The sequence below is a fragment of the Trifolium pratense genome, linkage group LG2 (genome assembly GCF_020283565.1).
Source record: "Trifolium pratense cultivar HEN17-A07 linkage group LG2, ARS_RC_1.1, whole genome shotgun sequence".
Taxonomy (NCBI): Eukaryota; Viridiplantae; Streptophyta; class Magnoliopsida; order Fabales; family Fabaceae; genus Trifolium; species Trifolium pratense.
The window spans coordinates 20,554,484-20,607,484 of NC_060060.1; the positions used below are offsets into that span (position 1 = coordinate 20,554,484).

At 32.0% G+C, this 53,001-nt stretch overlaps 3 protein-coding genes and 1 pseudogene across 8 annotated transcripts; 2 read left to right on the forward strand and 2 right to left on the reverse strand.

Annotated features, from left to right (window-relative positions):
- The first annotated feature begins 27,401 nt into the window (after window positions 1–27,401).
- LOC123908370 (potassium transporter 6-like) lies at window positions 27,402–32,804 on the forward strand. The gene is made up of 8 exons (XM_045958992.1): window positions 27,402–27,749; window positions 27,905–28,409; window positions 28,777–28,830; window positions 29,831–30,091; window positions 30,165–30,217; window positions 30,688–30,811; window positions 30,910–31,164; window positions 31,567–32,804. The coding sequence occupies exons 1-8, from the start codon at window positions 27,711–27,713 to the stop codon at window positions 32,619–32,621; spliced, it is 2,346 nt and encodes a 781-aa protein (XP_045814948.1). The 5' UTR covers window positions 27,402–27,710; the 3' UTR covers window positions 32,622–32,804.
- A 1,614-nt stretch (window positions 32,805–34,418) lies between these two features.
- On the reverse strand, window positions 34,419–35,152 carry LOC123904353 (annotated as a pseudogene).
- Window positions 35,153–36,849: 1,697 nt separating this feature from the next.
- On the forward strand, window positions 36,850–40,465 carry LOC123906727. Of its 3 annotated transcripts, XR_006808982.1 has the most exons (8): window positions 36,850–37,261; window positions 37,658–37,716; window positions 37,955–38,023; window positions 38,167–38,241; window positions 38,337–38,393; window positions 38,788–38,843; window positions 39,340–39,404; window positions 40,247–40,465. XR_006808982.1 is itself a non-coding variant. In XM_045956705.1 (7 exons), exons 1-7 carry the CDS (start codon window positions 36,895–36,897, stop codon window positions 39,341–39,343), a joined length of 687 nt encoding a protein of 228 aa, XP_045812661.1. In that variant the 5' UTR covers window positions 36,850–36,894; the 3' UTR covers window positions 39,344–39,407. The 3 variants fall into 3 exon arrangements, 2 of the variants coding, with proteins under 2 accessions (XP_045812661.1, XP_045812660.1); XM_045956705.1 differs by lacking the exon at window positions 40,247–40,465 and having other exon boundaries at window positions 39,340–39,407; XM_045956704.1 differs by lacking the exon at window positions 38,788–38,843 and having other exon boundaries at window positions 36,851–37,261.
- A 4,054-nt stretch (window positions 40,466–44,519) lies between these two features.
- LOC123906723 (mitochondrial Rho GTPase 1-like) lies at window positions 44,520–52,067 on the reverse strand. 4 transcript variants are annotated; one of them, XR_006808979.1, is made up of 14 exons: window positions 51,771–52,036; window positions 51,467–51,599; window positions 51,213–51,362; window positions 50,895–51,071; window positions 50,482–50,727; window positions 50,282–50,350; window positions 50,093–50,148; window positions 49,806–49,887; window positions 49,361–49,572; window positions 49,210–49,279; window positions 48,927–49,039; window positions 47,966–48,104; window positions 45,104–45,285; window positions 44,520–44,808 (listed from the first exon to the last, which is right to left on the reverse strand). XR_006808979.1 is itself a non-coding variant. In XM_045956693.1 (14 exons), exons 1-14 carry the CDS (start codon window positions 51,980–51,982, stop codon window positions 44,747–44,749), a joined length of 1,908 nt encoding a protein of 635 aa, XP_045812649.1. In that variant the 5' UTR covers window positions 51,983–52,067; the 3' UTR covers window positions 44,520–44,746. The 4 variants fall into 4 exon arrangements, 3 of the variants coding, with proteins under 3 accessions (XP_045812649.1, XP_045812651.1, XP_045812650.1); XM_045956693.1 differs by having other exon boundaries at window positions 45,104–45,290; window positions 51,771–52,067; XM_045956695.1 differs by lacking the exons at window positions 44,520–44,808; window positions 45,104–45,285 and adding an exon at window positions 46,903–47,633.
- Between the last annotated feature and the right edge of the window lie 934 nt (window positions 52,068–53,001).

Sequence of the window (53,001 nt, forward strand, 5' to 3'; positions counted from 1 at the left end):
TATACTAAGTTAGTTGCATAATGTAAAGCTTAAACAAGTTACAACCATTATTAGGGTAAACATTAGCAATTTGAAGATGCAAGATAGTAATGTGCACATAGCAAACTTTATTGCATAAGGGATTATCTGAAACCGAAAAAAAGAAAAGGAAGACTAACAAGTACCAATCAAAAAATATAACAATCCTCCGAAGCAAACATCCGAAAAGTCATTTAAAATTTAACCTCATACCGGTACCCTCTAAATAAAATTTATTTAAAATTTAAATTTTACCTAGAGAATACTGTTACCTAATTAAACTTCGGAGTACTTAAATGTTCACCAAAATATATATATATATATATATATATATATATATATATATATATATATATATATATATATATATATATATATATATATATATATATATATAGTAGAGTAGAACTTTTTTTTTTGAACGGCATATAGTAGAGTAGAACTATACTGTAACAGATAAATGGATTTTAGGGATGAACCGATAAAATCCAATTCTCAAGAGTAGGGATTCTAAGATTTAGAATAGAATCCGGTACAATTAAGAAAGATTATGCAAACTATTTGTGTTAATATATTCCATTTTGGCTTCTTAAAAAAAAAAGATTATGCAAACATGATATTAAATGAGAGAGTTTGAGGGAAGAAGATAATTTGTTGAATATTGATAGATTAAGTTTCAAATGAGACACAATGCCTTTAAATTTAAATACAATCATAAATGATAAAAGTGTAAAATGACATAATAAAAACTATTATTTAAAATAAACTACTTAATTCTTATAACAATACCCTCCCCTTCAAACATTTTTGTCCTGAAGGATCAACAATCACAAGTTCCATAATTGAGAGGCAAAACTTTCCATTTGATTAAAACTTTAGCATCTCGAACATTAGCATGTCCTCCTCACTGACTTCATTAAAACATTTCTTGAATTTGTCATCTAGGAATAGAGAAATATATTCTCGGATATGAGGATTCATGTGAAGGAAGTACTCAAGGGAGAAATTCAAAGTTGCCAAGGGTTTCTTATCATATGCAAAAGGGAAGTTACTATTGAAGACCATAGTACCCCTTAAAAGGGCTATTTCTTCTTTCACATAGAAGTCCATTAGTAGCTGTTAAAAAACCCAATTGAATGACTTCGTTGGAGATAGCCCTTGTGATTCCAAAATCAAAGCACAACATCTCAAAGGCAAAGGCATCATCTCAAAAATGAGCTTAAGTTGTTGTAGTTTCCCAGCAAACCTATTACAAATATGTGATGCATCTATTAACATGAATCCTCATATTATCCTTCCATTTACAACTTGAAGTCTTAGATAGCACATGGTCTGAGGATTTATTTGTAATGGTTCTATCAACAAGTGATGACAATGAGACTTTACTACAATGTTGAGCTACCTTCACAATTTGATAAGTTGATAGATACTCTAGTCAAAGCATTCAAAACTAACACTACTGTAAGTAGTCACTGTTTCAATAATAGTTCTAGTGGCTTTGTTCAGCATACAAAAGTTTGGTACTACTAAAATGGGATTCAAGTTTTCCCCTATACTTGCTTTATGGTTCATTGCTCTTGGTTCTATTGGAATTTATAATATAGCTATGCATGATATTTCTGTTCATAGAGCAATCAATCCAGCTTATATTGTGTTCTTTGTGTTACCGGTAAATCGTTTTTATCACTTTCATCATGAGTACTGCATTTGATTAACATAATTATCGACATATTTACTTGGTAACGTTATTTGAAGTTTCTTTTATATACCATGAACATGAACATGAACATGACCTTTGTTTTGTCACTCATCAGATTAGTCTGCTTGTAATACTGTTCATATTTCGTTTTCATTTGTTTCTTAGGATTGCTCTTAATTTTAGAGTTGTGAATTTGCGATGCAGTACGTGAGATCATTTGTTAGATAGTTTATTCTTTGTTTTGAGAGTCCCACATTCGATGAGATATAACATGAAAATGAGTTTATAAGTGGGAGATAATCCAAACCCTAAACATTACATACCGGTTTTGTAGGTTTGAGTTAGGCTTAACCTAAATATTACATGCAAGTTTTCAGGTCACACTCCAAGTGTCCTAGGTGTGAAGGTGAATGTTGAGAGTACTACATTGGATTAGATATCAAATATATTCTATGATTCCGTTCCAGGTAATATTTCTTAAGCACTATGTTTATGAATGTGCATATTAGTCACTGTCCTTAAAACTTTAATTCAATGTTGTCAGAACCATACCGAAGATCGAACCAGTGAGAATTATGGATCATCGTTCAATCGTTAGAACTAGCCATGGTTGAACTCAGCTCTATCCAGTTCTATATAAAGGTGAACCAACTGAGGTTGAACCAACCTCCATACTGGCCAGTTCTTGATTCAATCAGTTGAACTTGAACCATTCGGCCTAGTACAGTCCGGTTTTCATAACACTAGTCAAATTATGAGATATCTGTGCTTTGTGTGAAACAGGAAGTCTTTTCTGGCCAGTGTTTGTGATTGCAACACTTGCTGCTATGATTGCTAGCCAAGCAATGATATCTGCTACACTTGCTGCAATGATTGCTAGCCAAGTTCATAGGCCAAATTTACATTCCTGTAATAAACTGGTTTCTTATGATCATGTGCATACTTATTGTTTACATCTTCCGAAGAACTACCGATATTGCAAATGCATATGGTAAAGTTCCTCTCATCTCCATATTCCATGTAGTACTATTATTTTCTTTACTCTTTTTTAACAGTATTAGGTTCACTATAAGCTGTTTTCATAAGCTATCCTGGAGAGTTTGTGGATATAAGTTGTTTCTGTATACTATAAGCTGTTTTTATATAGACTATAACTAGTGAACATGTCATAAGTTGTTATAAGCTATCTCCCAAAATGTTTATGCTAGAAGTCAATTCGAACATGTATATCATGAAATGTTTGACTATATGATGATTTCAAACCAATTTTATATTCTGGATTTGTAATATATGTTTCATGATGTTCATGACTCCAATTTGACTATGTGTAGTGAAAATTTATGTTAAAACATCAATCAAACAGTAGAATATTGATCAAATTGTAATAACTTGTTTTTTACTTGATGGACTGAATCAGAAACTGTTGATTTACAACAGAAAACTATGAGCACTGACACTTCGAATTAAAAACTTGTTACTTGTTAGGTGTCCGATACTTGAGATTAGAGTTGTGTTCAGTATCTGTGTTTGTGTCGGTGATTCAAAGACAGAAAGAGGTCAAATGATATTGGAAGCTTGCCATTATATTTATAGAATTTATATTGTTATTGCAGGCATAGCTGAAGTTGGAGTCACACGATGGTTAGCACAAAATTAGTGACACTTGTAATGCTTTTAGTTTGGCAAAAGAACTTATTTATGGTAATTTCATTCTCACTTATATTTGGATCAGTTGAACTTATTTACATGTCATCTGTTCTATCAAAACTCTTTCAAGGTGGTTGGCTTCCACTTGCTTTTGCTGCCTTTTTCCTCTCTATGTACACATGGAACTATGGAAGTGTCCTAAAGTACAAAAGTGAAGTTAAGTACAAAACTTCATTGGATTTATTGCATGATCTTGCACCAAATCTTGGAACAGTAAGAGTTCAAGGAATAGGATTGTTATACTGAGCTTGTTACACACTGGATTTATAATGATGCATTTCAATAATATTGGAGCTGTTGATATGTTCATATCATGGGCCATGAAGGTAAACAAAGTTGATGATTTCTCTTTCCACTTCAAATTTCTCTTTTCGTGCAGAAAATTTCGGAAAACGTTTTCCAAATTTTTTTACAATAAAAAAAGTTTTCGATTTTTTTTGCGTTTTTTGCACGAAAAGAGAAATTCAGGAGGTGTGGAGAGAAATCATCACGAAAGTTGTCTTTCGACCCACAATATTAGGTTGATGGGCCAAGTCTTTTGTTTGTCTATTTTGATTGATATATATATAATTGTAATTTCCTTTGAGAATTTCTCTTGCCGCCCTACCTACTTCTCGCCCCTAAGCATTTCCATTTTTACCCTTCCACTACGGACATTATAAATCAATCAAGCATACACGCAGACAAAGAGTATTGGTAGGGTGTATTTGGGGGGTATCTGCTACTTAAGTTGCGGACATGAGTATTTTGGTAAGTTCGTAAGGTTGCAAAAAAAATGGGTAGGGTAGCAAAAGAAATTCTCTTTTAATGATGCATTTCAATAATATTGGAGCTGTGGTGTTGACTTGGGTCTTTGAAGTATGCTCCTCTCAAAGTTAGGTTTGATTCTTCCTGGTGTCAATTTCGGTGGGCTAAGTCCATACAGAGTAAAAAACTCTGGCTTTAAATTGGGCCCCCGCAAGTGGACGGTGAGATTGGTCCTCTTAGATTAGTCGATCCTAGAGTCGGATACCAAATTTTAAAAAAAATAAAAATAATATTGGAGCTGTTGATATGTTGATTGATATCATGTCATGGGCCAAGAAGGTAAAGTAAGTAGGTGGGATGAGAAAATTTCAAAGAAAGTTGTCTTTGAACTCACAGTTTTGAAGTTTTCTCTCCCGACCCCCCTCATTTCTTTTCTACCCCCCAAAAATCCCATTTTGCCCCTTGCGGTATGAAAATTTTTTTCCAACAAACTTCGGTTTATATAAACCGAAGTTTTTAAACATGGAAAAAAAAATTCGGTTTATATAAACCGAAATAACATATACCCCCCAAAAAGAAGGAAAATTTATGTGAAAATTCGTGTAGAGCTACCTGTGGTAAATTTATCATATCTCTCTTAATATAGGTCGTATGCTAATGATTTTTAATCCACTGTAAAGAAGAAAAAATTTACTACAAGATTGACACCGGAATTATTAAATTTCATTAAGTATAGTATGAAAAAATCTACCTACAAGTTTGAGAAAAGTTTCTACAAAATATTGTAGAGATACCTGTGGTAAATTTATCATAGCTCTCTGAATATAAGTCGTATGCTAATAATTGTTTATCCAGTGTAAAGAAGACAAACTTTACTACAAGATTGACACTGGAATTGTTAAATTTCATTAAGTATAGTATGAGAAAATCTACCTACAAGTTTGAGAAAAGTTTATGCTCTGTTTCTGTACCAGTACCCATTATTTCGTCAAACTGAACCAATTGGATAGTTAAACCTCAAAACAAAAATTATATTTGTATTCTTGACACCCTAAGCTTTCCAACGAGTGGTCATTTACTCAAATCGGACATCGTTTAGTATTTCAAATAAATTGTAGAAGTTGAGGGTCTCATGCAGAATTTATGCAGGAAAGCTGGAAAAAATTTTGTAACACAATATTTCGGTTTATATAAACCGAAATTTTTTAGCATGACAAAAAAATTCGGTTCGTATAAATCGAAGTACCCCCCAAGGACAAAAACGGAAATTCAGGGGGTAAAAAAGAAATGAGGGGGTCGGGAGAGAAACCATCCACAGTTTTGGGTTGATGGGCCAAAGTCTATTGTTTGTCTTTTTGTGATTGATATCATTGTAATTTTCTTGGTCTCCAAAGTTCCAGAGATCTCTGTTTATAATTTGCTTACCTACCTAAATTTGATTTTTATATTATTAATTAATAAAAATTTGACTCTTTAAATATCAGCTAAGAAGCCTTAATACTATGGAGATACAAAAAGAATATAAAGATACATTAACATTTATATATATATATATATATATATATATATATGGGGGCTGCTAACTTAGACCCAGTTGGGTCTAAGTTAGCAAGGTGCACCTTTTGAGTTGGACAAAAATACCCATTTTTTAATTTTTTGGAAGAATAGAGCAACAGGGGCATTTCTGTAATTTTACGCAACAGTACACGCGCCCCCCACTTCTTTTTCCCCCCCAGGACACGTGGCAGCGTGTGATTGCACAAAATCAGCGCGCGTGCATCACACGCGCCGACAAACGCGCGTCTTGCTTGCTGGATGACGCGGAGAGAGAAAATTCTGAAAAAGCAGGCCACGTGTCATGATATGATTGGCTGCGTTAATTTTTTTCCATTTTATACTTTAAACTCGATTATTTCGTCGTAAATTAATTTTTTATTTTTTATACCAAAATTCATAATTTTTTTTTCTCTACAAATAGAGACTTGGTTCGTTTGATTTGGACACCGAAAAAAAAACGCAATTTTTCACTACTTTAAACTCGATTATTTCGTCGTAAATTAATTTTTTCTTTTTTATTTTTTATACCAAAATTCATAATTTTTTTTTCTCTACAAATAGAAACTTGGTTCGTTTGATTTGGACACAGAAAAAAAAACCCAATTTTTCACTACCTTAATCTCATTTTTCACTACCTTACATCAACTCACTGAAACCATTCTACCAGAAAAATGGTTTCGGAGTACAAATCTCTGAAACCATTCTACAAGCTAAATGGTTTCAGAAGCAAATAACTAATAATCAACTTACTGAAACCATTTTACCAGCAAAATGGTTTCAGATTACAACTCTCTGAAACCATTCTACCAGATAAATGGTTTCAGAAGCAAACACAATTAATAAATTACTCACTGAAACCATTCTACCAGTAAAATGGTTTCAGAATACAACTATGTGCAACCATTCTACCAATTAAATGGTTTCAGAAGCAAACATTAGTTTTTAATTACCGTTTTATCTCATTTAATTAACTAAAAATAGTTTCAGGTCTCCAAAAATTTCATAAAATATACCAAAAGTTCCATAATATTATCTACTATTTTCCTGGTATAATGGTTTCAGTGAGTTGGTTGAGTTTACAACACACAAGTAACGTATTTAGTAAACAATAAAATGAGATTAAGGTAGTGAAAAATTGCGTTTTTTTTTTGTGTCCAAATCAAACGAACCAAGTCTCTATTTGTAGGAAAAAAAAAATTATGAATTTTGGTATAAAAAATAAAAAATAAAAAATAAAAAATTAATTTACGACGATATAATCGAGTTTAAAGTAGTGAAAAATTGCGTTTTTTTTTCGGTGTCCAAATCAAACGAACCAAGTCTCTATTTGTAGAGAAAAAAAAATTATGAATTTTGGTATAAAAATAAAAAATAAAAAATTAATTTACGACGAAATAATCGAGTTTAAAGTATAAAATGGAAAAAATCACGCAGACCCATTCATATGCTGACACGTGGCTGCCTTTTCAAAAGCAAAATTTTCTCTCTCCAGCTTATAATCTAGTGTGGCGCAGACAGGATGATCTGATAGATCAGGATGATATGGGCTGTCTGATTGATCAGACAGTCTTAATGAGATCACATCTTGGCTGTCTGATGGAAATCAACGGTCTGTAACCATGGTCCTTCCGTACGCGCGCGACACTGGATCCACGTCTATTTTTTATGTAAAATTACAGAAATGCCCCTGTTGCTCTATTCTTTCAAAAATTAAAAGAATGGGTATTTTGGTCCAATTGAAAAGGTGCACCTTGCTAACTTAGACCAAACTAGGGAAGACAATATATTATTTCTACTATCAATTTGCAGGGAAGACAATTTTGCCTTTTTAAGGTTACACAACAATTTTATGTCTTCCAGTTAGTGTAAAAGATATTTAAATATCCAATTTTATTTCTACTATGAATTCGTAGGGGAAATTGTACTTTTATTTATTTATTTATGGGTTATCATGTTATAGGTATTAAGTTCGGTGATTCATCTACAATGAAAAATCTGTAGGACAAATCATTTGCTTAATAGGCTCAATATTTTTATCACTTAGACCAATTTTATTGTTGGTGTATTTTATTTTATTTTAATTATGTTGATTATGTCCTCCTTATTTAAAATGAGTGCTCTCTACCGAAATAATACAATTCCTTTATCGTAATAATTTCAATGGTTAAAAAGATGTATTGACCAACAATGAATTGATGCACAAGAAAGTTTAATTCTTAAATAAGTGGACTACATGAGCTGGATCTTTGACTTTTCAACATAAATTTGTCACCGAACAATACTGAAAATTTTATACCTATAACATGCTAAAAATGACGTGGCCGAGAAATTTTGGACAATATGTTTTGGTAGACAAATAATAGATATTAAATAGTTCATAAATTTATTTCAAAATAATATTAAAGGGTCATGCATAGCAATGTTGTGTTTTTTAAATCTATAGATATAGTCATTCAGAAAATTAATGTTATGATCCAAAGAAAATTAACGGCGCAACATGTTGTCCGCTACATTTCATTCATTATAATTAATTATCTTAAAATATACATGTTAAATGCTAATTCAATTTTATCCATTTCATATCATCATAAAAGTATCATTTGCATGAGTATATAATAGATTGAAACATATTAAATTCCTTGTCACACCCACTACCCTCAAATTATTCATGCATGTCCCTCTAAATCTCTAATGATATGTGCTTCATTAACTTCTTTTTTTTTGAGCAAATGTGCTTCATTAACTTAGATGTATTTGATTGTGTAAATATGGCATATCTTATGCCTCTTTTAATTCAATATATTTTCTTTTAGCCTTTTAGAAAGAAAAAAAAAAAGTCTTTTATATGAGCAAATGATACTGAGAAAAAGAAAGCAAATAAAATAATTAAACATACAAAAAGGACAAGTGTTTGAACACTAATTAAATTGATGGGTTTGTGATTCGAGATTTGGTTATGAAAGCTTTACTCATTGACATCTCCAAACCACTTTGCATATCTTACAATTCAAAGGGTATGTAACTGAAAACATTAAACTAAATTATATAATAAGTAGGGTCACATCATTTTATGGATTGTTATATAGATTCATATCATGCACCACTCATAAAATTAAAGTACATAAATAAGTAGGGTCATTAAGGTGACCACTCCCTTTATTTAATGTGTGAAACATCAAGCTACTTTGTCCTCTTTTTTGAGGTTGACTACATAAGAGAATGAAAGTCAACAAAAATTGATCAATAAAAATGCAGTTAACATATTCTTCAAAAACGTGAATTCAAATTTTACTGTAGATATATGTGAGGAATTTATTAATATATACTAGTAGTTTTTTAAGTAAAGGAAAGTTTTCAATCCCCTTATGGAAGGTTTTTTTTTATAAGCAAAAATTAAATTATAAGGAGTATAAGGTATACTCAACCCTTACAAGGGGTACTCAACCCTTATGCAAGCTATGCATAAAGCAAAGAGAAGAAGTTTTGCAAATGTCATATTTGAAACAGACTTAGAGAGTATAGTGGATGCTACTCATTGCCTACATACCGGTGTATCAGAATTTAGTTCATTAATTTATAAGATTAAAAATATGTTGTCTTTATCTACAAACTTGGAGGTGAAGTTCATTAAGCAGCAAAAAAAAAAGTAAAGGAAAATGTTGACTACACTAGATAATGAATTAAATAAGGTAAAATTATTAACTTTAAAAAAATATTTTTAAACCAACAATGAATTATTCCAAGTGGTAAAAGTTTTTTGTCCCCTTAAGTATGTGGTCAGAGGTTCGATTACTGACTCATGTGTATGGAGAAAATTCGATTGAGAAAGCATAACCCACCTTAACTGTGTGCCCCACAGTTATCCAACGAATATTATATCATCGCTAACGACGATCAAAACTTCATACCAAAATCATGACAACTCAAAAAAAAAATTAATACAATTTTTTTTGGATTTAAATATGTTTTTCGTCCTTATAAAAATAGTAAATTTTGATTTTTGTTCCTATTAAAAAAAATCACATATTTTCAGCCCTAAACAAATTTCATAAATTAGTCATTAAGGACTAAAAATAAAACATGAAATTTTTTTAGGGATTAAACATGTCATTTTTTTATAAGGATGAAAACCAATTCACATAAATTTTACATTTTAAAAAATGGTTATATATGGTGTCGGATAATATAGGATTCATGATTAGTAGTTTGGTTGTGTTATCTTTTTTTTATCAAGTTCTATAGTGGTTATAAATTTTACATGTAAGATGAATAAGTGAAATGTCTGATGTTTAAATTTCGATTTTTACATATATAATGTGATGTTCTTACTAATTGAGCTAGATTTAGGGAGAATAACTAAAATAATACTATATATAATATAATAATTCTGTCAATAATAATAATAATAATAATAATAATAATAATAATAATGTAATATAATATAATTATAATATACTAGTAATTAATATACAACCAATAATGTAATGAAGCATCTCCCAGGTTCCCGTATTCACAGAATTGAAAGACAGCTTTGTGAAAAAGACATGCAAACAACCTTTATATATATATCCATATGAGGATGAGGAATATCTAAGAAATTGATAATTTTTTAGCCCAATCTTAATAAAACCTAATTAAACTTCATAGATAAAGACAAGATAGGCTATGAGATTTTGGTCCCCTCAATCAGGTGTGCATGATTAAACGTGTGTTCATTCCCTTCAAATTTGTTTTTGTTTGGTATTCCATTCGAATAAGTTTAAAATTGAAAAAAGAATGTTCTTGTTGAGTCACTTCAAATGGTTGAGATTGCAAAATATTGAAAAAGTTCCATATTGATTGAAAGAGTTGAGATTAAATACTTTATAAGTAAGATGATCCATAAATCCAATATCTTAAAGTTTTGGATGAAGATATGATGTTAGAGTCACTTGTAAGGTTGTTTAATACTCAACGTGCCGATCCAATTCAGTGAGGCTCCTCCCTCACGGCCCAACATAGAAATGTCAGCAGGATGAGAACGACTATGGGATTGATTTTCTAAAAAATCGTCTATGAAATCAATCTTGACTTGAGCATACCAAATGTTTTCTTAAAAGGTCTTCTTAAAAACATTTTCTTAAAATTAAATTAATTTGAGTTTGAATTCTATTAAAAAAAATCTAATTGTCATGAGAAATTAGAAAAAATCTAATTGTCATGAGATATTAGAAAAAATTAAAGCCATGATGTTTAGTGAAAAAGACATATATGAGTAGAGTTAAACTAATCGAATGGCTTAATGTCAGTTTTAGCCTTTCATTCTATCGATTTCTAGATTTTAATCTTCATCTTTTTAATTTTGCAATTTTAGTCTCCTATTTCTGAAAATTTTGAAATTAGGCCCTATATTTAAAAAAAAATTATAAGTAAAATTGAATTATATAAGGAGTATAAGGTGTATTCGGTCCTTACAATTCGAAAGTCACTTTTAGTTACCATTAAGAGTTTAATTGTTGTGCACCGTCGGTGTAATTTTTTTTTTACACATACATCCAATGACGCGTTGTCACATCATTTAATGAATGTGACACATCATGTGTTTTTAATTACCATACATGATGTGTCGGTATATTATTGGACGCATGTGCAAAATAACTTTACACCGACAGTGCATATAAATTAAATTGTACCATTAAACAAGCTAAGAGATTATTACATCAATATAATCAACATAAGAAGTATTACTATAGCACCTCTACCTAAAAACTCAAACTAAGAAATGTACATAATTTAATCAACAATGAAACCCAAGTTTGCAAAATATCCACGAAACATGATGTTGTTACGCAATCGCCAAAGACACCAAGTTATTGCAAGTCAGATTAAATGTCAGAACTTTAACCTCTCTTACGCTTCATCAATGATCCAACCAATAAAAAATGATTTAACATGTCTTCAAAAAGGATAAAGTCTACCTCCATCCAAAAAAAAATTATCCACACTTTATTTATTTTTTTGTCAAATAGCCATTAGGCTTGAAATTCCATCTTTAAAATTGATAAGTAGAGTGTTCGGGATTAGAACTCCGACTCCTGCATATAAAATACTAATGTCCCTGCCAACTAAACTAAACTCAAGAGGACAAAGTATCCACACTTTAAATCTCTCTTACACTTCACCGATGACCCTATATTTAAATTAAAAGTGATGGGGCAAATTTAATCTGGTGTGTGATACTAAGATCAACCTTATAATTAAATATATTAATAATTTATTTTTTGAACTTGAAATAGTGGAAGTACGGGGTTCGAACCTGTTTTACATGCAATGTCTCAACCAACTGAATTATGTTCACATGGACGAATTGTTATGTATTTTGTTAATAATAATTGAAGAAATTTGAGATGGAATAACCATTGATCACCATCATCACCACCACCGAGTGAGCTTGTACGTTCTTTATTTTCTTCAAAATGTACTCACAAGCATATTGCGTAAGAGTTGATTCTCATTCTCATTCGTAGTATTGTTCTTCATTTTCTTAGCCGTCATAATAATTTGATTCTCCTTCTTTTAGATCTACGCCTCACTTTTCTTTTTACCCTTTTCATATAAACCCTATGTTATGATCTATAGAATATAATAATATAATAATACAAGATAAAACACATTTATATTGGATAATTCGAATAAAATCGTCAGAAGTCACAAAATACAAGATTATATATTTCGTGTAACTAGGGATGGCAAAAATATCCGCACCCGCAAATATTTGTGGATAAAATTTGTCATGGATACGGAGCGAATAACTTAATGAATATCTACGGATGAAATAAATATATATTTTAATTACCCGATACTTAATAGATATGAATACGAATTTAATGGTATCCACATCCATGAATATCCGTACCCACTAATAAATAATAAAATTACTTAAATATTCTTAGTTATTAAATACTTCATCCGTGACACTTTATAAGCAAAAATTCACTTTATATGTCCATTGTATATTTAATGAATCTGACCAGATTCATTAAATATACAATGGACCTAGAAGGTGAATTTTTATGTTATAAATCAATTGAATTTGGAGTAAATCAATTGAGTTATTCTACAAATACGATTGTATTATTATGTTATAAATCAAAATATTCGACTAAGAGGGAAGAATTAACTTTGTGTACTTTACATATTTTTCAACGGAGATTAATCAACGTTAAACGACGATGAAAAATTCATACTTATAATATGTAACAAAGTATCTTATTCGCAGAGCTTATGGCTGTGTTGCTTGGTTTACAAATCTATTGGGAAAGTGGGTTTCGTTGAATTACGTGTTTCTCGGACTCGCTTCAGATAGTCAATCTTATTCGGAAAGGTGTGTCTGCTCACCACCGGTTCTCTAATGAAGTTTTCAGTATCCGTCAACTCCTCGCGAGAGATTGGGAGGTTGTGATTAATCATACGCTACAAGAAGGTAATGCGTGTGCGGATGTGTTGGTAAAGATGGGTGCCCTTTCTGGCTCACTTTTAGTGAAAAATGAAAATCACTACGCCCCCTAGTGGACTATCTATGCCTCTGCTCGCTGACGCGCAGGGGTAGTCTTCTTCTGGGAGTAGTTTCTTTTTTGTTTGGTTTTGTTTTTTCTTTTTGTTTTTTCTCTATTGTAACAAAAAAAAACTTATTTCTAATTAAAATTTAAACTTGGTTTGTCACATTGTAATTGCCTATTCATTCTTAACCAACTTCGTTGGTGAGTTAATTTGTTCCACTCAAACTAATTAAATATTTTGGTGCTATAAACGTGTACTTGAATATGAGTCGTAACCTAACAATATATATGGTACGTATTGACAACTAGATAGGAGTTTAATTAGTTTAAGTATATACTAATTGAAGCATATTTATTCTGGTTTGCACTATATAATCATAATCATACTACACCAGTACTGGGCCTTTTCTGGTACATAGTTTTATACAGTATTATCATTTAATTTTTATTATATTGTTGAGGTTAGATATCCCTTGACGGAAAATTAGAGACTAATTATATATTCTTTAAACTAGTCAAATATTAAATTTTATTTTTTTACAAAGGCTAAAAGAACTTGTATTAAAAATTAAGTACATCCATACACATGGTGTGCAAGTACATGCCGGAATTAACAGGCAATTAAAAAATTAATTATCTATTTAACCGCGCGTGTCAAACTTTTTAGTATAATTTTCATATTAATTTTAAAGTGAATATAGTGTCGTTTTAATGGTTTGTGTTTTCTTTGTTTAATTGGTTAGGTTGGGTAACTCAAAATGCCTACCTTTTGGTGACAAACAGAGACGGGAGAATATAATCTTCAATAAAATAGTGTGGAAAATGGACATACTCGAGACTAATCTAATCTATAGAGAGAAATTAAATGACGTGCTTAACAATTAATCCTGTCGACAATTGAGTAAGGACACCTTGGGGACTTTGGTGAGTAGCTGAATTCTTTAGTTAGCCAAATCAAATTAAAATGATGATAAGAATAAGTATGGTTTAGAGTAAATTATGACGTGAAAGAAGTATTTAAAATGATGATTTAAGTACCTTAATTATGTAAGATATCGTACCATAAATTTAATATGGTTTATTGATCTTACCTAATTAGAATCGACGTGATCGGCGGCGCTCCACAGCAGTACGCAACGCTCAAGTCAGATTTTGAGTGATATTAAAGTTTTAGAGATAGAAAGTAGTGTACCTAATCCTTCTGCGTGACCGGCGGCACTCCACAGCAGTACGCAATGCTCAATTAATTATGTCTAACTTAGGCCGAGTTCGACGGAGGAGGAGAGATTCCTCGGACATTGGGCCTTAGGCCCAATCCATAACACTTATTTTTCATTGTTGTATATAATATTGACTTACTTAGTAGATTATATTAAATATTTTTTATATATGCATGAGTTGCATAATTTTGTATCATTAGAGCAAAACATGAATTGCAAAAGTATTACATAACATTATAGGAACTACTTATTAGTAATGTATGATACTCAAAATGGTATCATGGACCTTAGGCAAAAAAAATTCTTTCAATTAATATAATAATATTAATACATACTGTCAAAAAAATAGCATTAATTCATCATAATAATAGTTTTATAAAATATCCAAAAAAAAAAACTCGAAAATTCATAACAAGATTTCTTCGAGAATTTTGAGATTCAAAATCATTGATAAGCACATCAATATCAATGTCTGCAAAAAATAACACGTTAAGTATTAACAATTTGTAAAAAATAAATTAAATAACTTGTTAATAAAATTAGGAACACAAAAAATAAAACAACGCCAAAACCTAAACAAGAAAAACCCATAACATTCATACATACCCTACAATAATGCAAGAATTAGAAAGAAAAAAAACTCAATAGGAATTAGGAACAAAGACAAGTGGTGCCGTCTTTTTGTTCTTTTGCATATTCTATTTTAATTCTACCATTATGCCTAGGTATAAAAAAATTTGGATCTCAATCAAATTTTAAATAACACTTATTTCCTAGGCTTAATTAATCATATTTTCTTTCCTTAAATATATATATATATATATATATATATATATTTTTTTTTTTTATAATACTCCGTAGTATGTTTTGTTGTTTAATATAATTGATTTTTTTTCATAATAGTAGGTAGGTATAACAAAAAAATTTGGGCCCCTAAAAATAATGGGCCTTAGGCCATGACACCTATTGCCTACCCTCATGGCCGCCATGGTATCACCATCAGAGATGTTAATTGTTCATGTTTTTTATAGTGCATTAATTGCTTATATAAAAGGTGTAACAAAAACACCAACAATGAATTGATCCAAGCAGTAAGGGGTTTGCTCCGCTTAAGCATATGATCAAGGGTTTGATTTCTTACTCATGTGTATAGAAAAAACTCGATTAGTTGGAGAGAACTCACTTTGTATGTCCTACAGGTTCGACGAAAATTAGTAATCACTAACGATGGTGTAAACTTCGTACCAATATAACGATAAAAAAAATTAACAAATCAAAAACAAAGAAAAGTGCTTATATCATGCTTTGGATGGTTTTTGGAACTTTCTATTTATATATGTTGTACAGTACTTGTGTAGATAAGTTTTGTCACAATTGTAGCTTAACTAACGTGTCAGTTAGACGAGTGAGGATATGCTCCAGTTTTACATTGAAACTTTTAATAGTCACGTGTCAAATATTTGTGAGTTGGACCGGCTAAATGTAAATGGAGTATTTAATATCTGAAGCAGATGCATGCAGAAAAGAAGTGAATGCATTCACAATGTCAATAAGGGAAGTGAACTAGTAATGGTAATAGTATAACTTTTTACTTTTAATTCTAATTTTAATCTTATCATTTTAATTTTATTATTTCTTTATTTTTTAAAATAAAAAACAATTCACTCACAAAAATAACTACCAATTTACGTAAAATAACTATATATTTTTATGTTATTTTCCATTTACATCAGCTAAATTTATCAAACATTTTAATTTCATTCTACTAGCATTTCAGCTATCACTTAAAAGCTAACTTATAGCTTAATTTTATTAAACAGAGTCGTCCGTAGTACATATTTTATAGGAACAGGAATATTAAACGTATTTACCGTGTGCTGCTATAATGCATTATAGTGTCCGATTTTGAATCAAAGGTTCAAATTGTTTTGTACAAATTTTATGTAAATATCAACCGACTTATTTAAAATTAATGGCCACAATTCATTACGGTGTGAAACAGCGAGATTCTTTTATTGCATGCGATCCTATTTTGTATGGAGTAAACTGTCAAATACCCTACTAAAATTTTAAAATTCGTTAAATATCTCTCTGAAATTTGGAAATAAGCAAATAACCTCATGAAATTATAAAAAGTCAATCAAATTGCTCTCTGACACTACCAGTCAGAGTCCACGTCAAGGAGTAATTTGATTGACGTTTTATAATTTCAGAGGGATATTTGCCTATTTCCAAATTTCGGGGGTATTTGGCGAATTTTGAAATTTCAGGGATATTTGACGAATTTTGAAATTTCAGGGGGTATTTGATAGTTTACTCTTTTTTTATGCTACAAAATGTTGGAGAGTGTGACGAACAAAAAACATCTCAAAGTAAAGTTTAAGTATATATTACTCTCTCCGGTCTTATATATAAGAAAATGTTTGCTTTTTAAATTCATTAAAGAATTGATGTATGTGGACTATATTATCATTCAGATACATCAACTTTTTAATGAATCTAAAAACCAAACATTTTCTTATATATAGGACCGGAGACAGTAAAAGATTAACCACATTTCTATTTAAAATATTAAGATATTAAATTTATATAAATTATCTTATATATCCAATTTTAGGTCAATTATAATAATTTAATTAATATGGCACTAATCATGCATAATGAACCTAACAATCTTCTCTTCAAGTAAATTTCTTGTATCTTATATTTACCAATGAAACATGTCTCCTAATTGTAATGTGAAAAAACTTTCGATACAAAGATCCTACCAAAATTCACTCTAGGTTCCCCACCAAATGGAATCAAATCAATACTTTGATATAATTTGTTGAGGGAGTTTTGGATATTGTCAGAAGCAACAACTTAACACAAAATCTCTAGGATCACACATCTTCAAATAAAAATCATAATCATAAGACATTATATTTATGAGTCACATTTATAAAGATAATTATATTACACTCCAAGAATATTAGCAAAATTAGGTTAATATTACGGTGAACCACTTTCACAAGTAGTCTACCATTGATAAGTGATTTGCCGAATACGAATTTTATAAAATTTACCGTTAGATTGAAAGTTTAAATCATATAGATCATCCATAAAAAAATTTAGAAAAATTGAAATCATTTTATATGTTATTGAGACCCATCAAGGTTTACGGTATTTTCAATTTTAATGGGTCTCAATAACATATAAAATGATTTTCAATTTTTCTAAACTTTTCTATGAATGATCTATATATATGATATAAATTTTCAATCCAACAGTGAATTTTATAAAATTCGTATTCATTATAATGTCATTCATGACCGGTCCATCATAGTAGTCTGCATTACCACCAAAACTATAATTCAACACTTTTCAAATCTATGATGACATGTATTTTTATCACTAGATCAAAACATTTAGACTTAGTGCAATGGTTCAGATCAAAACGTTGTATATCTTAATTTGGATCAGACCTAAGTTACGTTTATTGTAGTCAGCAAGTGGCATATATATTTCATGCAGTCACACCCACCCGTATGGTGACTGTTTGATCTAAATCAGAAGGTTAAGATTTAGCTCAATATTTTTTATTATGGAGTAAATTTTTTTTTAACATGAATAAACTTATTTCATTTCTAATGAAATAGTGCTCATAATTATCGAGTAAAATTTAAAGTTAGATATTTTTAGATCGTTAAGTAATAGGTTTATGTTATTGAGATTTTATGTTATCAGTTTAGTCCAATATATATATTATACATTTGCTTGTAACATTTTTTACATGTCTTTGTAATTTTATGAAAATCTAACCTTCTTTTTTTTTTTTTACGAAAAATCTAACCTTCTTAGTTGTGTCTTTTCTTCTTTGATTATTTCTAACCAACAAAAAATAAATTGAAACAACCACTTCTTCCGTACCAAAAAAAGTAAATTGAATTTACCAAAACAACATGAAAAAAAAAAGGAGAGCATGCGTACGTATTTTTTTTTACACAATGTGTACGTGTTTTTCTTTTGATATTTTGTATGTTACATAGACAAACTTTATATTGTCTTTAAGATTTTACTTATTCATTCATAATGAACAGGTTAGAATGAGTCATCTTTTTACTTAAAATCACTCTTGTCTTGTACGGTGTTCGTTTTCTCGATTTGGTGTTGTGTTTTTTATTCAAATTAATAGGTCAACTTCAATCAATTACTAATGCTATCAATAATTAGATCGTAAACATTGCAGATTCGAAAACATAAATATTCCTATTACTTTAATTTTATCGCATTATTTCTATAAATTAATTAATAGTTTAGAAGTAACTCTCGAATTAATTGATTTAATAAACGTTCAATAAACGTAATAATGTTCAGTTAGAGAAATTAGAATGTTTCCTAACGTCTAATTCAATTAATCTATTTTTGTACAGTTAATTCTTTACAATTACTTATTCGGTTCTTAAGTGATTGTAACTGTTTTGTATTAGGTTATGGACTATATGTTCATTAACACTAGAGTGAATATATGTATTGGAAGAAAAAGAAGTGATGGGTTTTTTGGTCAAAATATTAGGTCATGAAGTAACAATTTTTTTTTAATATAAAACTAAAATATATATTAGGTCATGAAAAGACATTTATAAAAAAAAAAGGACAAAAAAAATAGTAGTCGGTGTTTAAAAAATGAGATATGTAGACTTTCCCAAACATGAAATGATGATGGTATCTTTGATTTGGATATCCACTGGCTAAGCACTTATGCGAAATATGAGCGTCTGCTTATACTAATGAGAATAAAGTTCAAATTGCCTTTTATAGCCTATCAAAATCTAATGGTTGATTGGGTCAACACCATAATCATCATCAACACCACTAATTACTCAATGTTAGCCACTTATTTATTGTATCTTACTGATTAATATTTTCAGATCACTCTTTAACGAGTACTTTTTAGAGCATTCTTTAAAAATTAAAGGCACTAAATTTAGTTCAATGATAAGGAGTTTAAAAGCATCTCCAATAAGAATATTAAAGAGAGTATCATAGAATAAAAATCCGTACCTTAATTTTTTTTTTATTGTTGGAGTTTCATAACGTGACATAGTATCAAAATTGATGATACAATACTTTATTTAAGGTAGCGTATCATCAATTTAATATCATTAATTAAAGTTAAAAAAATAAATATAAAATGGACAATTTGGAAAATACGTATGAGTTGCATAGGTATTACATGGCAGGAACCACTTTTTAGGTTTTATTCTCTGTTCTATTGTAAATATCGTAATTTTAGTAAAATTTTGATTTTTTAGAATATATAAATTACAAAATTACCCCTGTGAGAAAATCACATATATATTTAAAAATTGAGCGCTGCTATATGTCCCGAAATTATTTTCCCGAAATTTTCACGAAGCGCGTGACCTTCCTCTCTTTTCATAGAACGTGGACATGCTTTTAATTTGAGAACGTGAACCTCTTTTTTCTTTGACAAGTGTGGACCTCTTATTTTAACAAGTGTGGATCCATGTTGCCACTGCTAACTACAATACCAGCTAATTTTTAGCCTAAATAGAAATTAGATACCTGCCAATGTTTACAAGCTATTATTCCTCTGTTTTTTCATGTGTGAAGCTCTGTTTTTTAGCACAAGATTGCTTTTGAACTAGTTGCTTTCAGCGCACATCATGTTTGTATTTGTTGTACCGTTCTTAGCTTGTAGATGGGTCATGAAATTTCTTGTGCTCAAACTCAACTTTACCAAGTTTAGATGACTATGATATGAGTTGTGTACGCTATTTTTCATTTACAATAGGATATTGTGGAAGTGGGAAGCAAATGTAATTAGAGCAAAATTTGGCAAAAGAAAAGGGAAACTAGCAGAACAGTGATAGTATGGGTAATCTTTGTGCTCGTGGAAGGAATGGAATTCTTGTGTCATTAGCAGGTTCATCGCCGGTGGCAACCATGGCGATCGAAACGGCAAACATTATTCAATTCTATTCAATGGTTCACTTCGTTTCCATCTCTAGACTATCATCCTCAACCATCTGGAGTATCTCTTGATTCAATTCTATTCAATGGTTCACATGGTTTCTCTTCTCAGCTTTTGTCGGTTAATTAGTCTCACTTCTCCAACAAGTTCCACAAAATCACCGCATCCAAAGAAAAGCTTATTAAAAAAAATTTGAAAGAAAAAAAAAAAGAAGAAGAGAGAGATCGAATAGTGGGGACACTTCTGTTGACAGGTCATTCGGGATGATTTCGTGATCTAATTTTCGCTATACATAGCATTTTCCTTAAAAATTAATTATTTTATTATTTATATTTTATTAATTTTATTTTATGTATTTTAAAATATATTTTATAAAATAAATCAGTAATTTTTTTTCTTATCCTATCCTGCTGGTAACCTAGCTCAAATTCAGGATAAGAATTATAACTAGAGAGACAAGATATGATAAGCTTCAGGATTAACTTAACATATCTTGTTGTATCACCAAACACTGGATTGCGGCAGGATATGATATAGTTATCCTATCCTGTCTCTTATCCTGTGCACCAAACGGACCCTTAATTTATTTCCAATATATTAAATCTACACATTTTCATAAAAAAAATTCTTATTTAAGATCTTAAGGATGCTTCACACATTTTCAATATATTGAATTCCACCGAGTTCACATGGCATAGTGTCAACCTAATGCTCACATTATCAAGTATATCAGTATCAAGCACTTTGTATTATTATATTTTAGAAATTGTTATTGAAGTGTTTTATATATATGCGAGTATTTTTAAAACATTCTACATTCCAAATTGGACTTTATTTAAATTAAAATAAAATAAAAAATCTCTCATCATCATCATCTTTGCTTTCAATGCTTTAAAGTGTTTCTTGGCGAAAATCGCAGCCACAATCCACAATTTTTTTGCATTCCCATCTTATTATATCAAATCTATCATGCACTTTATTGTAGAGAATTAGTGCATCATCTCTAACTAATTCTTTGCTAAGATAACTTCTTGTACAAGCAACTTATATGAAGAAGTAATATATTAATTACTTTAACTAGCTAACTTTAGTCGTGGATAAATTAAAGATCTGCAATCTCGTTTCGTGCTCACAAAGTGAAAGTCTTCATGACATTTGCACTGTCATCATCCCCAATACTTTAAAGTTTTTTAATTATAATTAAAATAAAATCTAGGCCGACACATAGAGGTTTTAAAAACATGTGTTTTTAAGGGTTCTCACTTTTGCAATTGGTTATAAAGTATAAGACTATCTCCAGTGGTTTTTATTTTTTTTAAGTACTAGTACTTAATAGGTACTCCCATTGAAGCAAAATCAAAATAGTATCTAATAGGTACTAGTTCTAAAATAAGACTTGGTACCTATATCATTTTTTGTATGACCCATTTATAATAATGTAGAGTTATTTGTTAGATGTGTTATTGGTGGAACCTATTTAAAACTTTTTAAGAATTGTTGGGTTGGAGGAATTGAATACTTATTAAGTACTACTATTAAAAAATTATAAAAGAGTGATGTGTACACGCGGGGCCCGATTAAGTACCAAAAAATGAGAAACTCCATTGTGAATGCTCTAAGTGGGTTTTAAATAAGTCGATACATTATATAATAGGATAATTATATATATATATATATATATATATATATATATATATATGTGTGTGTGTGTGTGTGTGTGAATGAAAGATAATTGGGTATTAAGCAGCGTCACTAATCTTATTTGAATGGTAATGGTAAAATTATAATTCTCTGAAACATAACGGTCATAGACATGGGAATAACATTGCTATGCATGATCTTTTGAACTCTTTGCAAAAACATTATGACGTCTGGTACTAAAAAGTCAAAAGAGTCAAACACAAATGGTATAAAAACATATTGATCGCCATAACATGCTTTTCATGTTAGGTCACTTTGTTTGAAGTAGTTTTGAAGGTTGTTTGTCCCATAATATAAAAGCTTCAGTCTTTAATTCCACAAGTAACAAAATCTCAGTAAGTCCACACATGCATTTTATCCTCCTACCAGTCATACATCATGACATCTGCCGGTCTAAGAGACGACCTTCCCTCTTATGGATTGGTCAAAAAGTTCACAAATGTCTCTTTTCAAAAAATGTAAAAATAAGTCGTTTATATTTTCAAAAAAGGAGGGTTAAAATTCTCAAATTGTGAAACTTGACCTAGTGGTATTCACTTAAGACCTTGGATGAATGTCTCAATTTTGATTTTCTCTAGTGTCAGTTTCGGTAGACTAGTCTATATAATTTAAAAAAGTACTCCCTTCATCCCAAAATGAGTGAGTGACTCATTTTGACTATATGCACTATTTATATAACTTGTTTTGACCATATTTTTCTACTAATAAATAAAAATAAATATTAACATATAAGATGTTGTTGGATTTTTATATAAAACTAAAATATCACGTATGCCGATAAGTATTTTCAAAATATCAAATTTTTATAATATTTACTATTATACAATTAAAAATATTAATCGCCAAAGTTATGAATCGGCATACGTGAAACAATCAACTATGTCACTTATTTTGGGACGGAGGGAGTATATATTTTGGTACAAAAGAACCCTTGTCCACAAGTCCATTCACTAATTACTCTCTCCGTAATTTTAGAGTTTTGCACATGGATTAACAAATACATAAATCGAATCATTTTTACAATTACTTTATTAAGAAAGAGAAAATTCATTTAATGAAAGCTTTAATTTTTGGGAGAATGTTGGATGCAAATGTAGATTGCTCGTAAGCTTAATTCAATCGGTACGGACATTGCGTTTTATACGCAGGGGTTTGAGTTCGAATTCCGGAGACCCAACTAATTCATTATTCATCTTAAGCTTGAAATTTATAGTCACTAGGCTACCTAACAGAAAAAAAGTAAGCAAATGTAGAAATCGTTTTTTGGAACTTGTGCATTTTAACCTTTTAAGCATTAAATTTTTAACATTATTAATTGCATAATTTTTTTTTGGTACAAATTAATTGCATAATTTTTATATTAAGATACGTTAACATGAATCTAAGAGTACATGTTATCGTGACCCTAGTTTTTGTACGATATAAATGATAAAATATCGTTAATTATACCTTAATTTTTTAAAAGAACCAAAATTTTAAAACAAAATTAAAAAACTAAAAAACCAAAAATTTAGGTACATTTTGATCAAACCGTCCACAAATACAAAATGAAACACTAATGAGACGAAAAAGCTTATTATATTAATGGACACCTCAATTTCTTGTAGGTTGCATCAATTTTTCATTTATGTTTATCTCTTTAATAAATTTAGTCCTTTATTTTATTTTAAGAAATAGAAAGCATTGGCTCACGAATATTCTGTCTGCACAGTCTGAATGAATACTATAAAGAATCTCAGCTAAAATTGTGTCGCTTTTCTATAAATAAAGCATTAACTTTTGTCAAAAAATAGGGAAAATATGTACAAGAAGATAATTATCATGGCGTGTACTCTTAAAATACATTCCATAAATGTAACCCAATAAAAAAAATACATTCCATAAAATTCACATTTACAAAACTAAAACGAAAAGAAATCAAAGGATAAAGATAAAAATTGTTTTTATTTTTGAAAGGAAAGATTTTATTTTTGACCAATTTTGAAAGGAAAGATAACAACTACTACCACAACCTAATTATATTCCTCATGATTTCTCACCCAAAAAAAAAACTCATTATTCGTGGAAAAAAAAGAAATATACAATCAGCACATGTTTCAATTTATCCTTATCTCTGATTTAAAAAGAAATAAATTATGAAAAAAAAATCAACCTTCTTATCACCTAGTATTAACTTCGCACAACTACCAAGTCAATACTTTCATTTTGACTTTCTAAAAAATACTTCAAATATTGATACAACTGTAATTGATTTTTTTAAAATAAGAATTAAAATAATAAAGTTTTTCTTACGGTAATTAAAATAATAAAGTTAAATTTAAAATAATAAAGTTAAATTTGGAATAATGGGTAAAAATTTATAAACTCATATGTTACTTAAATAACATTTAAAAAAAATATAGGCTTAATTGCAGTTTTGGCCCCCCAAGTTTTATAATTGTGCGATTTTAACCCCTTAAGTTTAACAATTGTGCGATTTTGGCCCCTCAAGTTTCAATTGTGCGATTTTATCCCCCTAAGTCTGAAAGAAAAACTTTTTGTCAAACATATTTTATTTTATCAAACAAGTTTATAAGTTAATCTAATAAGTTACAAACTAACTTATTTGTTACCAAAGAGACAATTTAATCTTCTAAAAAAAGTAGAGTAGATATGCACAAATTAAGGGTGTGTTTTTTAAACTTTTAAAAAAATGATTTTATTCTGAAAAAAATATAGAGATTTTTAAGAAAATTTTAAGCTATTTTTTTGTTTGTTTACTATTTAAAAAGTTTTTTTAAAAGCAAAATAGGTGTAGATTAGAAGGTTGAGCCCTAAATATATTAAAAAAAGAAAGATAAAGAGAATATAACAAACCGGGGGACATAAACCAAACTCAGTCAAACCACATAAACGCCCAAAAGGTATACAAAACATTTTAAAAGTGGTTAAAAATAGAAATGAAGATACACACAACACAAGCATTATCCAGTGAACCCGCGTACTCACGCAAAAGAAAATAGCGAAAAAAGTGTTGTATGAACCTTCAAAACTCAAATAGGCGAATAAATTTACCGCCAACACCGATCAATTCATGTACCAACGGTGCCCTGCAAAACTACATCAAGCATAGAAGCGCTTCACACCAACACTCCAAGTTAGAGACAAGGATATAGAGAAAGGTCGTGAGTCTGACCGCCAACATGTTAACAGATTCACAAGCCAATAACTCACTTTCACAAAAACATCAAGGTCAAACGCCATTTCTAACTATACACTCAGAACCACCGGGGCAGCGGAGATAAAGCAACCACACTATACACTCAGGTTCCCTTAAAGGTTTCCATTTTTGCGTGGCGTTTACTGCGTGACAGGTTGCCCACTAAGTCAAACCTTGTTACTAGAGGCATATTATCTTCTGCAGCTCATTTGTGTGTATCTGGTTGCGGTGTGGTAGAGTCGGCTCATCACTTATTCATCTCTTGCAACACTTTTGGTTCTCTTTGGGATCTAGTTCGGACTTGGATTGGTATTTCTTCGGTAGTTTCTACTTCTATCCGGGATCATTTTGTTCAGTTTACTCTCTCAGCTGGTGGATCTAGAGCACGTCGGTCTTTTTTACAACTCATTTGGCTTGCTAGCGTATGGGTTGTGTGGACGGAAAGAAACCACAGGTTATTCAGAGGCTCAGTCAGCACTATTTATCAGTTGTTAGACAAGATCAAGCTTTTTTCCTATAGGTGGTTGAAGACGACGAGCGTTACTTTAGTCGCAAACTACCATAGTTGGTGGTCTAGTGTCTTTTATTATGTTTGGGCCTTGTATGATTGTTTATTTTCTTTCTGTGACTATTTGTAAACTCTGGTAGTCTATGTTGGTACATCTTGTGCTAATGAGACTTGTTTGTTAATATATCTCATTTTGGCTTGTTCAGAAGAAGAAAAAAAACCACACTATGCAAACCCAAAAAGAAGGCTACGGAGCCGCCAGGAAAAACAGATGTGATAATTAATTTTCCATTTAAAAAGTTTTTTTTATTTATTTTTAAATATGAATTGAATCTCCTGTATACCTAAGTTCCTTGTTCTTAGGATTAGTGTTTCATTTCAAGGTTAAAAATGATTTTTTTTTTAACCACTAAATTATATATAGTACAGTATATTTCTACAGTATTAGTATCATTTATTTACAAATACTGTAGTACAAATCTAAATATAGAAACATAATTTTAGTGGCACTACACTGCCGTTTCTTTGAGTCAGTGATGACTTCTAGAAAAGATGATGCTCTTATCAGAAACATCAAGAAAGGCAAAACCTTCCAACACCAACCAACCCCACCACCCAACTTTATTTATTTTTCTCATTTCACATTCTCCACACAAACTCTCTCTTTTTCTCTCTCACTTTCTTTAGAAATACACGCAAACACGCAATTTTCCTTTTTTTAGTTTCAAATTTTGACATCAAAGTTTTACTCACTCACACTCTTGGTGCCTTTTCGTGTTTGTTTCACGTTGTTGATCCCTTTATTAGAAAATAATGTCAATTAATTTAAACTTAATAGGAAATTATTATATAATTAAAAAAATGAGCAAGAAATGAAAATAATTTTACTAAGATATTTTTATTATTTATTGATATATTTATTTTACTAGCATAAATTAGATGATACAATTAATTAAAAAATTATAATAATATTATTTAAAAAAAATTATATTAAAAATCGGAATGAATAGGTAATTTTGAGACTTTTTTCAATGGGTCACTTATTTTGTGCCAAATAAAATATAATTTTTTTGTTACAATAAACCGGGGATCGAACCAATGATCTATATAGATTACTCAAACTCCTCACCACTAGATTAAACCTATTAGCTTAAATATAAATTTTTTTGTTGAACAAGTGTTTGCACAATAACTTCTAATATAAGTGAACAATTTTTTATGATCATATAATTAGAAATAAAATAATGAAACCGATATTTCGTGTGCAACTTCCCATCATATGATATCATATTCTAAAAATAATAAATAACTCTATGCAAGCCAGGGTGGTCATTTTCTCAGTTAAAGACTTAATCCTTATTCCTTAGTAGTATTATATTTTTGCCGAAAAGAATAAAAATTTGATTCCCTCAATTAATTAACTTTCTATTTTTAGTTTTTTAATTAAAAAACTCATCATGACCTGGAAAGTTATATACAACAATTTATTAAAAAAAATCAATTCATTAATAAATAAAATTAATAATAATTAAATAAAAAGAAACACTGTTTTTTTCTTCTATTATAATCTTTCTTTCTTATCAAGATTGAATTTCACTTGCAACCAAAAAAAAAAAATTAAAAAATTAAAAAAAAATTCACTCTCACACAAAAAATATATATAGTATATAAGTGCATATCATATTATCATAAATCCTAATTTCTACATAAATCTTTATTTTGTTTTTCTCAACTGAAGAGAGAGTTTCATTTCAGCAATTTGGTGTGATCATCACAAAACCTTAAATTTCAGTTTTTTTTTAAAAAAATGGTTCTTTGAGAGTTGAAACTGCGCATGTTATGGATCTGGAAGGTGGAACTCGTCGAAATTCTTCCAAGGTAAGTAAATGGGCATGTTTCAAAACCTTAAAGTTTTGATTTTTCCTTCATGGGTGGTTGTTCTATTTTCGATTCAAACAACGTTTTTTGGTTACTACACTGTTCTTTTGTTCTTTCTGTTTTTTCTTTAATGTTTTTGTTTTTGGGTTTTGCAGAAAGATTCATGGAAAACAATTCTAACACTAGCATATCAAAGTATTGGAGTTGTTTATGGAGATTTAAGCATTTCACCTTTATATGTATTTAGAAGCACTTTTGGTGAAGGAATTGGACATTCAAATACAAATGAAGAGATTTTTGGTGTTTTATCTTTAGTATTTTGGTCTATCACACTTGTTCCTTTGGTTAAGTATGTATTCATAGTTTTAAAAGCTGATGATAATGGTGAAGGAGGTACTTTTGCACTTTATTCTTTGTTGTGTAGACATGCTAAAGTCAATTCTCTTCCTAATTGTCAATTGGCTGATGAAGAACTCTCTGAGTATAAGAAAGATGGTTGTGGTAGTAGTGGTGGTGGTGTTTCAAATGATAAAGGTTTTGCCTTTAGGCTTAAGTCTACGCTTGAGAAACGCAAGGTTTTGCAGAATTTTTTGCTTATTCTTGCTTTGATTGGAACTTGTATGGTTATTGGTGATGGTGTTCTTACACCTGCTCTTTCAGGTGATGATGAGATTAAGTTGTTTTGTGACATTTTCTTTTAGGGGTTCAATTACTTTTTAGAAAATTTTATCTGATTTTAGGGTAAACAGTCATTTTGGTCTTTATCTCTGTGATTCGTTGTTACACAGGTAAAGACTATAGTGTGAAGAACTTATATATCTGGGGACCAAAATGACTGTTTGCTCGTGTTTTTACTTTTAATTACAAAATTGACACTTGTTTTTGAATTTGCTTCCTGTTTGTAAGATTTGTATAGGAAATATTGAAGTCGGTAGTTTTTGTCTTTAGTGTTTGAAATAGTAAATAAAATTTACTTTAGGGTCCTTTAAGTTAAAGTTACTGAGTTAGTTATATTGTATGAGTGCAGTTTTCTCAGCCATATCAGGATTAGAGCTTTCAATGTCCAAGGAGCATCATGCTTGTAAGTTTGATCGCCAATAGTAATTTATCTCTCAGTTGTTTATATGCTCTCTTTTTCTCAGTTTGGCTATGTTTCTTTATATTTTTGTTGGAATGTTTGTGAGAAAACTGTTTAAAGGATGAAACATGATGTTGAATTTGTCTCTGCACGTTTAAGGTGTGACATATATTTGTGTCCTTGAAAGTTTATATCCACATGATCACATGTGATGTATTCCCACACTCTGAGCTGCATACATGTACTGTATGTATGCTTTAGGCATATAACTTAAATAACAAGTGCAATGTGTTTGATTGGGCAGTGACATGATGAGCTGGAACTTTGAAGTTTGAACTGTTGGAGTTTTCATTAATGGTCTTTCTTAATCTCAAAATTTGTCATTAATTAGTTGAAGCAAGGGTTATATGCCTAATTTCATTTCAATAGAGGTTTTTAAGGATACTAAGATCAATTCTGCTGCAAAAAGGTGCTATGTTGTTGCTAACCGGATATTGATGAGAAACAACAAAACACTAATAACCAAATATTGCTAAAATTATGAGTGGATAGTTGTTGAGTATGGCTCATAGTTACCGATAAGTGGGTTGTTGTTATGGAATATCGCATGTTCAATGTTTGCATTTTTTGCTTCCCTATCCTTTTATGCGATGTTTTTGTCAATTCAACATTGTACTATTTTATTTGACGAGGACACAAGGAGGAATCACTTGAAAAATTGATATTCTGCAGTAATATGACTTCTTTTAACGTGCAGACCCATCTCAAGATTTTATACTTTTGACAAATTAGATTTTGGTTCTTGAATAATATACTTACGAGAAAGAATTAAAGAAACCGAAAGAAGTGTTGCCGTCCTATTACTCCTTAATTTTTTCCCGTCCATTCTATGTCTTTTTTTTTACTTTTATCTGCAATTCAAATTTTGACGCAACTCTGCTTTATCTGAAAGATGTGTGGCACATTCCTCACTGATATTGCTTTCGAAACTTGTTACTGACAGATGTAGAAGTTCCAGCTGCATGCATCATATTGATAGGCTTGTTTGCGCTTCAACATTTTGGCACGCATAGGGTTGGCTTCTTGTTCGCTCCGATAGTTATCGCGTGGCTATTTTGCATCAGTGTCATTGGAATATATAATATATTCTTCTGGAACCCTCAGATATACCGCGCACTCTGTCCAATTTATGCTTTACGATTTATTCGGAAAACTCAAACTGGAGGTTGGATGTCCCTTGGCGGAGTTTTGCTGTCCATAACAGGTCTGTATGTTTGGTTGATGGCTAACTTATATTTTATGCCATTATTCTCACCATTTCTTTTTCACATATACAGGATCAGAAGCCATGTTTGCTGATCTTGGGCACTTCTCGCAATTATCAATCCAGGTATACTATTCGAAATTTGGTTTGTTTAATAAAGTATAATCAAATGTAACTGATATTCGATATAACAATACATTAGGATGTGTTATGTCTTGCAATTTCAATCTGTTTGGATTTGTTATCATAACTGGATCACTCCAAAAGTTGTAATGTATCTCGCTTGATATGATAAGTGTTAACATCGCTTCTAATATTAGTTTTAGACCCTATTTGGAGAAACATCTTAATAAAGCACTTATCATATACTAGTAACTAGTAAGTACTTATATACAGACTCTTTCTATTAGAACAAAGAAAAAATAAAGATCAAAACAACTTATGAGCATGTCATAAACTATTTGTACAAGCTCTCCCAAATAGTCTCACAAGTGCTTATGCCAGTAGATAAGCTCAAATAAGTCATTCCAAATAGGCTCACAGTCATAGTTAAATAGCTTTTGGAAATGCTTATTTAGTTAACATCTCTTTTGCAGATTGCTTTTACTTCTGTGGTTTATCCATCTTTAATTCTTGCATATATGGGACAAGCTGCTTATCTATCAAGACATCATGAAATTGAGCACGCGTATCACTTCGGATTTTATGTATCTGTTCCAGGTAGGTGTTGCATAATCAATTCATTTTTAGGTAGGATGTAGGTAATGAAAGGTTTCTCGTCACAGCTAATTGACGGTTTTCACGCTTTTGCTTTCCAGAAAAATTGAGATGGCCTGTTCTTGTATTAGCCGTATTTGCTGCAGTTGTGGGAAGCCAAGCCATAATAACTGGAACGTTCTCTATTATCAAGCAATGTTCTGCTTTAAATTGCTTCCCAAGAGTTAAAGTCATTCACACATCATCCAAGATTCATGGACAAATATATATCCCTGAGATCAATTGGCTATTGATGCTCTTGTGTTTGGCTGTTACGATTGGTTTCAGAAACACGCAGCATCTCGGTCACGCCTCAGGTATATGACAATGATTTCAAACTACACACAGACACATTAATTTTGTAGCAATATGATAAGGAACTAGCAGACTCAAGAGGATGCATTTTTCTATAAGATATAATAGAATTTTGAGTGCAGTATACAGTAACATTGCCGCTTTTATAATAAGCTATGTAGCACCGACACTTCAGATTGAAGGCGTGTTTGTCGTCTAACATGTGTGTTGGTCACAACACCAACAAATTTGGTTACATTTTGTTATTTCATTTTCTCAAAATTTTACTGGTGTCGACGTGCCAGTGTTTGTATCTGTGTCTGTGTTTCATATTAATTAGCATGGGTTTTATGTACTTCAGCATGTAATCGGTGATATATTTGAGTTGGGATATCATAGCTGACATAATGCTATTTGCTGAACAGGTTTGGCAGTTATTACAGTGATGCTGGTCACCACTTGTTTGATGTCTCTGGTTATTGTACTGTGCTGGCACCAGAATGTTCTCTTTGCACTCGCATTTGTTCTCTTCTTCGGCACCCTTGAGTCTCTCTTCTTCTCGGCTTCTCTTACCAAGTTCTTACAAGGAGCATGGGTGCCAATTGCATTGGCATTTGTATTTATGACGGTCATGTATGTTTGGCATTACGGCACACTCAAAAAGTACGAATTTGATGTTCAAAACAAGGTTTCCATCAACTGGCTACTCGGAATTGCTCCAAGCATAGGTATTGTACGAGTGCGTGGGGTCGGACTTATACATACAGACCTAGTATCAGGCATTCCTGTTATCTTCTCCCACTTTGTGACCAACTTGCCAGCCTTCCACCAGATCCTAGTCTTTCTCTGCATCAAACATGTGCCGGTACCGCACGTCAGACCCGAGGAAAGGTTTCTAGTCGGCCGTGTCGGTCCGCGAAATTTCAGAATCTATCGGTGCATAGTACGGTATGGTTACCGCGATATCCACAAAGACGATATTGAGTTTGAAAATGACCTTTTGTGCAGCATAGCCGAGTTCATTCGCACAGGAAGCGTTGGACTATCCTCAAACGAGGAGCTCGAAAAAATTGAAAAAATGACAGTTGTTGGGACATATTCTGCACAAACTATTTTGAGGAGTGACAATAATGTGGATAATAATTTCGACTCAGAAGAAACGTCATCCGAGCTTAAGGAGATAAAGTCACCTCAAGTGATTCAACAGAAGAAAAAGGTGAGGTTTTTGGTACCAGAGAGTCCAAAAATAGATTCAGAAGCAAAAGAAGAATTAGAGGAAGTGATGGAAGCAAGAGAAGCTGGAATAGCTTACATTATAGGACATTCATACATGAAGGCTAAACCAGGGTCTAGTACTATAAAGAAAATAGCTATTAATTTTGTGTATGAATTTCTAAGGAGGAATAGTAGAGCACCTTCATTTGTACTTGGTGTACCTCATGCATCATCTTTAGAAGTTGGTATGATGTACCAAGTTTAAATTTTGGTTTAAAAAATGATAGAGTTATTATCAATGTACATATTTTTCTTGTTATATAGTTTAGTTAAAAAGGCCACACACCATTTCAAGTGGTGATAGATAGATAGTAGTGTACAAGTTTTTCTCTTCTTTATTACTGTTATACCTTTTCACTTACAATTCATTTGGCATTTTGTTTTTCCATTAAGGCAATAGTAATTTATATCTCAGTTGTTTATATGCTCTCTCAGTTTGGCTGAGTGTTTCTTTATACTTTTGTTGGAATGTATGTGAGAAATCTGTTTTAAGGACAAAACATGATGTTGCATTTGTCTCTGCACGTTTGAGGTGTGACCTATATTTACATCCACATTATCACACTTTGAGCTGCATGCATGTATGTACTGTATGTATGCTTTAGGCATATAACTTAAATAACAAGTGCAATGTGTTTGATTGGGCAGTTTTCGATTTGGGATCAGTGCTTGTAAAGAGTGTCCTTTGCAGAATGTCCTTGTGATGTCCTTGGGATTGGCGCTATATATACTTGTCGTCTTTGTTCGTCATCCACATCCAACTTTAGCGTTTTCAAATTGTTTCACATGTTTTTCGGATAAAATGGCTGATTCCTTCGATTCTCTATGCGACGCCGTGTCTGGTAAGGACTCTTGGTGGTTCTGAAGGCTGATAAGATAAATTCTCTTGAAATGGTGTTCATCAACGATATGGTTTGTTTCAAATTTCTTGAAATTCAGGTTCAATGCGTAGATATTTGAGTTAGGCTATAGTTGTTAGATATATATATTTATGGGGCCAAGTCTAACATGAACAAGTGGTTCATGTGGTGCACCATGCACAAGTTTTAGATAACGTTATAACGAATACGAATTTTACAAAATCGACCGTTAGATTGAAAGATTATATCATATAGATCATCCATGAAAACTTTTAGAAAAATTGAAAATGATTTGATATGTTATTGAGACCCATCAAAATTAACGGTATTTAATAAAACTCATAAACCGTTAATTTTGATGGATCTCAATAACATATCAAATGATTTTCAATTTTTCTAAAAATTTCCATGGATGATCTATGTGATAAAGTCTTTCAATCCAACGGTCGATTTCATAAAATTCGTATTCGTTATAATGTTATTCGACACTTGTGCATGGTGCACCACATGAACCACTTGTTCATGTTAGAAAAAGCCTTTATGGTCCTAATAGCAGCTGGTAGCTCCATTTTAACTTAACCTATATAGATCTACTTTTGCTTTCAATTTTATCTTTAACAAATATATAGAGTATCCAATGGTATGTTTCTTATGGCTTAATTTTTACTCTTTTTTGTTGTTGAAGCGCATCCATTAGTTCTTCTTTCTGGTTGATCTATTTTAGTTGCCGAGGTGCTTCGTATCCAACCTATTTGTGCACACGCAGAGTTTATTTTGCCGAAATGCGTATATAATTTTACACGTCCAATTACAAAATATATTTACTCAATTTTTTTAAAAAAAAATTACAAAACAAGTCTCATTCTTTTTTTCGTTACCACTATTCTTTTATACCCAAAAAATCATAACTCAATTTAAGATCAAAAGGTGGTCTTTTAATATTTAATCAAAATTTAAACATGCTGGGATATATCTTTCATCGTCAATGTTTTCACATAGTTAGTTGTATATTGCGATTTCAAGAATTACTCATTATCGACAAAAATGGTGAAGATACAAATAAAACTACTATTGTTGTCTATAAGAAGGTATTTCGTAATATATCATAATTTGTGTTGTATGAAATTTTATTGTTGATTTAATTAATGGTTAATGTTTTTCCACTTTTTCATTTACCTTTTCATTTTCTATTATTACATATTACAGCTAATTAGACAGGTGCACCGCACTGGTCAAAGTTCTAGTCATTGTTAAATCACATTCCTATTGTATGGTGGAGGTATAAATGGTCAGAATATGTCCCAACAACTGTCATTTTTTCCGTTTTTTCGAGCTCCTCGTTTGACGATCGTCCAAAGCTTCCTGTGCAAATGAACTCGGCTATGCTGCATAAATGGTCATTTTCAAACTCGATATCGTCTTTGTGGATATCTCGGTAACCATACCGCACTATGCACCGATAGATTCTGAAATTTCGCGGACCGACACGGCCGACTAGAAACCTTTCCTCGGGTCTGACGTGCGGTACCGGCACGTGTTTGATGCAGAGAAAGACTAGGATCTGATGGAAAGCTGGCAAGTTGGTTACAAAGTGGGAGAAGATAACAGGAATGCCTGATACTAGGTCTGTATGTATAAGTCCGACCCCACGCACTCGTACAATACCTATGCTTGGACCAATGCCGAGTAGCCAGTTGATGGCAACCTTGTTTTGAACATCGAATTCGTACTTTTTGAGTGTGCCATAATGTCATAAACACAAACGCCAATGCAATTGGCACCCATGCTCCTTGTAAGAACTTGGTAAGAGAAGCCGAGAAGAAGAGAGACTCAAGGGTGCCGAAGAAGAGAACAAATGCGAGCGCAAAGAGAACATTCTGGTGCCAGCAAAGTACAATAACTAGAGACATCAAACAAGTGGTGACCAGCATCACTGTGATAACTGCCAAACCTGTTGAGCAAAGAGCATTATGTCAGCTACGATATCCCAACTCAAATATATCACCAATTACATGCTGAAGTACATAAATTTAAAAGCCATGCTAATTAATATGAAGCACCTACACAGATACAAACACCGGATACAACACTACCACGTCGACACCTGTAAAATTTTGACATGATAAAATAAATAAATGTAACCACATTTGTTGGTGACGTGACAGACACATGTTAGATGCCAAACATGCGTTCAATCTGAAGCATCAGTGCAACGTAGAGCGGCAGTGTTACGGTATATTGCACTCGAAATTCTATTATTATACCTTATAGAAAAATGCATTCTCTTGAGTCTGCTAGTTCCTTATCATATTGCTACAAAACTAATGTATCTGTACGTAATTTGAAATCATTGTCATATACCTGAGGCTTGACCGAGATGCTGCGTGTTTCTGAAACCAATCGTAACAGCCAAACACATGAGCATCAATAGCCAATTGATCTTAGGGATATATATTTGTCCATGAATCTTGGATGATGTGTGAATGACTTTAACTCTTGGGAAGCAATTTAATGCAGAACATTGCTTGATAATAGAGAACGTTCCAGTTATTATGGCCTGGCTTCCCACAACTGCAGTAAATACGGCTAATACAAGAACAGGCCATCTCAATTTTACTGGAAAGCAAAAGCGTGAAAACCGTCAATTAGCTGAGACGAGAAACACTTCATTACCTACATCCTACCTAAAAATGAATTAGTTATGCGATCAACTATGCCAAATCAAAGGTCTTTTTTAGTAGAAATACATCCAATAGTATCAAAGAGCAGGATTCAGACATTTTAGGAGTCAATGAGGTTATGAGTAGAAGCAGATACCTTGGCATGCCTTCCATGATAAGAAGAAATAGGAAGGTTGTGTTTGGGTACCTCAAAGATAGAATGTGGAAGAAGGTTCAGAGTTGTTCCGAAAAGCATTTGTCGATGGCGGGACGAGAGGTGTTGATTAAATCAGTTGCACAAGCTATACCTGCATATTGTATGAACATTATCCTCTTACCGAATTCTTTAGGGGAGGAGTTGGAAAGGATGATTAATTCATTCTGGTGGGGATCGAATAAGTCGTCAAGTAGAGGTATTAAGTGGCTGCGATGGGAGAAGTTAGCCATTAGACAGGAGTATGGAGGGAGGGATGAGCTTCCGTCACTTTTATGGCTTTAATATGGCGATGCTAGCAAAACATGGTTGGCAATTACTAACCATCCATGATACTATATATTTTAGGAAAATGCTAAACAGTGTCCCGGGGCACTAGTTAAGGATGCAAAAATAGTAATTTCGTATTGGAATTTGTGCAGTCAACTTCTCGAAAGTTTAAAAAGTGTTATTTTCTTTTCAAAACTTTCTAATCTTAGTTTCCTTAACCAGTGCCCCGGGGCACCGGTTAGCATTACCCTATATTTTATCACAAGTTTTCAAAGCTGGGTTATAACCCAAGTTATATATGGCGTTGAAAATGGATCGGTGTGGGTCCAAGACTTGCACCGTGGACTTGGTGACGGTTTTGGGTCCGAACCCGCTCGACCGGTCCATTATCTACCCCTTCACTAGTATATTACTAGTATTGGATTGGATGTTTGCCAAACAAATCAATTAAGCGCGCGCACACACAGAGACGCCATGCACTCCGACTCCTCCGACGACATGCTTGCCATAGTGGTTCCCGCCGATGACGAATCTTACCCATTCATTCGCTCTATGGCAAACTACGCCGCAAGCAAACTTTCTTCTCTCTCGGAATCCGATATATCCCTCCTCGCCGACGATGCTTTATCTCGCCTAATCGAGTACGAGTTAAATCGCCTACCTGAAGACGAGTTAAATCGTCTCGCCGATGCCGCGGTTTCTCCCTTCTTACCTATCGCCGAATCCATCATAGCTAGTATTTTCTCCCCTTTTCATAGTAAACCCGAACACAAAGAAGGAGAACAATCCTCCGTAACCTTCCCTCAGTTGGCTTTCTATTTTGTTACCTCATTTCTTCAGTGTTCGTATTTTTTTTTTTACCTCACTATCTCACTCACTTTCACGCATATTATGTTATTGCTGCTCATCCCTGTTAGAAATAATATAAAACCATTAATGTGGCCATATCCTAACAGCTTAAGCTTTTGGGATAATTGGTTATCTGACATGGTATCAGAGCCTCTATGACTAAGTGGTCTAGAGTTCGATCCCCGCTCCCCTCGCTTTCTAATTAAAAAGTGGAATTTAAGCATATGGTAGGTGGGTCTGTGCATTATCCACGCTTCAAGCCCAAGTGGGCTCTTACGTGAGGGGGCGTGTTAGAAATAATATAAAACCATTAATGTGGCCATATCCTAACAGCTTAAGCTTTTGGGATAATTGGTTATCTGACAATCCCGTTCATCTCTTTCTTTAGGTTTCGCCGGCGTCGCTGCCATGGGATCTATAGCTATTGTCTTGGAAATTTTCTTCAAGGTACCTATATCATCCTCATAATTTGCGACTTATTATTAGGGTTTAACAATTTTATTTTATTTTTTTCGGCTAAATTATAGTTTTATGCTTATAGTTTCACAATTCAACCTTTGTACTCATATATATATATATATATATATATATATATATATCTTCAATTTTGCTGTTAGGATTTTTTTTTTTTTTGTATTTTTTCCTAAACTAACTGTTATCCTTACTATATTTGTTTTCTTCGTAGCGGTTGGGCAAAAAATTGTCATCTTTTAAACTGAGACATGAGGTCATTGTCCCTATCATTGCTACTCAGGTAACATATTGGTTGGCTTCTTTGTGGATGTCATTGTTAAATTTATTGTGCCATCTGCAAATGGATCCGTCTATCATGTCGTTGGCTTGTATTTTTTTATCTGTTTAGATAACGAAATGATGTTAATTAATAAATATATCCAGGAGGAGAAACTGAAACTTTCAAAGAGGTCCATCTTTTTGTCTAAAACTAAATATTCAAGAACTCTTGATTTGAAGGTATTGTTCTATCTCATACTTTCTTCTCTATTTGGATGTCATCATATGGAGTTTAATACATATCGTATGATAAATGATATTGTTTTCACTTACAGGGTCTTAAAGGCATCGGAGAAACCTACATTCAAGAAACTGACACAGGCTTTAGACAGGTCAGCTTCCGATTCTATCATATAAAATGCTATGGATAAACCTGACCAAAAGCAAAGGTTGTTGTTGAGGTTTCAATAGCTCAAATTTCGTTCTTTGAGTAAGGCTTATGGCACCAAAGAGCGGCTGAGTGATCATGTGGCCCGTAATGTGTTGTTCTTCTAGATCACTCACTATCTTTTTATTTATTTTTTTTGGTTTTCACCACCAATATCCTTTCTATAGTGGTATAGCGTAGCGTTAGACCACATCTCCGCTATGCTATAAGGCTGCTTTCCGCTACCGCTATAGCATTCATTCTTACCGCTATAGCATTTTTGAGGGTTGGCGCTACGCGCCGCTATCTGAGATTAACAACATAGATTGTATGATAAATGATATTGTTTTCACTTACAGGGTCTTAAAGGCATTGGAGAAACCTACATTCAAGAAACTGACACGGCTTTAGACAGGTCAGCTTCTGATTCTATCATATAAAATGCTATGGATAAAACTGGCCAAAAGCAAAGGTTGTTGTTGAGGTTTCAATAGCTCAAATTTGGTTCTTTGAGTAAGGCATGCATGTTGTGATGTTGAATCGATTTAAGTAAACTTCTTTCTATCCTAAGTAATTATGCTTATATCTTGCTGATCATTGCTTATTGAATTAAGTTTTGAGAACTAAAGTAGCCAACCATAATTGCATGGTAATAGAAATATGGTGACTGTTATAAGCAGAGAGTAACCCTACCACAAGGTCAACGATATGGTTTTCCTAATCATTTGGAAACGTTATAACAAACTATCTTTAATATTCCTCATATGCTTTATAATGAAGAGCTACATAAGGAATAATCTTTGGCACACTTGCACTATTTCTCCATGTAGTTGTTTATTTATAGTGTTGTCACCAATAACTTCTCAGCCAATATATTTTATTTATGCTAAAATTGAAAATTTCTATTGTAGATGATGATCCAAGAGTCTTTTGTGAATGAAGAGTCTTTCCCCTTGCTCGTGATTGCACCCATGATGTATGTTAAGTTCCTCTAACAAACTTTTCTTGTTGCTTATTTACTTTTTTCTTGTTGAGTCATTGTTGTTTATTTACTTATATTTCATCTTGCCCATTAGCTATATATTCTACTATTGCCATTTACTTGAGGGTGTGATACATCATTCCCCGAGTTTTCACGTTCATTCCATGAAGTATATAAATCATATCATATATAAAGTGAAAAGGGGAAAGTTACATTACAGAGGTTTCATTTGTGTTGACAACTAAATAACAAATCATTTGTAACTTATTTCTATCATTTATTCTCTTCTATGTGCATGGTTTGCAGGGTTTATCTCTTTTGCTTTTTCTTATTATATGAACTTGTAATTGTATTCTTGCACTTAGTAGAAACCATTGCTCTATATTTTCTATGAAAATGTTTTGTGGACATCCATAGAGGTGTATACACTATAACTTGAGGCATGAGAGATAGAGTAATGTGATAGTGTGATAGGTTGGTGATGTGATAGGAAGAGAGAAAATGAGGTGTTGAAGGAGGGTTTGGAAATAAAAAGTGTACATGTATCATTGTTGATTTTCTATTCTTTGTTGGGAGCCAAATTTCAAGCTAGAATGATCCTCTTTCGTTTTCAAACTCCTTTAAGCTGGGATTTTTTAAGTTCTCGCATAAAGTCAATCATGAACTTTGGTGCCGAATCATTTTATATTTTAATGAATGTTTGTCCTATTTTTTGTGTATGCTACTTTGATTTTGCCCCTAATAACTGTGTTAAATTCGTATGGAAAGTGGTTTGTTACTACACTAAAATGTTCCCTCTATTAGCCATTTCTATTTTTTTCCCTCTCATGATGCAGGTAAAAAGAATCAGATTAGGGGAAAAGAAGTTTGCTCTGAAGTTAGTAATGGAAAATTTCATTAAAGCTGTAATTTCCATAACCGTTATAGAATTAGTTGTATTAATACTTTATTTGGTACCTGGAGGCCATTACATTTTAACTGCAGGTGTACTTTGCAACTTGTAATAAATTTTATTTTTATTTAAAAATGATAAATTATTATAGATAAATATTTTACCGATAAACCTCAATTTTAGTTCTTCAGACTATATAGTCTTTGAATGTATCGAAATTACATATAATAAGCAACATATTTAGGTATGAGTTTGTAATTCGATACTTTCAAAGACTATTATGACAGCGCATCACACAGGCAAAGACCAAAATTACTGTTTATCCTAAAAACCGATAAAATTATCTAAAAAGTAATTGAACCCCTAAAGGTAAATGTCACAAAACAACAGGATCATCATCATCACCTGAAAGAGCAGGTGTAAGAACACCATCACCAATAACCATACAAGTTCCAATCAAAGCAAGAATAAGCAAAAACTTCTGCAAAACCTTGCGTTTCTCAAGGGTAGACATAAGCCTAAGGGTTTATTTGGTTCGAGGTAAATCAAGGGGAAGGGAGGGGAGGTGATATTCTAAGTTATTTATGTTTGGTTCAATTTTTAAGGAGTGGAGGGGAAGGAAGGGGAGGGATTCTAAACACCTTTTAGACCACCTTTTGCTTCCCCTCAAATTAAGGGGATTTGGAGGGCAGGGGAGGGAAGACAATATGTATATTTTTTTTATTACATTAACAAAATTACCCTCAGTTTATATTAAAACCCCAAATTATCCTAATTGAGATTTTAAAGGCTATTTGTTGTGTTGCTGCCATATCTACCTGTTGTGTTGCTGCTACTTTCTTTGAGAAGCTTTGTTCGATTCTCTCTCTATTGTCATCGTCAGTTTGCTTTACCATCTTCCCTGTAGAATTACGATCTTCTCGACAACATGTTTTGTTGATGGCTTGTTTGATTTATAACATTCTCTTTTACATTATTGATTGAATGACTATTGTATTTTATATGTATAATTATATGTATAATGTACAGGAGTGATATATCATAGTGAAACAAGCAATTTTATGTACGAGGATCAGTGAACGTCATTGTGCATTTTGATCATGCATTATGATCTAACTTGATGCATGATAATTTTTAAAATTGTCGTATAGTAAAAGGGGATTTACTGGCTTGATCCGACTACCATGGTCGAGTTGCTTTATTTATTTTGTCAAAGTCATTCTCGATAGAGATCCAGTTTAGCTAAGACTCCTAGTGATTTTATAATATATTTGTAATTTAGATATCCAAAAATCGATCATATTAAATCGTATAAAATAAGATTAGATTGAATCAATTTTTTAATTTGTCATTCAAAAACTGAACCAAATCGCAAGTAAATTTATTTTTAAATTGAATAAACTTTTACCTTAAAATCAATCAAAATCGAACCGTGAACACCCCTAGTAATGATGATGGGCTCGGGTGAGTTTTCCCATATTGAGCGTAGATCCACCACTGGTGGAGCTTGAGTATTGTGCTTTCATAATTTAGGATTTGTGTTCATCCCAAGCAGTCATCAGCAGTGTAGGCATAAGTTGACTTTATTATGAATCCAAAACAGCCTCGATGTTTGTTTTTGTTCTCGCAAGTGTATGCATGTCTCGATGTTCTTTTTGCTAAGTGTAAAACACACTTTGCATTAGTGCTCACCAGACAATGTGTCATCGACATGTGTTACCAAGTGTGGTTTACTTCATACTCCCTCCGAACATAATTATAAGCAAAATCCACTTTTTAAGTTTATTGAAAAAGTAATGTATTTACTCAATAAGACCAAATATATTACTTTTTCAATGAATCTAAAAAATGAATTTTTCTTATAATTGTGTTCGGAGGGAGTAAGTTTTTCGCTCGAAAAGTGTGAGGAACTTTATCGAGTGTTCAGAGTTATACTTGGAACAGGGAATGGTGGAAAGATCTCAATAAATGATCCAAGTCTTGCGGCGTGAACCTCCCACATCACGAGTTGGCCATTCTACCTAATTGTATTGCGACGACGAAGCTCGATAGAGTATTCTATGTTGGGCGTAGACTCAACTCGAGGAGAGTCTGAGCCTTGCCTATAGATTTTAAGATTTGTGTTCATACCTAAACACTCCTCCGCCGTAAAGGCATGACTCCTCAAACAAATATTTAATTAACGTACATAACTTAACTCCAATATAACTTGAGTTTTTCAGCTTTCCATGTTTGAGGTATTGTTTTTAGAGGGTCTCGAGGTGATATACTTTGTTCTCTGTTTTTTAGCATACGTAAACTATATCCTTTGTGAGATGAAGGTTTTACCTATTTTAGTTATACTCAATGGTAGAATTTGTCGTAATAAATGTAAGATATTGTCAGATAATAATGTTTTTTTTAAGGAATATAATATTTTTTTTGATAATCATATAATAATTTTATTTGATTAATTGTCTTGACTTAGGCCCCGTTTACATAAACAGCTTATACAAATGTTTATAGCAATGGAGCCTATAACACAAAAGCTTAAATTATAAATTCTTATACTCAATAAGCTTTTTATGTTTGAATATGTACACCGAAAAATACTTACATGAATTGAAGTGTTTGGATGTATCTTTATATAAGCAATTAATTATAAATTTAAGATCGATTCCCAAAAATAAACTAAAAAAAAAGAAAGATAAGTGGAATATTTTTAAAAAGATAAGTGAACTGAATCAGCACCTTTACTTGTCTCAGAAGGGCTACTACAACCAGATTTAGACAAAGAAAGATTCTGACCAAGATAGTTGTTTTCACTATTCTCCAAAACCATTTCAGCATCATGAACTGAATCAACACCTTGTTCACTTGTATCATTAGTGAATAATGAATTGTTAAGTGAAGGTAGTTCAAGAAATAGTATCAGAAGATGATTTTATCAATCATTCAACAGCTTTACTTGAAGATCATAGAATTGAATAGCTGTTGCATATAGTGTTTTCTATAGTAGTCCATGTAAATCATGTCTACATGGACATAATTTACAAGTTTTTCTTATTAACAAGTTTTTCTTGTTGCTTATTTACATTTTTTTTAGGCAATGTTGCTAATTTATTTATATTTCATCTTGTTTCCCATTAATTTTATAATCACTACTATACATGATTCCCTCAGTCTTCACATTCTGTCCACGAAGCATATACGTATATAAATCTGCAACGATTAAAAATCGTTAGTTGGTGTAATGGTGATTGACACTGGATTTGGTAGGGAGGAGTACGGTTCGATCCCCACAACTGCGATCGGGAGGAGGCTGAAACTACCTGATGCCAAAATTGACCCACCGAACCAGATTAGACCGTCCGGTGGACTCGATACTGATGGTGAAAACCAAAAATATATTATATTAATTTTATTCATTAACTAATTACATTGAGATTATTTCCTTCATTTATTCAGCTCTTTTTTACAGATCTGTCTATTCATTGTAAATTGTTGCTACAAAACTTTTTCCTATGTATTGTTATTATCAAAATTTAACACAGATTTTGCAGGGATATATATATATATGAGGAATTTACACCAATTTTAAAATAGACATACAAATTATATATTACACCAGTTTTTAATTATAATGGGTGTAAAATGTATATTATTTACACTGAATCACAAAGGTTTTACTCCCTTTTTTATTTTTTAATTATAATAGATGTGAATTGTGTGTTATTTACACCAATTTATGAAAAATTCTATTTATGATGATTATTCGCACCCTTGCACGAACAACCATTTCTTAGGCTATTAAACATGTTTTGGATACGATTGATCCTTGTATTGAACTATTGTCAATTAATGAGATTAGTTAAGTTTGCTTGTTTTAAAAAAATCATTTTAAGTTTTAACACTCAACTATTATTTATTTATTTACTTGACAAAAAACTGAATAATTTTTTTATTATGAACACCACTTATGAATAAAACTATAACGAATACAAATTTTATAAAATCTACCGTTAGATTGTAAGTTTATATCATATAAATCATCCATGTTAAATTTCACAAAAATATAAAATTATATATAATTATAATTACTTTTTATGTTATTTATAATTTAAATAAAGGATAATTATTTTTATATTTTGTGTTAGTAATAGTGAAAACTCCATTGTTATAGAGAATTTTTTTAATTGATAATGAGAAAATTATCAACTGTTTGAGAATATAAAACATGTAGAAAACAATTTATGATATATAAACGGGGCTTAAAAAATGAAATGTTATTTACATATTTAATTCGACAAATTTATATATAATGCTCCCACTACTCTAAATTTCTAGCTTGGTCACTGCATTGACCATAGGCAATAGATGGCTTAAAAAGCCTTCAATGTTAGGCAGGCTGCATCCAGATCTAAGGCATGGAATGATCACACGACCCATTCACAAAACCTGTCTTTTAACCAGACATGTTTTTTCTTACAGTACCCACCCCAAACGCCACGACCGCTGCAAGTCCAACTGCAATATTATGTGATAATAAAATCATTAAACAAAGAATCAAAAGCCACACTTCAGATAAAGTCTTCCAACAACAATGCATGAGAAGCAAAACAAGCTAAATGCAAACACCAACAGGGACGAGTTCATTTGAATAACACCTCAAGGTTATATATAAATAACAAATCATTGGAAAATCAAAATGAGCTATAAAACCAAAAGAGAGAACACATGAACCATGACAAATCAAATCACCCAAAATTTAAACAGGTTAATAGGCTCATTTTATTTAGTGAGAATATACTAAACCATATACCTGAAACAAACATAAGAGAATGATCTATGAGTCTGTGGTACTGCTTGCGGAGTTTTCCAGCTTTAGTTTTTGGAATGCTTAAATGAGGATGCTCGGCAGCAGTTACAATTCGGTGAAATATATTGTTGGAATCCCCTAACTTCACACTGATTGGCATGGGAGCATGCACTCCTGTGTCCTGACTAACCTACAAAACACCATTGGCATCAAGAAAGAACGTGTCGTGTGCCATGATTATATATGTCGTGGAAGACATCAGTATAATTTTTACTGACAAGTTCTGAAACTCAGGTAACCCATAAATGAAAAAGATAACATTATGCATGTGTTTGGTTCTGCGTTTTTTTTACTCAAACGCGAGTCTGGATGTCGAAACGCGATTTGAACTGATTCCTTGATGTTTGGGTGGTTGCAGAATCGATTCTCTAAAACGCAGTTTTAGTCCCAAACGCGAGTAACTTAGAAGCTACAAATGGGAGCTTTCACATTCAGTAAAATCGATTTTGAGATTTAAATGATGTGGGGCATGTATAATTTTTCTTAATCTTCCTCTGGTACCCTCAACCCCTAAACTTATTTTTCAATTCCTGAGTGCTGCGATGACGGTGGTTTTGCGGCTACCATTGCTTAGGTTGAAGAAAACAGATTCTTGGGCTCGTTACTTTTGCCTCTGGCCCATTTAAGTTGGGTTTTTTTTTTTTTTTATTGTTTGTTGATAGTAGTGTACTTTTTTTAATAAAAATACTAGTCTTTTAATAACTTAAAATAATCAAGTTGTTCTATATTTTAGGTTTTTTTTTTTTAAAAAATGTTCTATTTCTTTATACAATATTTTATTGAAATATATGTTTTTTTTAAGGATGAAATATATAGTTGTTTTTTTTTTTGTTTAGAATGAGCTGGAGATCGAACCCAGAACCTATGACATACTACCTAAATCTCTCACCACTAGATCAAACCTAGTGGCTTTGAAATATATAGTTTTAAATACAAGTAAAACCTATTTTCTAAAAAAAAATACAATTAAAACTTATTTTGGTACAACTAAAACCTATTTTGGTAATTGTATACCCAAAAGCAATTTTAATTCAAATTATCGAAACAACATGAATTGATGAAAATCACTTTTCCGTGAATGTATCCAAACATAAACCAATTTAATTAAACTCACTTTTAACCAAAATCAATTCTGTCAGACTCAATTCTACCAAACTCAATTCTCCTATGCATAAAGCAAACACACACTATGTTCTTCACTTTCTGCCTTCATTTGCAAATCAGTAGAAAATGTTACAAATATAAGGCCCCGTTTACTTTGGGAAAACATTTCTATTTTCATTTCCTAAAATTTATATTAGTTTTACTTGTTAATAGGCAGAAAATAGACTCTTTTAGTGATCAATTGGCTTGCATTCCTGAACCAATGAAAATTATTTTCATTATTTTTGGAAATACAACATCCCTTGATAGCATTTTATCTTCTCTCCATCACAATAACTCACTGCACAAATCTCTTGTCTTCATACTAGCAAGTTAAAATTAACACAATATAGAATATGAAAACAAAACAAAAAATACAAAGTAAACAGAACTTCCAAATATAATCAGATCAAATGGAGACAGAGTCATATCATAAAATGAACACCAACAATATCAGACAGAACACGGACTTATATTAAAATGCACATGAAAGAAGGTGTTGTAATAAGAACAATAGTTGTCTAATTAATGAAGCTTATTAGAGCAATCATAGTTAACAAATCAAAGATAAAGTCAAACCAAAGATAGTTAGTATTTTGTAGAACCGTTTCAAACTTCTGCTTGAAACAGGTATAGCAATATTTATGTAAATGAGGTGCAATGCCTTATTTTTGTAAATGAGGTATTGCAATATTTCCAAAATCTTTGTTTTTTGACGATACCAATATCTTATTTAATGGCGTGAAACTGCCATTCAAAGATGACATACAATAAATGCGCAAAAAATGTCACAAATCCAAAACATCACAATATACAAAAGGTGAAACAATAAAAATTAAATTAGCTTTCAATCTGCTTAATCAAATGTCAATCTGAAGATCAAAGCATACATATACACAGACTACTACATGCTATATAGTTATTACTAATCAGAAAGTTTGGATGGAATCATAATTCCAAGACATACATGTCATTCACGTTGTTAAACATCTAGTTATCTAACCCATCCAACAATATGCATGTACAATTATGTATATGACCATGCAAATAAATAAATTAATGAAAAGGAGAAAACTTACAAACAGTACCCCTGTTTATCCTGTTACCCACTAAAAATTTAACACGTGTATTGAGTGATCCACATCATACCAAGGCCTGTTAATTCCATTGACCCCGTTACATCTCTGTTAACAACAGAAGCAATGGCACCAGCAAAGGTTTTTTCCAATATTCCGTCGAGAAACTCCATGCTGATGATGGTCTATGAAAAACTATAGATTCTTCCATGAGAATGGTGGCACCTAACCCCAACTATAAAAGACTACATCGCCTATTCCAACCTCCAATTAATTGCAATAATCAATTAAATACCATATTAGTAAGGCAATGTAAAACTCACTGGTTAAACTGACAAATAACAGTGAAGCTGGGAGAGTTAAAGAGTGAAACTAGGGTTGGAATTTTAAAAAAGAATTGACAAAATTTGAGGAAGAATCTTTATATAATCTGAAATTGATTTTGTTGATGGACTTGTGAACTGAGACGTGTATGATGTGGATCACTTATACAAGTGTTACATTTTTAGTGGACAACAGGATAAATAGTACCTAAACCTAAAGTACTGTTTGTAAGTTTTCTCCTAATGAAAAATACCATAGTTACCTCTTTTACAGCCATTGTAAATGAATCCTGATCTTCTTCAGCTGCAACTATAAGACAGGGCACCTGAAAGCCAGTGTCTTCTCCATGACCAGCAATTTTTAACAAGAGTTCAGATGCCTTCCATGAAGAATTGTCGGACCTAAAATTAATATTTTGTCAGCTGAGAACTACACAACAAACACTTTCCAGGTATTTAGTAGATTTCCAGGTATTATGTAAACACATAATGACTTTTTTTTTAATGGAAGACACATAACACATAATGACTTGTAAATCTTATTTTTAAGTTTTTTTTTTTGAAGAAGCTAAATTAGCCCACCCAAATTGGAATCTTATTTTTAAGTTGTTTGAAGTTTATGTTTGTACTACCGATTTCAATTATAATTTATAAGCAAAAAGAAGAAAAAAAACGTTTGGTGCTCTGAAATATAAGTATATTTAATTACTTTCATCCAAGTTGAATGATGTCATCTTTAATTAATAGAGTTTTTATTTTGCAACAACCCTTTTGTTCTCATGAAACATGTTCCCATGAAGGGCAGTGTAGGAAAGACCATTACTTTTTTTGATGACATTAAGAAAATTAATTAGAGTTTACAAAAAATTATTAATTAGTGTAAAATAATAAGGTACATTTAATAATAATAATAATAATAATAATAATAATAGGGACCGGAAGGATTTACAATTGTTAGTTTGAAAAATCAATGCCAAATGCACGATGGAATTTCTAAATGCTTTTGTTTCAGATGTTGAAAAGTTGCATATGAGTAAAAATCCACATAAACGAGGTATCATTTTTGAGTTTATATACACAGAAGGCACCAAGTAATAATTTAATATCGAAACCTATCCTTATAATAACCAATTTTTTGCCGATAAAAAAAAAAAAATTTTAAAAAAAGGTAATCCGTAATTTATATCACATGTTGGCATTATTAACTTTAATATAAGTGGTCACCTGTCATGAACAAAAACTGCAATGTCACATGAGGCTAAAGACTCCTTGTTGGCCAGCAGCTCTGTGACTCCACCTTCAGAAATCTCTCTCAGCACAAGATATTTTTTGTTTTCCTGCAAACAAAATGTTGAACCATGAATCGGAATATATAAATGTCAACATGTACAAAATGAATACATCAAATGAAGACTTTGGTGTGAGAAAAGGCGAAAGAAATTAAATGTCTTTCTCTGTCACAGTAAGAAGCTATTGTCAAATCAAATGTCAATAAAAGATCAATTACCTTAGAGATATCAACAACATTTACAGCATATCTATCCTTGTTGGTTGGATTGTGAACATCAGAACTTGGCCTGCATTATGAATTTCAACAATATGATGCTCAATAATTAAAGCCTTTGTTACCAGGAACTTCAAGGTAACAACTAAAATACCTTCCGATGAAAGAATTCAATAATGCAGATTTTCCAGCCTTCATAGGCCCAAAAATGAAGCACTGCAAAACATTTCGTTCTGAACATTGTTTTTTGCGATCCACACGTCGTCTCCTAGTCAAACATATAGCAGATGATGGATCACCAGGATAACCCATGTATTTTAAGTACTCCACACTAAAAGTTGGGTTTAGAAGTGTCATGAGTGCCCACTGTCCATAAAACATAAAACATATAATATATAACAATACTGAGGTAAATTAAATGCTATATGCAGTGAAAAGATACACAGAACAGACATGTAAAACTCAGACAACCTTGATTCTCAAATAATTTTCAAATCGAGTGATAAAACTATCCATAGAAGCCCATCACTTTTCTACAAACATTGTTCAACAAAGTATAAGGAAGAGCGACTAAAGACAAAGATAAAAGACTTGAGCACCTTTGACAAAAATGCATCAAGTGATAGTCCTCCAAATGCATTCCTTTCTACAGCATCCTTGTATGGGTTTTCAATCCAGGGACTGCAATTAAAAATCATAAAATATCAATAGCATTGCCAAGAGTCCTAATTGACATTCAAATTCGGGAAAGGCATACATATAAAAATGTCATAGCTGGACTTTTGTAAAAACAATGAAGAAGCAAAGTCACACGTATTGTACCACATCCTTAAATCATGTATGTACATTTGAAAAATTGCACAACATAAGATTACAAGCAATCTACCTTTCTAGGGCAGTACAAAACAATTCTTCAAGTTCACGGGGTTGCAGCACCTTATCCTGAAGTTAGGAAACAATATGGTTAATTTGCAAATTGTATAATGATAAAGTCGGTTGAGAAAATGCCCAAAAATGAATGGGAAGCAGCATGAAAAAGTGAAATTATTCAAGGTTATTTGCACAAATAACATACCGAATCGCCATCAAACTCATCAAAGATTTTCACCAAGAAACCAATTGCTTGATTTGTCAATTCAACACTCTGTAGACATTAAATCCAATGAGAATAGAGTAAAATAAGTTCCCTATTGTCAACAAATTGAATACAAACAGGTATAATATATATATATAGAACATAATATGTGATGCCACAATTCATCTCAAAAGAAACACCTGATCAGGTGCACGTTTCATAGGTGGAATGAAATCATCAAGTTTGACATCATCATTATATCCAAAATTATTGAGCACGGTCCATATTGTCTCAATAGGCCCTTTTTCTATGAAAAGGGCATGAAGATGTAGAAATCCTGTCAAAGTGAGTCCTCGTTCATTCACACTTATAGACGACTTTTTTTGCACAGCCTTCTTTACATCCAAAATTTCATGTGGTTGCAAAGGAGCATTGAAACATTGAACCTGTAAAAAGTTTTGTTAGAATTTTGACAAATCTTATACGCAAGTTAACCTAGGATAACATGATGTGAACAAAGCTTTTATTCAAGCTACAAGGTGTCGGACTATTATACTGGGGTAATAAACAAGCCAGCATTCTAACATTCATTATGAGAAGAAAAAATTAAAACCTGAAAATCATTCAGTTCAGCATCACTAAGAGAACCATCTCTGTCACGGTCACAAAGGATAAAAATCTGCTTCAAAGCCCACGCACATCGAAGTTTTAGAGTTTTAGACTCCTTATCTACTAAAGGAGCGGTGGGATAAAGAGTAGCCTTTTGTGCTAAGAAGAAAACATCAGAGACCTTCAACAAGGGAATTTAATTACAATTGTATGAAACAAAATCCAAATATAATTGTAGCAATGAGCTTTAAAATAAGATTTCAAAAAACAGAGGAATTTGATTGCAATAGTATGTATGTATGTATGTATAAATAAAAGATACCTGGATACTACTATATGCTGAACACTGAATGCATGCTTCAATCTCACAGAACTGCTGCATTAGTTGTGACATCATCTGTCCTAGGCTCACTTGCTGATTTTCATCTTGCAGATCAAGCTTACAACCAACCACTATAACCGGAACTTTGACCTGTTCACGAAGTTACTTAAAATATATTTATCTATCTATCTATCTATCTATGTCAAACATACTTACATTCTCTAAAAAGAAAGTTGAGATGCAAAAACAAGTACCTTTAATCGGCAAAGATGAGGGAGCCAAATTGTGGTTAGATTTTGAAGTGTTTGAGGTCGATCACACGCATAAGTGAGGACTACTGAGTCAGCCTGCTTTAGTTCATCATCAACTATATCTTTGTCCTCAAGACTACAACAAACAATCACAGGAAGAATATTCAGATTAGGGTAAACATTTCTCAAACAATAATCATGAATTCAAATTTCAGTTTTAATTAAGCAAGCAAATAAGAAACATAAATGTGAAAAGGTAATAACAGTTGGAGTCTCAATTATGGATATGAATGAAGGAAATTATTACCGAGAAGAAGTGTCAATGAGTTTGATTGGGATAGCATCACAATAAGGGGGCAATACAGGATTCTTAAAGACCCTTGTTCCAGCTTTATAGCCGGCCGCGACATGAATGAGGCTGGATTTACCGGTTTGACTGTCTCCGGCGACAACAATACGAACTATGGGAGGACGACGTCGCTGGATGGACTTAGATGATGAAGCTTTCACTCCCGCCATTGATACACAGACACGCTGACACGAACAAACCCTGGTAAAAGTAGTAACTAAGACGCTTGACTGTTTGATAGAATCAAATATGTGTCCGGCTAACCAGTACCGCGACACTACTTAAGGATACCAAAATGAGTAATTTTTATATTGAAAAGAACATTTTTTATACATATAAAAAGTAAATTACACAATTTCCAATACATTCATACCTTATTTAGCTCCTTAACTACTGGGGCACTAGTTAACATTTTCCATTAAATATTTGATTTTAAGCCAAAGTTTGGTCCCGGGTTTGGATAGTATGCTAGAGTAGGGGTGTACATGGGTTGGGTAAATCCGGTTGACCCGGTCAAACCCAACCAATTCAACTCAAAAAAGTGGGTTGGGTCGGGCAAGCGGGTGGGTATGGATTTCAAAAATGAAAAACCCATAAAAAAATTGGGTTACGGGTAAAACCGGACCCAACCCAAAAAACTCACTTACCCACTAGTGCTATGTTTTTTGAAATATTTTTTTTGAAAATACTAAAGATTTTTCCATTTGATCATTAAATATTTTTTATATTTAAAATAAGTTATACTATTTTTTAAGAAAATAGAAAGATTGAATAATTTTTATAAACAAATATGATAATTTATCGCACTATTTAAAAAATAAAAAGAAAAACTTGAATAATTTTCATGAATATATATTATAATTCATCATTTCGTCATTTGATATTAAAAAAAGCAAAAAAAATTATTTTCGGTAGCAAACTATCTAACCCGTAAATTAGTGGGTTTACACGAAAAATATGTGATTATTTTTTATAGTGAAAAAAGTTACAAAAATAATTTGGGTAACCCACTACCCAACCCAATCCAACCCGGAAATTAGTGGATTTATCCAACCCGGCCCAATGTTATAACGGGTGATTATTTTCCTCGACCCAATCCGGAGTATCCTATGTGGTTCGGGTTTTGGTTTTGGTCAAACACAACCCAATCCGGCACACGTACATCTCTATGCTAGAGGTCTTGTATTCG

Bases quoted from the DNA above. Each gene is read 5' to 3' on its own strand.
- LOC123908370 (XM_045958992.1), top strand. From the start codon at position 27,711: ATGGATCTGGAAGGTGGAACTCGTCGAAATTCTTCCAAG. The intron at 30,218-30,687 runs GTATACTATTCG...TCTCTTTTGCAG, and splicing joins TCTCGCAATTATCAATCCAG to ATTGCTTTTACTTCTGTGGT. The intron at 31,165-31,566 runs GTATATGACAAT...TTTGCTGAACAG, and splicing joins GCATCTCGGTCACGCCTCAG to GTTTGGCAGTTATTACAGTG.
- LOC123906727 (XM_045956704.1), top strand. From the start codon at position 36,895: ATGCACTCCGACTCCTCCGACGACATGCTTGCCATAGTGGTTCCCGCC. The intron at 37,262-37,657 runs GTTCGTATTTTT...CTCTTTCTTTAG, and splicing joins TGTTACCTCATTTCTTCAGT to GTTTCGCCGGCGTCGCTGCC. The intron at 38,024-38,166 runs GTAACATATTGG...AAATATATCCAG, and splicing joins TCCCTATCATTGCTACTCAG to GAGGAGAAACTGAAACTTTC.
- LOC123906723 (XM_045956693.1), bottom strand. From the start codon at position 51,982: ATGGCGGGAGTGAAAGCTTCATCATCTAAGTCCATCCAGCGACGTCGT. The intron at 50,149-50,281 runs GTATGTTATTTG...TCCTAACTTCAG, and splicing joins ATGAGTTTGATGGCGATTCG to GATAAGGTGCTGCAACCCCG. The intron at 49,573-49,805 runs GTGCTCAAGTCT...TTTTATGGACAG, and splicing joins TTGATGCATTTTTGTCAAAG to TGGGCACTCATGACACTTCT.